The sequence below is a fragment of the Amblyomma mixtum genome, chromosome 9 (assembly GCF_055824585.1).
Source record: "Amblyomma mixtum isolate Tamu chromosome 9, ASM5582458v1, whole genome shotgun sequence".
Classification (NCBI taxonomy): Eukaryota; Metazoa; Arthropoda; class Arachnida; order Ixodida; family Ixodidae; genus Amblyomma; species Amblyomma mixtum.
In genome coordinates, this window is record NC_143020.1 from 32,836,414 (window position 1) to 32,903,435 (window position 67,022).

The 67,022-nt window shown below is 47.4% G+C and overlaps 2 protein-coding genes, 1 long non-coding RNA gene and 1 pseudogene across 4 annotated transcripts; 2 read left to right on the forward strand and 2 right to left on the reverse strand.

Annotated features, from left to right (window-relative positions):
• The first annotated feature begins 7,984 nt into the window (after positions 1 to 7,984).
• Positions 7,985 to 18,008, forward strand: LOC149328683 (uncharacterized). Of its 2 annotated transcripts, none has more exons than XM_089561512.1 (3): positions 7,985 to 8,762; positions 12,302 to 12,508; positions 17,428 to 18,008. In XM_089561512.1, exons 1-3 carry the CDS (start codon positions 8,745 to 8,747, stop codon positions 17,803 to 17,805), a joined length of 603 nt encoding a protein of 200 aa, XP_089417638.1. In that variant the 5' UTR covers positions 7,985 to 8,744; the 3' UTR covers positions 17,806 to 18,008. The 2 variants fall into 2 exon arrangements, with proteins under 2 accessions (XP_089417638.1, XP_089417637.1); XM_089561511.1 differs by having other exon boundaries at positions 12,324 to 12,508.
• Positions 18,009 to 21,987: 3,979 nt separating this feature from the next.
• On the reverse strand, positions 21,988 to 22,376 carry LOC149328684 (large ribosomal subunit protein uL29 pseudogene; annotated as a pseudogene).
• Positions 22,377 to 22,422: 46 nt separating this feature from the next.
• Positions 22,423 to 29,787, forward strand: LOC149328685 (uncharacterized). Its single transcript, XM_089559067.1, has 3 exons — positions 22,423 to 22,597; positions 24,353 to 24,555; positions 29,410 to 29,787. Exons 1-3 carry the CDS (start codon positions 22,423 to 22,425, stop codon positions 29,785 to 29,787), a joined length of 756 nt encoding a protein of 251 aa, XP_089415193.1.
• Positions 29,788 to 49,853: 20,066 nt separating this feature from the next.
• LOC149328686 (uncharacterized) lies at positions 49,854 to 58,185 on the reverse strand. Its single transcript, XR_016285465.1, has 3 exons — positions 57,587 to 58,185; positions 56,080 to 56,236; positions 49,854 to 49,991 (listed from the first exon to the last, which is right to left on the reverse strand). It is a non-coding gene; the product is annotated as an uncharacterized LOC149328686 (long non-coding RNA).
• Between the last annotated feature and the right edge of the window lie 8,837 nt (positions 58,186 to 67,022).

Below are 67,022 nucleotides of genomic sequence, written 5' to 3' on the forward strand. Positions count from 1 at the left end.
GAGTGTCTGCTGCGCTGGGGTGGGCACGGGGCCTTTAAGGCATCCAGCGCTTGCTGAAGCGCCGACTGTTGCACAGACGCATCTGGATTACAGGACCACAAGGTTATGTCGTCGGCGTACGCAAGGACGCGCACAGAAGGAATTTTCTCTAGGGCTCGGACAAGAGGTATAAAAGTTACATTAAATAATGTGGGGGCGAGGACGGAGCCCTGGGGTACACCGCGGTTGGAGGTAAAGTGACCAAAAGGCTTCCCATGGATACGTACACTGAAGGTTCTGTTTGTTAAAAATGAGTGAATTGAAAGGAGAAAGCGATGAGGGAGACCGAGATCTTGAAGGGTGCCAAGAATAGAAGAGTGTAGGACGTTGTCATATGCCTTTGTGATGTCAGTCGCGATCACCGTACGAACAAGATGACTATGGGGAGAATGGTTTAGTACGTCCGCAGCCAAAACAGCCAGACCGTCTTCTGTTCCAATGTGAGGGCGGAACCCAATTTGAGATTCTGGATAACAATCATTCGATTCCAGCCACCACGACAAGCGAGCTGCTAGAATGTGTTCATAAAGCTTGCAGATAGTAGGCGTAAGTGAAATAGGGCGGAGGGCCGAAAGAGAAACCGGCGGCTGACCTGATTTGGGGATTGGGACAACGATTGAATGTTTCCACTCTGCAGGAATAACTCTGCAGGAATAACTCCAGAATGCCACACCTCATTGAATGTATCAAAGAGGGAATGTAGAGCAGGTCCTTCCAAGTTGCGAAACAACGAGTTAGGTACACCGTCATGCCCGGGAGCAGTGCTTGTTTTGAGGCGATCTATGGAGGCCAGCAATTCTGCCATGGTAAAATCTGAAGTAACCTCATCAGGGGGCTCAGAAATCGATAATATGGGAGAAGGGGTAGGGAGGCAGTCATGATGTGGGAAAAACTGACGGGCTGCTTGTTGTCCAAATGAAGTTTCATCCACATTCTGAGCCAAGCGAATGCTTTCGGTATAATCAGCTACTTGAGAAGTGCGTTCCATGGCGTGAAATACCCGCCAAAGATGTCTATTACCCTGTGTAGAGGAGAGGCGGGCACACCATGCAGCCCAGCGTTGTCTGCTAAGTCGCTTTGAGTAGCGCCGCGCACGTGCAGTAGCCCGATGAAGAGCTGGAAGAGCAGAAGGGTCGTCGGGATTACGAGAAGCATAATGATCCGCCCTGCGACGGAGAGCCCAGAGATTAAGGAGATGCATGTCCGGGTTCGGATCATCCTCATTTACAGTAGTGGCGAATGTATGAGTCGGCAAAACAGCTGAGAGGGTAGACAGAACAGTAGATGGGTTCAGCGTAGACAACCTATTATCTGCGCGTACGGAATCCCATGATGTAAAGCGCACGCTGCGGCGTATTTTCCGGAGACGCAAAGTTGTGATGGAGATTAAAATAGGGCTGTGATCACTGCCCCAAGTGTCTGGTTCAACATTCCAACGAGGGTAGCCGGGCCCTAACCACCAAGACAAATCAGGCGAATACAGACCACCCCGAGGGCGCGTTGAAGTTTGCGGTTGATTTAGTAGTTGAAATGAATGATCTAGAAAGGTGCCATGAATGTGAGCACCCCGGGAGGAATCCAAAGGGTAGCCCCACGATGTGTGAGCGCCGTTGAAATCTCCGCCAACTAAAATAGGGGTGCCCGAGTAGTTATTACGGAGAAAACGAATCCAACCTAGGTTGGGAGACACTGTTCCCGGACGACCATAGAAAGATACAAGTATCAGTGGTGTATGTGCAGGTTTTACGAGAAGGCCAACGACCTCCTGGCGAGTGTTGCACCACCGTGAAAGATCGATCGGTGTATGGGGAACCGAACGATGAACATAAATTGCAGATTTACCGGTAAAGCTACTGCGGTCTTCGTCTTTGCGCTGTTTGTTTACCTTCCCGTATGTGCCACCAGCTCGCCCGTTTTCCAACGCAACCAATATGGCACTTCTGGTATAATTTGGGCGTAGAAAGAGAAGTTTATTTTTTTCTAATGTGAACAAAAATACAATGAAAAACTGCTGAACTCAATGCTCTGATCAGTCAAGCACATGCGCAGTGACGCAGCACTGAGCACGTCAGTAAGGCAGTAAGGAAGCCGACACTCGACCGCCGTGCAGGACGATGAAATATGTATAATTTGGGCGCCCACAGTCTTTGCGCAAAAAACGCCTCACCGGGCACGATAGTGTGTCGCCCTCGGTGGGTATATATAAGGCAAGCCAAGTATGGCGCTTGCGAAGCACTTCTTGTGTGCTGCGTCGCTTTCGTCATGATTTGCTTTGTAGGAATCATTTGCTGTGTACACCTCATACACCTCTTGATTGATTATGATTACGCGTGTACAGTTTCTTCTGCAGTTGAAGAATTCTGTGAAGACGTCCACTTGACCTTTTTAAGCCCAAGTGAATTTTTTTTAAATGTATAAAATGTATATTTATGGTGTATTTCTAATGTATTCTAATGTATTTAATGTATGTTTTTAGTATATGTTTAACGTATTATAATTATGCTAAGCGGGAAAATTGTACTTTCGCGTATTTTTAAGAACGTTCAAATTATTATTCCTAGTATAGCTATAGAGCATTCGTATCGTAGTTTAAGGCTAGGGACAAAAAAAGAACGCGAAATAAATATGCAATTTACACAATATGTTTGGAATGCATTTTTAGCACATCCACTTTTTCGCTAAGAGAAGTGATGTATCCCTTTTTTTGTTTTATTCATGTAAAACCTTTACCCCTCTCCGTACCTGGGGCCTCTGAGGTGCATTTTCAATTTAAAGAAAAAATAAAACAAACAACGAAATATAAAAGATGTGTCTTCACGGCATGTCGTTCCGACTTCTGCAGCAGACTAACACAAAAGCGGGTCTAAGTAAGACGATAACACAATGATAGTACTATTTGCGTGTCGCTCACTGACGTATCTCATAGATTTTTGTGAAGTGTAAACGACTGTTCGCCCCCTGAAACCTAAATTGTAAGTGTATGAAACCTGAAATCAAACTATAGCCTATTTACTGGCCGGTCTAGGTTTCGAACAACCAGCACGCCACAAAAATTGGCTTGCTTCACACCTTTAACCATGTCCCGCGACTACGCCCTCTTCGACGCACACGCCTAAATACGCTCCTTACTCCTGCCTGTTCTTATCTCTACACTATCCGACACTCCCACACTTGCCCGAATTGTCCTAGACTATGCTAATTTTTAACATTGCCTTTGTTCTGTACCGTTGCCATTCAGGCACCTCATTTTCCATACCCTTCTCCCCCAACGTGGCGGGCTTGCCTTGCCTCGGGCCAGTTGACGGACCAGTTGGCTTTGGTGACTCTTGCCGAAGACATCCTCGACGCTTTCCGTTCCGTGGAAATAACGTTCTCTCTCTCTCTCTCTCTCTCTCTCATATCACTGACACTAACATGAACAACAGGAACTGGGGTGTTGATCTTTAATCTTCCTACTTAAGGCGTGGGAATGACTATGCACTCGGCGAACCTGTAGAGCTTGTGGAACAGCCACGGCACGAAGGCTTCGATACGGAGAAACACGCTGGGCACGTCGCTGCTCCCGCACGAGTATCCGTACGAAGCCAAGCCAAGGAGGTAAGTTAGGCCGTCTGTGCCCGTAACCATTGCTGGTGCAGCAGTGCCCCTTGAAAGAAGGTTTTGGTTTATTGGTTTATTGGGGTTTAACGTCCCGAAGCAACTAAGGCTATGAGAGACGCCGTAGTGGAGGGCTCCGGAAATTTCGACCACCTGGGGTTCTTTAACGTGCACTGACATCGCACAGTACACGGGCCTCTAGAATTTCTCCTCCAAAGAAATTCATCCGCCGCGGCCGGGATCGAACCCGCGTCTTTCGGGTCAGCAGCCGAGCACCATAACCACTGAGCCACCGCGGCGGCTCTAAAAGAAGGTAAAGGATGCGTGAGTGCTAATCGATAATTTAACGTCCCTTGTACTAGCCATCCAGTTAACCCCTTCAACTTCGAGATCCATGCAAAAAGAAGCATCTGCTCTTTGACAATATTGTTAAGGGGCAGAAGGCGGTCGCAGCAGGTACAACCACACAACAAGGCACAGGCGTAACACTGGGCACAGGCCACCGCGATGGATAGGGCCAGCGAGCACGCGCCAAACACGCAAAACTTCGTCCACCTCGTTACCGTTCGCTGGGTTCGTATATATAGGGTTCATCCGATAATACTGCAATTGAGCTTCCGTAAGAAAAGCCCGTCAGGCCTAGGACAACATAAATAAATAAAAAAAATTTCGATTCTCAGGAAACAGGGTTTCGTTTGGTTTGGTTTATGGGGTTTAACGTCAAAAAGCGACTCAGGCTATGAGGGACGCCGTAGTGAAGGGCTCGGGAAATTTCCACCACCCGGGGTTCTTTAACGTCCACTAGCCTCGCACAGCACACGGGCCTCTAGAATTTCGCCTTCATCGAAACTCAGCCGCCGCGGTCGGGATCGAACCCGCGTCTTTCGGCCAGGAAAGAGAGTGGGTTGCCGTCAGACTAAGCATGATTACTGTCAGGTTCGCGTTTTCGATACGTGTATAAATACGTGTAAACTGTACAAAAACTTCTTGAACTACGAGACGTACGATAATACTTAAAACGGCGCTAATGTGTTGTGGAAACGCTTTTTTAATCTATAAGATGGAGCAGGTTGTGAAATAAACAGGAACGAAGCGGTGAATCATAGCAGGCGGCTCTAATTAAAGGCAGCAAGGAAAAAATCTACAGACGCGCAGAAGAGCAAGCACAGATGTCTAGCAAGCGTTCAGCCGTGGTTTGACTCTGTGGTACTTGCGGACTTCAGCTTTTTAGGATATCGGAAGGTGCTCATTGACGCTTACAGTGCGTATAAGGTATACGCCGAGCTCGAAGCCAATGACCCCGTTTTCTACCTTCCTTCAGAGCATACTCTGCCACGTTTAGCTGTGCCAGCGCAGCACGAAGACTGGTTTTGGCGCAACAGAGTAGATGGGAGAGGGCTGTGATACGAGTTAGCCATTTCCTCCGAGATCCGACATCAAGGAAGAATTAGCTGAACCTGCCTGAGCCCTGTAGTGTCCCCCAATATTCAATCCACTTATGATCATTATAAACACTATCATACGAAGAGACCGCGCCGCCGCGCTGAACCCTTCATCCCGGTACTGTTCCGATATATACTAGAGTTGCGCCACAGTTTGCCCTGCACCACCCGTAACACTATTCGCGGAGCGGCTACCACATGATACCGCTCACGCCCAGTGTGCAAATTGATGCGGCTCATATCGAGCGCATGAGCCGGAGGAGGCCAACCACTCTCATACTGAGTCCAACTTCCTTTGTTATCCGACTGAGGGGGTATTGTATAGCCATCACCACGAGGAAGAGGTGGCCAGCCACTCCCATATTGAGAGAAGTATGCTTCTTTACTGGACTGAGGGCGTATTTTATAGGGAACTCAAGCTCAAGTTTGGAAACGTGACGCCAGCGCCGCAGCGGCGAACCGTGGAAAGTCGGGGCGCCGCCAGAGCAGACGCTCTGCTAGCTGCGCGAGGCGCAGTCTTCGCGATGACAAATGCGGTCCCGCCGAAGCAAAAATGAGGTAGTACGAAGTATTTAAGTGTCGTCATGCTGTAATGCTTCTATCGCGCCTGTGGTTCGGCACCACTCGAACTGAGCACCACATTTGGGCTACAGGCCTTACGATATTCTGTAAAGCTAATATTCTCGCAGAAGTTAAGTACAAACATGGCTTAAGAACTGAAATAAATTAAAGGAACACTACGCCTGGATTCACAGGGGTTAATGTTCATCAGCCTCACGACTCAGCGAGCGAGATTATGCTCGAAAAACTAGCCACCCTGTATACACAATGCATTGTGATCTCGAGCGTACCTAGAGCTTCGAAAAACACTAACATTTTCTTAATTCATAAGAAAGGATACGTCAAGGACTTGAAGAATTACAGACCGATCAGCTTATTGTGAGAGGAGCTCAATTGCAAATTATTTACTGTTCTACGCTGAATGCCACATGGTAATCAGTGTGTGCTAACGCATCATGCATCATTACAAAGATAATACGCTGTCACTACTCCGTGTCTCTGCTCATTTAACTTTTCATAGGTGCAGTCATGGAGGCTCTACAATGTGTGATGCGGCAAGTGTTAATATTTCAAAAGTTAGCAAAAGCCTTACTATTGACGCTGGTGTGCAAACTAATGCGTGAGGACCAAGTAATTTCAGTTCTGCTTGTCTGTTGAGAATGAATTGCTAGCAGAAATCTTGATACCCTGCAGAATAACACATAAAAGCATAACTAACGAAATCACAATCCTTTAAAAAGGGGGCACTTCTCAGATTTGAGAAGTGAAACCACCGATTACCTTACTGTGCCGTAACTCATATAATGTGTTCGGACAAAATTTAGCTTTGAATAAGTAAGACCAATAGGCAAGGCTACAGGGTCGAAAGGGATATGCATTCCATGAATGGGGTAACAAGTTCTGTACGCAATATAACGAGCCTCAGTGCATAGTTAGTACACAGTATAAAACAAAAACCCCATTACATTGACACACCACCGGACACGAATGTATTAAGTAAACTGAACGTGCCTGAAAGGTGTCTCTGAATGATACGTAGTCTTTGCCAAAAGTAACCCGGCACAGGTGGTTTGTTTCTTAACCGCGTAGCGAAGCACTCATGGCAGCCCTTAAGCTCTGATTCTGTGTAAAGAAAGGTGAGACCTTGTCCTTACGTTATGGCACCGTTCGGTCTTTAGGGCTGCTGTAAATGCTCCGTCATACGTCTGAGAAGCAAGAACCTGTTGCTCGGTTACTTTTGGCAAAGACTGTACATATTAAAGGTTAAATCTGCTCCAAATTTATCCAGATATGAACCGAGCTGAAATAGATCTCCCAAAATGGCTTCCTCTCCTAGGCCCATCTGCAGACCAAATGCACACTGCAGACCGAATTCGGAGCAGGTAGGAGGAGTAACTTATCGGAAAAAATACAGCCGCAGTGGTGGTCTACGCCGTTTAGCATTCGCATCAAAATGTGAGAGATGCTGAGTTCGAACCGCGGTGTAATTAATATCATACGTCGCTCAGACACCAGTGCTTTCAGGCGGCACAGCTTACCAATAATAGGCACAAGCTTTCCCCAGGCCTGGCACTCTACTAACTTGGGATGGGATGCTTGGAAAATGAAACCTTAGCTCCACATAGTTAATACGAAAACCACGTGGTGCGACGGCGCTCTCTGGCCAAAGCAGTTATTGGGCCATTGAATTTCATCGAGAAAAATTTACAGTCAATACTGAAGTTAGAATAAAATAGAACGATGTAAAACCTAGACTTTTAACTGGTGATAAAAAGACTTGAAATGCGGAACAAGCTCTCCTTCCTCTACCGGGCATCAAAGATTTAAATGAGTTAAGTTTCGTTTGTTTGAATCTTCACTACAGAAGTACAAGGCGGGCAAAGCTGCTCCACGCATTAAACGATCTTCCCGCTTCGCCCCTTCTATGCGGTGTATCCTTTGTCTGTTCCCTGGTGTAAAATACTGAATACTACGGCTGCTTTAACTGTATACATTTGGGAATTGACCATAGTATTTACGTATCTTGCCCTTAGACACAACTTGACGCGTACCATTGCCCGATTCATACAACGCGCTTCAAGAGAGCTGCGCTGTTGCAACGCCATCTCCGAACCGCGTAGAGAGTTTTCGTTCTACGCTTCGAAGGGCGGGCGTAAGGTGCCGCTAACATCAAAACTGCTTTTGCATTTTTTGATGACATACGCACATTCGTCGATTTCAAGGCCGTTTTCACGCTCGCTTTTGTGCACCATGCTCTTGCGTGAGTTGGTTCCGCGCAACACGTGACTCCCGTTCCCTTTGCCGATTGGTAGCCTCCTCCGCCGCACTCCCCTACGGTCCCCAGCTGGCGAGCGGGTGGCGTCGTCTTTGAAACAACCGCCCCGTGTTTCACATTCGCGTCGAGCGATGAGCAAGCATGGAGACAGAGTGAGCACCCGTTATTCCTAGCCAGTCGACGCTTCTCTGTCGGGGGCTTGCATAGGGGAGGAACAAGTCTGCGTTGAGAAAGAGAATCTTTGGCGGCCAGGGAACCGACGCCGTGGATACAGCGGACGCGGGTTACTGTTTTGCGCCTCGATCTGCGCTGTCGCCTCTCGTTCCCCGAGACCAGTGCTTACGCAGCTGCCGAAGCGAGCGGGGAGCTCTCCCAACACGTGGCGCCATTCGTCCTCGGACGCGTACGCTGTGCGCAGCGCGGGTCTGCCCGCGGGATGTGTGAAAGTCCGCCCGTACTTCTTGGACAGCCGGCGAGCTCTGGTCTTCCCGGTACTGAAACGCTCGTGCGCCTCGATAGGCGACCCGACGGCACGGTGAACCTGGTACCAGTCAGCGTACTCGTTCCCTGCGAACCTCCTGAGCCAGCACTGCATCAATGACTAACCCGGACGTTGACACCGCCTGGGATGCGCCGTACGGCCGTGCCTGAAACCGCAGCTACTTCGACGACGATGACCATATCCCACGTAGCGGCCTACTATTTCATCGACCTCGTGAGGGAGAGACCGGCGCTTTGGGATGTTGACAACCCGGACTACTCGAAGCGCGAATTCAAAGAGTCCATGCGGAATGACGTGGTGTCTCATATGAGGAAAAACTGGCCTGCGTATGGACCTTACACTGCCGGTGGGTGGTTATATCTGTTCAGTTTCAGTGCGCGCTAGTACTTTTAGTTACCAATACCTCAACAGGAGCAATTTGGGCCTGCTAGTAAGACATGACGAGGTGTGGAAGTGTAAAAACTCAAGGGCAGAGAAGCGGACGACTGGAGCGCTTACTTTCAACACCTTTATTCAAGCTCCGAGCTTCAGTAATGTTGTTTAAAGCTGCTCGTCCCGTCGTACGAGTGCTCGTGAATGCTTAAAGCCGTCTCGTTCGAAACCGCACTGAAAACTAAAGGGACAGAGCGGTGGCAGAGGGAGACAAGGAATTAGTAAAGGCAAAAAAACGCAAGGCAAGGCAAGAAAACGCTGCTCTTTTTCAGTCGCATGTATTGAGTGCGTGCTAATACATCGGTGGTTCTGAGCTATCTTCGCCGCTTCAAGCAACTCGCGTTCGAGCCGTCCGATTACCAAAGTGTTTGTCATCAGCGGATAGCGTTTGCAGTCCTTACAACAAGGAGGGGGGGGGGGGGGCGGTCAGTTTCGGGCAGCAGCCGTTATCTAAGGAATTGTCATTCTTGCTTAACCAGTCATTTCGACAGCGACCCGTGTGGCCGACGTAAACTTGGTCACAGCGCAGAGGGATACTATAACAGCACCGTCGTTGCACGAAACAAAGCTTTGTTAAGGCTTCTTAGGGCCGATTCACTCGACGGACCGTTCGCCCGCGGCCCGCGCACTACGTGCTCATGCATCAGCACATTGAGGGGCGCGCTGCCGGCCGCATGCATACGTAGTGCGCGGGCCGCGGGCGAACGGTCCGTCGAGTGAATCGGCCTTTACTGCATGTAGATTTCTTTGGACCCTTGCCTGTCGCCATTCGACGAAGCTTCGAAAGTTTGCGGCGCCTTGAAAACATCGTCGACTTGAAGTGAGGCGCGATTCTCTTGAGATTATGGGACACACGATGCGCGTGCGGTATGGCAGTGACCCTTCTGTTCATTTTTTCTTCTGTGTGCATTTGCAAGGGTCATTTTATCTTTCGTATCAGAGTTTCCGCCACCGCAACAATCATTTCAGCAGGGTCGGCAGAATTTCCTAAACGCTCCACTTGGGTGCTGAAGCTTTCTTTAGTCTTGTGGTGACACGGCTTGAGAAGCGCTGCGCGCAGGCATGACATTGTTATCCCTCTCTTAGCGAGCTTTGAATGAGCTGAGCCAAAATGGAGCAGATAATTCTTAGTGCGTGGCACATATGCCCAGCACACATGTCCATTGCCATTGAAAAAACAAGCGAATATTTAAAAACTGCATACTGAGGAAGTGCAAGGGTAAAATCAAAGCTAGTAGAGCAACAATTCAAAAATTCTAAAATCGAGGCAGTCGGGAGGTTTAAAAAGTCTCTCGGCTACAAATAAACAAAAACAAGAAAATCGCTAACATATCCGGAAATTTTTAGAACCAGGTATATCCTTAATATTGTTCAAGGAATCCAGCCATTATCGGTGTATTCTGCCCCTTGACATCTATGTAAAGTATCGCTGATTTTTAAAGCACTGTCACCCAGACTTCGCGCACTTTTAGTGGGAAGCTCCCAGACACCCTTAGAGCGTGTGGGGGTAGCGGTCTCGGGCTCGAAGGAGATGCCCTTGACTCAGCGTGGCAAGCTCAGCGGAGACCAGCCACCAAGTGACAAGAGGTTTTTGGGCGTTCTGTGCCCAGCTTTCGCTGGTCGCAAGCCAGAGAATGGGTCGGAGCCAAAGGTTTACAAAACAAGACAAGGTTTATGCAACAAAAGAGACGATACAGAGGATTTCACAATCAGTAGTACAGACACATACAAAGTGATTAACAGAACAATGCAACTCGTGCAAAGTTAAACTCGAGAGAGAATGCAATACAAAGGCAATATTGCACCTAAAGTGCACTAAAACAAGAGAGAGAGGTAAACAAACAAAACACAATTTGTTCACCGGGCACTGCGGCAGTCCGACGACCAGAGTTCCACGACGATGCCGTCCCGCAGACTGGCGAACGTTGCCTCGTTGGTCCGATGCTGGCCGAGTGGTGTTTTCCCCGGGAGGCGAACGGGCGCGCTTCAATGAAGCTTAAACGGCGGTCCGGACTGACTGATAGCTGTCAGCGTCCTTATTTTATAGGCTCGCTCTCACGTCTGTTTGTTGTATGCGTTAACACGTTTTGGCGGGCTAGTTGGTTGAGCATCTTGAATAAACAGCGCGAACGAAGACGAGCACAAAAGACAAGAAGCGCTGTGTCGTCTATTTTCTTGTCTTTTGTGCTCGTCTTCGTTCGCGCTGTTTATTCAAGTTGTTGTATGCGCCAAAGTAGGCGCGCACATACATGCAGTATTGGCAGTGCTGTCTCCCTTCCTTTCTCCCGCCGCCCGCGCGTCCTCATTGGTTAAAGTCAGGAGTCGTTTCGCGAAGGTTCCAGCGTGTTCTAGCGTGGCGCCGTCGTGGCGGCGTAGCCGACGTCCGAGTGCAGAGGAGGGGGACATGTCTTAGCGCACGCAAGGCTTCCCCCTCTTCCCCCGGTTAACAGTAGAAAGGACTCGGATGTTCTAGAGCAATCGGCGTGGATGACTCATTCCTTCGGCGCACGCCGTGGCGGTGGAGAGAGAGGCACGCGCTCGGCGGGGGCTTTCCCTCTCTCCCGTTGGGCTCGCGCCGGCGAGACGCCGTGCGCGCGGCGGTTTTTCTTTGTTTTTAAAATGCGCGGAATTTTGTGACAAGCACACAGTGTTTCTTTTTTCTTTCAGTCGCGGTAGTCAAATTTCATCACGGTTAAACCTAGTTATAACGAAGTTGATGGGCCTGGCGATTACTTAGTTATAGGCGTAGCCTAATTATATCCATTATTTCGTTATAAACCGTTTTGTTACAACGAGGTTCGAGTGTATTGTTCGAGCTCTGTCCAGTTCGCCCTTCAGTGGAAACCAACGCTGCCTTCACATCGACCATGTGCTTCTAGCTTTTGTCATTAGATGGCGCCACAGTGTTTTGCCTTTGTTAGATGGAGCGGCTACCACGGAACACTAAATTTTCTCAGCGACGCGTACCTCACTGTGTGCGAAGAACAATAGCTTGTTTTGTAAACTGAAATTGTCGCTCTTTTATGCTAAAAATGTCTAAATAATGCCTGGAAGTTGAAATTAAGTTCTCGGCACAGCACTTTTGCCGGCGTGCAATCACCACTGCGCTCGCAGACCTCGGTTTACAGCATTGGGGTACATAAAAATGGTTCCGTTTGGTTGGTTTATTGGGGTTTAACTTCCCAAAGTGACTCAGGCTGTGAGGAGCATAAAAATTTGCGCATGCAACTCATTAAAAAGTTTTCTATGCAAAGTCTTTGCAGCGTTTCCAAGAAAACCGTTGCGGAATCCAGCACCTTAGACCGCAAGATTATTTTTGTGCTGACAAAAATTGGTGCTTTAAATTCAGTATTGGGTCCTTTTAACATCAGGTTTTGAGTTGTTTATAGTGTTTCTTTAATGTGTTTTATGTTCATCCTGAAATGACGCCAATTGTGTCCGTCATTGTGGCAGCCTCTTTGCGCACTCTGTTCAGCAACAAGCGGCGGACATACCGCAACGAAAGGAAGAAAATCCAAAAGAAGGGCGACCAGGACTCGGTCGGGGTCTACGTCGGCAAATGGCGCTACTTCCGGAAGGTCCATGTCCATTTTGGAGCCCATGGCGGAGATGCGGGGCCTCAATGGGGCTGTTGACGAGGAGGCCACGGACCGAGAGACGGTAATCCACTTGTTCGCTTGTGTATGCAGGGTTCCAGACTCTTGAGAAAAGTTGTCACGAGCTCAGCTTTCTCTAGACGCCTGTTTGCAAAATTCACCGGGTACAGCTATAGCAGTTGCCGCATCACCCAGCGGTAGGCTATAGGCACTCCAAGAATGGGTATATTAACGGCTCAGAAAATAGCGTCGGCATTTGATGCCATCTATACAGGATGTTTCACCTAACTCCTAACTTGAAGCGTCCCGTCGCGGTGGCTCAGTGGTTACGGCGCTCGGCTGCTGACCCGAAAGACGCGGGTTTGACCCCGGCCGCGGCGGCTGAATTTCCATGGAGGCGAAATTCTAGAGGTCCGTGTACTGTGTGATGTCAGTGCACTTTAAGGAACCCCAGGCGGTCGTAATTTCCGTAACCCTTCAGTACGTCGTCTCTCATCGCCTGAGAGGCTTTAGGACGTAAAAACCCCAATAAACCTAACTTGAAGCAAGGATTAAAAGAGTGGCGCACCGGAACTGAAAGAAACCAACGACATACTGTTTCTCGCCATGTGGCCCTTCCCAGAGTATTTTTAAAATTATGCTCAATAAGATAATTAGCTAATATTAATTATGCAAATTTTCTATTCACTTCAGGGTAACGTGCCTTAGTTTAAGTTGTAGAGGTGGTCAAAAAAGCACCGATGCAGTTTTTTGTTGCCTCAAAATATCGCCTATATTGTCCGTTTTTCCAGCATATAAATAAAGCCCGCGAAATATGAAAAAAAAAATTACCGACGATTACGTTACTTCCTAATGCGAAATTTGAGCGCAGCAAATAAGCTGTTTCACCTTTTCGATAGATTGAGGCAAAGAAATCGAGCAACACATGTATGCGCTATCACAGAATTTTTTTTTTATTTTTCACACGTATTCGCAATTTCGGCTCGGGCGGTGCACATATACAGATCCGCCGCCACCGATCTGGCTCTCTGATTGCCACCGCACAGGGGTTGCATTGGAGGAGGAGCGAAGAAAGGAATTAAGTTCGAGCCGGCGCTTTAACAACCGGAGACTCGCAGGAAGAGGGGGGAGGGGGGCGGCGTGTACACCCAGCGGCAAACGATGGGGGCAGAAGCGCGCGCAGCAAGCGGACAACACGATAAAGGGAAGAGGGAAGAGATAGCAGCGACTGACTGATGCCGCTGACGCCGATAGCGCTGGGGGGATGAAAGGGGGGCGGAGATGGTTACGAGGACGACGCCGACGACGACGCGAAACCCAGGAACGGACGCCAAAGAGCTGCGCTCTAAAACACGTAATGGCGCGATTGCACTACAGTAATGTCGCTCTGCCTAGCGTATCCTGAGTGAACAAAGCGTGCGGCCGACGCCTATCTCAGCATAGTCTTGAAAGTCCGTCAGCACATTCTTCCTGACATAGAAAACGCCTGCCGCGATCTGCAATGAGTGATAAGCAAGCCATCGACAGCCAATTCAAACGGAGCTTCAATCTAGCCATCGCATAGGCAAAATAAAAACGAAGGGAAAGCAGTGAAGTCGAATATTTTAAGGCAGCCTCCATTTTTTTTTTATTTTTATCATTTAGCAGCCTGTCGAACTTAGCGGCGGCCGCTCCCTTGGGCACAGTCAGCGCGCACGTATCGTTCGTTCAAAACACGGTTGGGAGCGTGAGCGCAGTCACGTGGTTTTTCTTCATATTTCGCGAGCTTTCTTTAAATGACGAAAAAAGGAGCACATAGCAGGTACGTTGCTGCAGAAAATTGCATCGGGTCTTTCTTAACCCCTCTACAACATAAGGTAAGGCACTTGACCATAAATTGAATAATGGAAAATTTACATAATTAATCTTAGCTTATTTAGCGTAACTTTAAAAAAAACCTCTGAGGAGCCCCACATGACGAGAAACAATGTGTCGTTGTTTTCGTCTAGCTCTAGTGAGCCACTTTTTTTAAATCATTGGTTCATGTTACGTGAAACACCCTGTATATAGGGGAGAATGTGCCATGAGCCAGTGAAAATTTTATTAAAAGTGTTTCATGTCTCAAAGGTGTGTGCAGGGTGCCAAGCGAACTTCCTAAGGGGATCGCTATGCTTGATGACTCGAAGTGAGGGCTGGACACGATAATTCTCAGGGTCTCTTGCATGCTGATGCCCTCAAAAATTGTATTTCCCTACCAATACCAGACACATAAATGAAACTCATTTCCAATAGAAATACTCGGTACTCTCCCGTCGATACTTAGTTGCATCGCTTAAACCACCGGTGTTAATTAAGCCAGTAATATGATTAGCCAGGTTAAAAAATTCCTCTCTGAATTTACGAATCTTTAGTGTATTCTATTAGCGCAGTGTTTTCAACCGGGTTTATACTAATCCAGCCACACGGATTTCTTTGACATCCACTCATGGCGCATCTGGATTTTTAAAACTTAGAGCACTGGGCTGAATGCCGACAGCACACGCACATTCTCGTCAACGTGTACCGAGCCTCTGTGAACCTCGTGGCCCGTCCCGCAAACGCACGGGTGACGGAGCGCCCGGCGGTGTTGAGATGGCAAAGCTTCGGCGCACGTTTACGAGAACGTTTCTAACTGCCGGCTTGGGCGCTTATTCGCCAATTGCTGCCGGATTGATCCGACTGGGGACAGAGCCAGCAAGCGTTTATGTTAACGCCTCTGTGAATATCGCTTCCATAGCGGACAGTTTCAAGAGGAGGCAAATGTAGCTCTGTTTGGCAGAGATTCTAGTGTGGAGATAAGATGAGGTAATGAAAGAGGTGAACTTAATTGCAGCGGCCTATTGAAAGGAGAATTATAGGCGTAACGTTAAGAGACCGGAAGTTGGCAGGGTGGGTCAGGGAACAAACTCTCGTTAATGACATCCTAGTCGAAATCAAGAGGAAGAAATGGGTGTGGGCAAGACATGTAATGCGAAGGCAGAAAGCCCGACCCACATGGAGCGGTTTTCTCGCGGAAAACCTGCGTACGGCCGCCGGGCGGCGGCCGCTTGGCCGCCGGCGGCCGTTCGCCGCCGACCAAGCAGTGCTAGATACTTTCGCCCGGCGGTCAGCCGCTCACCGGAAGCAGCGAATGCGGGCTGTCAGCGCGGACCAATGAGGGCGCTCTCTTCCCGCATCTAGCTTCTGCCCGCGCGCGGCGACAAACATGGCGGCGCCTTTCGAAGCCGGACCCCTCGCTTTGGATTGAATTCTCGTTGTTGCTGCCTTTTTCACTGCATTCACTGGCCGTAAATGGAGCACCAGTCTTTCGCTTCGTCTCGCCTTGCCTTTAATAAAACTTATAAGTGATAAATTTGCCTTATTTTTTTATTTAGAGTGACGATTTCCCACGTCTAGGCTTAAGAGGAGAGCCGGTTAGTTTACAATAATGGTTCCTGTCCCGAGAACCAGATGGCGCTACTATAGGCCGAGTCTATTTTTGCGTCTCTGCTAACAGCAGCTGCCGGTGGCTCGGCGCGCAGGGTGAAACCGAGTGGGGGTGGAGTGGAGAGGGGAGATAGCATACGCTGAACTAAAAAGTGAGAATGCGCCCTCCAATAAACAATGGCTTTAGAGTAAGCGTACAAATCTTTTTTTTGTTTGTTTTTGTCGGCAGCGGTTTGGCGGCAGCCGCCCGTTTTCCGCCTCTTGTGGTGCGGCACAGCGGCGGTGCGTCCGCGTTCCGCCGCGCCGCGCCGCTCAAAATCCGCAGCGCAAGTTCGCTCCATGTGGGTCGCCCTTAACCGTTGGTCCTTAAAGGTGCAGTGAAGAGGAATCTGATCTCGTCTTTTTGCCGCGGGAACTCCTGCACGTTCCGAGCCGAGCATTCTTAGAAACTGCAATTTATTGCCCTGTGTAGCCGATTTTCCTAATTAAATCGAATTAACGTCCGGCTCCCGCCTTTTTTTTAATGATTCCCGTATGGTGGGCGGAGTCGACCAACGCGTGGAGTACCTTCTACCCAGTCCCGTGGCGGCTTGCCGCTCTGCCATCGGCGGAATAATACGTAGTAATCTGTAGAACCAAATAGTCCGCGCGTATATTTATTTCTGCAGGCTTATTTTGTGCCTATATTATCTGCGAATGAAATTGTTTATTCACCGAAACCTAAAAAACAAAATAAAGCGAAAGCAGCCTCCACGGAGCTGGCTGAAAGGCACTCCAGGCGTTGGTCGACTCCGCCCACCGTACGGGTGGAATTAAAAAAAATAAAGGCGGGAGCCTGACGTTAATGCGATTTAATTAGGGAAATCGGCCACACAAGGCAATAAGTCAAAGTTTCTAAGAATGCTCGGAACGTGTACAACAGCGCTCGTGTTGTCTCAGTGTGTCTCTCTTTGTCCCTTGTCTGTTTTTTTGCGCTGAATTTAATTTAACGTGTACATCGAGTTCCCGCAGCAAAAAGACGAGTTCAGATTCCTCTTAAGTGCACCTTTAAGGGTAATGGAGTGGATTCCAAGAGAAGGCAAGAGTAGCAGGGGGCGGCAAATAGTTAGGCGGGCTGACGAGATTAAGAAGTTTGCTGGCACACGGTGGGCGCAGCTGGAAAAGGACAGGGTTAATTGGAGAGATATGGAAGAGGCCTTTGCCCTAAGGTGGGCGTATTCAGGCTGATGATGATGGTGAATAGCCCGAAAGCAGTCTTTAATTTAAATATGGGAAATGCATTAGCGAGTACTGGATGGCCAAAGTGTGCACAGGACAGAGCTACTTGGAGATCCATTCTCTGCTGTAGTGCACATTGCTGCGATTGCTGATGATGATAACGAATTGTGCACGGACTTTTCTTTGAGGTTCATGCACAGTTCCACCAGGTATCCGATGGCTTTTTTATCCTGTTAACGATATTGACGTGTTTCGCTACTGCAAATACTTGTAAGTTTGGTTTACATGCCCTTTTTGATTCTTCTTGCCGCTATTCCGCAGCCACCCCCGGAGTCATTCGACGAGGTCTTGCTGCCGGACGATGACTGCGACAACAACCTACAGTTTCGCATAATCAACGCCACTTCAGTCTCAAGCGCAAGGTCAACTTCTCCTGAGGTTTGCCAGTCCCTGCCTCAGAGCAGCTCCAAACGTCCGAGAGAGCCCGATGCCGCCTCAACGGAACCGTTCGAGTTGGACACGGAAAGCCAGCCTACCCCTAAAACAGCGCGCACTTTCGCGGAGGCAGCCGACCGCGATGATGCTGCGATGTACTTTGGGAAGACTGTGGCGGCGTTGCTTCGGTCGTTGAGCCCCAGAAAACTGGTCAGGTGCCAGGCTGAGATCCTCAGCGTGATCGAGCGATACCTTGTGGAATGAATGAATTCTTGTTTTTATTTACTTCACTTTTCAGTGCCTTCTTGCCATTTAATTCTCTACGTATAGCGAGTCAAAGACAGTCCGCTTCCCTTGATGCTGCCCCGAAATGAAGATGGGAGAGAATGCACGAAGGTTGCCAAGCTAAGCCTTCGCTGCATCAACATAACCTGCTCGTATCTGTGGGAAGAGTTCCAGATTGTGGACCAACAATGGTTGCGATCCCCGCTACAGGGCGGGGATCGCGCGCTGCTCGCAAGCGCTTCGTAAAAGAAAGGTATAAAAAAAAACCGCGCCGCTCGCCGCTAGACTCCTACACCTCCCTCCCCGCAAACACGCACCTAGACACAGACCGGTGCACAGGTGCGGTGAACCTTTTCCGACGCCAGGCGAAGAATCCTCGGGCTACCGTACACCCGCCGGGCCTTCGAAACGCAGCTCAGCATCGCCGAGAGCGGCTTAATGTTTCTGCGCTGTTTGGTGAGGTGCGAAAGTTCGCTGATCAAAACAATCAACGCTTCTTCGCGTGTCGAAGCGCGGTTCCGGAGTGCCATCTTTTCGCGAGATTCATTTCAATGCATCGATCGCTCCGCGTAACGACACCAAGTTTGACGAACGAAATATCGAATGAGCGGTTATTTGCTGCATTTAAAAGCAGTCTTAGATGAGTGCGTAACGTCACGACGCCAGGCATGTAGACTTTAACACGCAAGGCCGAACACACCGTGCCGAAGGCCCGTCAACCGCCACCGAGAAACACTCGGGCCCCTAGCAACAACGACGCTAACGACGCCGTACGCCGTTGCTAGTGGCCCGAGTTTTCTTAGCAACAACGGCGACGTTGCTAGTGGCCCGACTTTTTAAGCCTAAATTTTGACGTCACTTCCGCCACATTCTCGTCAATGCTTTGGGAATACGAAGGGCCTCTCCTTAGTTTTCCTTCCTCCATGGAAGCACCGATTTCAAGGCCATTTTCCACGCTCGCTCTTGCGCACCATACTCTTGCGCGAGTGGGTTCCACGCAACACGTGACTCCCGTTCCCTTCGCCGGTTGGTAGCCTCGTCCGCCACGCTCCCCTACTGTCCCCGGCTGGCGAGTGGATGGCGTCGTCAACTGCCCCGCGTTTCACATTCGCGTCGAGCAAACGAGCGAGCATGGAGACAGAGTGAACACCCCCTTAGTCCCAGACAATCAACGCTGCTGTGTCTGTGGCTTGCATAGAGGGGCAACAAGTCTGCGTTGAGAAAGAGAGAATCTTTGGCGGCCAGGGAACCGACGCCGTGGAGAGCGCAAGGTAGATATAGCATGGTAGCGAAGGCTCCATAGACGCCCATTGGTCTAAAACATGGCGGCTCATGGGGGCACCCCAGCGCCCCTAATTTGGGGGGCAAATACGTATGAATGACGTCACGCATACGTTTGCTTTTGGCGCGAATTGTAAAGTGGTCTTTTTATAGAACCCGCATTTTCGAGCCGGTATCACTTGAAGGTTGCCTTTCAGTGCGCACCAAACTTTGCCAGTGAAATGTGCTCGAGTTCGTGCTAGTTATGGCCTTGTTAATGTGCAATTGGGAACCCAATGAAAGTGACTGGCAAAGAAGGCAGCATAGAATGGCAGCAACACTTTCAGACACTGGCTAAGCATGCATGATTCGTAGTGGAAACCTTGGTGGAAATACTGGTGCCAGTGCTTGTGAGTATATCAAGGTATGATGCACAAAGCACAGTCTCAAGTGCACAGTTTGCAATACAGTATACGGCAAGTATGGCTTTCATATTCGTGGTTTATTACAGCAACCATACAAATACAGCGATAAAGCACGCCAACAAAAAAAGCGCGTCACAGGCTCAAGCAGTAGTTTTTTTAAGCTGGCTATTCATCTCAATGGTCACAGTGCGGATAGGAAAAAGCCCTGAAGTTCCACGAACGTTGCCAGGTAGGAAATTGAAAAGTATAGAAAACAATGCTACGACAGCTTCCATTGAGGCAAACATGACATGACATAAGTAAGCGCATCAACACATAGACCATGCAGCACACAGAGATTACTCTTCACATTTCATTTCTTCAACTGAAAGAATATAGCAGCTATGTTCAGACCTGCATGACAATATTAAAAACAAGTTTTAGCATCAACAAATCTGCTCAACGCTAGAGCATTACACCATACATAGGGCCTGCGCACAACCGCGACAGCTCCTTCGCGGTCGCGGTTGTGCGACAGCTGCGCACAACCGCGACCGCGAAGTAATTTGAACCAAATCTAATCAAACTAAAATATATATGAAGTGCAGTTTAAAGTGAAGTGCAGGGACATTCAATACAGCCACTCCTTCCTCGAGTAGGCACAGCATCGAGACGCCGCCATCCTGGCCGCAGATACACAAACAGTTCGTAGTGCTTGGAAGAAACCCTCAGGTCTTGCAGCTGGCACGGCGTCTTCTCCAGGCTGAGGTTGCGGCAGAACTGCACCCACGTTTTGCACCTGGACATGATGCAGCGTCCACGTTACACAACTGCACCCAAATGAATACCATATACTCCAAACGTCAATACGCCAAGATTCCTTTCGCCTAAATGCAGTACGTTATAACTATGACAGAAAATGCTCGCGCCAAGCCTCCGCGCCTCAGAGTGCGATTACGCTCGCCTGATACCACGCGGCTAGCTGCTTTTCTATGCTCAAATAGTGACGAGAGTTATGCAGCAAAATGAGTCTAAAACTACATTGACGGTCATGTATACGTAGAACGGCAATAACTACGGCTGCGCGAATTCAGTTAAAGCACAGTCAATGCGGCGCACATACACATGGTTGAGTTTCGATAGTGTCAGTTGCGAGGGGATCCTCAAATTGGCGTCACGGTGCTGCAAAACCCATTAATGTCATGCTCAGAGCTGTTAGGCAGCGCAGTTGGTTTTGAATTGACCATGCGGCAAGTCAATTTACTAGAATATCCCGATAACATGAAGCCAAGTGCGTATGAAGCGGTTACAGCTACGATAGGCGCGGAAAGCCCGACAAAAGCATATCTAGAGCAGACGACAACGGCAAGAGCTCACCTGCGAAAGTCCAGAGGGAAGCGGTGTAGTCTTGGTAAGACACCCACGGTACAACCAACTTGGTCACAATGTGCCACGGAGCAAGGTTTCTTCACATGCCGTAACCTCATCTTGAAATGCAGAGCGAAGCGCTTGAAACGATGAGCGCGAAGCCTCGGGAAAAGATTTCGCACTGGCCGTACACCGAAGGAAACGCTGCAGCGGTGCATCGGGGTGCAGATCTTGCCAAACGGTGACAGAGAAGCGACGGGCAAGGACGACAAAAACTTCTTAAAGGGGCCATGTCGAGACCGGCGAGCTTAATTCGTACGCTTTCCAAGGCGCGCCATAGCAGGCAGTTGGAGATAAGAAATCGCTCCGTAAGCTCCCGTAGCCACTGTGGCCGGGGGGCTGGGTACCGAAACAAGGCCTGCAAAGTCGCACTGCAAATGCACCGCACACTCATCAACAGAGGGCGCAACAAAAGAGTTGCAAAAAATTACAAAATTCAGCGTAATATGTTTTGCTGAAACAGTTTATCTATTCTTTAAAACGTGGCAATAAAATATTCATTTCCTTTTGTTGTTTTATAGCATTTTTATCTGCGCTTTTGATTTTCATTATATAAGCGTTTCGCCGCCCAAAGTGGCTGTGCTGCAGTCGCGCTAGACCGTTTTTGGGCCCAGCCTCCTCCACCATTCTACATACACCTTGGAGAGCGGACGCCTGTTATTGTTCGGCGCCTCCCCCTCCCCACGACCAGTGCCGACGCAGCTGCCGAAGCGAGCGGGGAGCTCTCCCAACACGTGGCGCCATACGTCTTCGGACGCGTACGCTGTGCGCAGCGCGGGTCTCCCCCGTGGGATGTGTGAAAGTCCGCCCCGCCCGTACTTCTTGGGCAGCCCCCGAGCTCTGGTGTTCCCAGTACTGGCACGCTCGTGCGCCTCGATAGGCGACCCGACGGCACGGTGAGCCTGGTACTGCCAGTCAGCGTACTCGTTCCCTGCGAACCTCCTGAGCCAGCACCGCATCACAGACTAGCCCGGACGTTGACACCGCCTGGAATACGCCGTATGGTCGTGCCTGAAACCTCAGCCACTTCGACGACGATGACCCCTTTTATTTACTGTCTTGGTTGTCACTATACATCGGACAGCATTGACAGCTTGAGGGCAAACTTCCGGGGTGGGTAGGCAGCCAGCTTGCGGGTCAGCTTTCGTGTGCGCAGCCGCTTCTCATGAGGGGTCAGCTCACGGCGCTTGCACGGGTCAGCTTAGGCCGCATGTCCCTGGGCTTGTACTTCTTGCCCCGGTAGAACTTCCGTAGGTTCTCCTTTTGTGTCTGGTGGATGACTGTCAGCACCCGTGCAATGGACTTCCGCACCACCTGGATTTTGGACAGCTTGGACGCAGCACCGCCGGTGACTTTGGCGACTCGCAGAGCGGCCAGCTCCTGCTTGAGGTCCTCCAGCTGCTTCACCAGCTCCTCCTTCTTCTTACCCCGCAACTCGCGTGCCTTTACCTTAGCCATCTCAACGCGTACGACTCGCAGCGACTCGAAAAGAGGAGGAAAGAGGATGACCATATCCCACGCGGCGGTTGAATACTTCATCGACCTCGTGAGGGAGAGACCGGCCCTTTGGGATGTTGACAACTCGGACTACACGAAGCGCGAATTCAAGGAGTCCAAGTGGAATGACGTGGTGTCTCATATGAGGAAAAACTGGCCTGCGTGTGGACCTTACACCGCCGGTAGGTGGCTATATCTGTTCTGTTTCAATGCGCTAGTACTAATAGTTACCAATACCTCAATAGTAGCAATTTGAGCCTGCTAGTAAGGCATGGCGAGGTGTGGAAGCGTAAAAACGCAATGGCAGAGAAGTGGACGATGGGACGAGCCCTAACTTTCAACAGCTTTATTGAAGCTCACGTTTTCTAGCGCGAGCAATCGTGCATGCTCAATGCATTGTCATTCGAAACCGCACTGAACACTAAAGGGACAGAGGGGAGGCAAGGAATTAGTAAACGCAAAAAGTGTTCGTATTCTTTTTCAAAGATATAAGAAAACGCTGCTCTTTTTCAGTCGCATCTACTGAGGGCGTGCTAATACATCGGTAACTCTGAGCTATCTTTGCCGCTTCAACCAACTCACGTTCGAGCCTTCCTTCATGCCGTCCGATTACCGAAGTGTTTGTCAGCAGTGGGTGGCATTTGCACTCCTTACAACAATGGGGGGGGGGGGAGTAGCTGTTATCTAAGGAATTGTCATGCTTACGTAATCAGTCATTTCGACAGCGACCCGCGTGGCTGACGTGAACTTGGTCACAGCTCAGAGTGATACTTAAACAACACCTTAGTTGCGCGAAACAAATCTTTCTTAATACTTCTTACGGCACCCAGATTTCATTGGACCCTTGCCTGTCGCCATGCGACAAAGCTTCGAAAGTGCGCGGCGCCTTGAAAACGTCGTCGACTTGAAGTAAGGTTCAATTCTTTTGAGATTATGGGACACACGATGCGCGTGCTGTATGACAATGAAGCTTCTCTTCATTTTTCTTCTGTGTGCATTTGCAAAGGTCATTTTATCTTTTGTATAAGAGTTTCCGCCACCGCAACAATCATTTCAGCAGGATGGGCAGAATTTCCTAAACGCTCGACTTCGCTGCTGAAGCTTTCTTTAGTATTGTGGTGACACGATTTCAGGAGTGCTGCAGGAAGGCAGGACATAGTTATCCCTCTTTTAAATAGCTTTGAATTAGCTGAGCCGAAAGGGAGCAGATACTTCTTAGTGCATGGCAGATATGCCCACTACTCATGCCCAGAAGCTTAAAAAACGAACGAATATCTAAAAACTGCAGTCACATGTCGAGGAAGTGCAAGGGTAAAATTAAAGCTAGTAGAGCAACAATTAAAAATTGCCAAAATGAGGTAGTCCGGCTGTTTAAAAAGTATCTTGGCTGCAAATAAACAAAAAGAATAAAATCGCTAACATGTCCGAAAATTTTTAGAACCAGGTATATCATTAATATTGTTCAAGGAATCCAGCCATTATCGGTGTATTCCAGCGCGTGACATCTCGGTAAAGTATCGCTGATCCTTTTTTTTAAGTACTCAGTGTTTCTTTTTTCCTTCAGTCGCGTTAGTCAAATTTCATTACGGTTGAACCTCGTTATAATGAAGTTGAATGGGACTGGCGATTACTTCGTTATAGCAGTAGCTTCGTTATATCCATTATTTCGTTATTAACTGTTTCATTGCAACGAGGTTCGACTATTGTTTAAGCTCTCTCCAGTTCGCCCTTCAGTGAAAACCAGCGCTCCCTTCACGTCATCGACCATGTGCTTCTAGCTTTTGTCATTAGATGGCGCCTCAGTGTTTGTCCTTTGTTATTTGTTAGTTATTTGTAGTGCTTCCTTTAACATCAGGTTTTGACTTATTTATAGTGCTTTCATAATGTGTTTTATGTTCATCCTGAAATGACGCCAATTGTGTCCGTCATTGTGGCAGCCTCTTTGCGCACTCTGTTCAGCAACAAGCGGCGGACATACCGCAACGAAAGGAAGAAAATCCAAACGAAGGGCGACCAGAACTTGGTCGGTGTCTACGTCGGCAAATGGCGCTTTTTCCGGTCCATGTCCTTTTTGGAGCCCTTGGCGGAGATGCGGGGCCTCAGTGGGGCTGCTGACGAGGAGACCATGGACCGAGAGACGGTAATCCACTTCTTCGCTTGTGTATGCAGGTTTCCAGACTCTTGAGAAAAGTTGTCGCGAGCTCAGCTTTCTCTAGACGCCTGTTTGCGAAATTCGCCGTGTACAGCTATAGACCTTATGCGAAATGCACTGCCATCTAGCGGTCGCCGCGCGCGATCCGCCATGTTGGAGGATAGCCGCCGGATTAACAGCACGTACTGGTACACGTTCGTCGCGCTCGCTCGAGTTTCACCGTCTTGAATATGCCCACATATTGCTCAGTGCCTTGCTGTACGCAGAAGGGTCACGAAGACGCCCAGGGAAAAAGGGCAAGAGCGTTTGATTTGAGCGCATTTCTATTTTTAGACTGCGATCGCCGACATCCGTGGCACAAATGTTGCAGAACCGTCGCTACATGTCGAGGCATCGCGCAACACATTTCGTTATCGCCATGTAGCGAATGAAATTAGAAATAAGCTTTGTAGGCACGAAAAAAATATCATACAAAAGCTGTTTTTCTCCTGCGTTTGCCCGTGAAGTGCTGCGATTATCGGTCTCGCAAGAGAGTAATCGTGATCAGCTGTTCAGTGGTACGGGTCGCGCTTTGCGAGAACCGTCGCTTCTAGCGTTATCCGCCGCAGTGGTTACACGCGCTAGTTTTTAGTGCGAATGTTTGTTTCGACGGAAACACTAGCAAGGGTCAAGTGTCCGCGGCACGGAACGTTTGCGCTCTGCAAGTCAGTCAATCGTTTGTGTTAGACCAGGGAAAGGTGCCTATTTTGTAGAGCAATGGCTTGTATGCGTTTAGCGATTTCACTTAACCGGATGGTTTCCACGAAACCATGTGTTGTGCAAAAAAAAGACCATACGGGAAGCTGCTCAAGTGGTACCATAGTTCCAACTAGTAGCGGGAATGCATAATGCGTGTAGAATCCTCCAAAAATATCAGTGCGCAACCGCTTGCTCGTCGTGGTAAAACCGTAGACACTAATGCATTCACGGGCTACGTGTTTTAACGGCGATAGTCCAAGAATGGTAAGCACTTGGGCAGTGGGGTCGTGCGGGTACCTAGGGGTCTATGTGCCCGGTAATATGTTTTCTCTCTCTGTCTAGGGCACTAGGGCAAACTAGGGACTCTAGAGCACTAGGGCAAACAAACAAATGCTGTATGAATTTTTCAAGGAAAATGAAAAGCGTCGCATGTTGAGAGGCCACTTTTTTCGACACTACCAACATGAGCGTAAAGTTTACTATCGTTTGCTTTCGGCGCCGACGCAACACACAGAAAACGCAACCACAACAGCAATTCAAGCGGCACGCCCGTCCGCAAAAAGTATCGAACCAAATAAAAACTTACTCAAACTAGACCGAAATGCGCGCATTTTTAGCCGTAAACGAAAAATACTTGCTTCGTACATTTCTTGCTGTTCAGCGTCGGTAAACTGACGTAGGACTCCGTGAAAAACTTGTAGCTCCGTACTCGGTGGCGTTCGGAAAGTAGTTTGGACGCGTAGTAAGTGTCTGCGAAGCCACTTAGAAACATGGGCAGCAGAAACACGTCGACTGACCATTCAGTCATGCTTACAGGCTCAAGTGACAGTAAATAAGATTTTCGAGCCAGCACAGCAGTAAGGAAGCTACGCAGGGCACGCCTAAATCCAGACAGCAGAGGCGGAACAAGCTTCTGTCATCCTCCAACATGGCGGCTTTCCACTGATTCTTCTTTTCTCCGATAGATGGCAGCAATTTTGCATAAGGTCTATAGCAGTTGCCACGCCACCCAGCGGTAGGCTGTAGGCACTGAAAGAATGGGTATATTAACTCCTCAGGAAATAGCGCCGGTATTTAACCCCATGCATACAGGCTGCTTCACCTAACTTGAAGCAAGGATTAAAAAAGTGTGGCGCACCGGAGCTGGAAGAAACCAACGACATATTGTTTCTCGCCGTGTGATGCTTCTCACAGTATTTTTAAAATTATGCTTAATTAGCTAAGATTAATTATGCAAATTTTCTATTATTCACTTTAGGGTAGCATGCCTTAAGTTGTAGAGGGGGCTAAGAAAGGATAGATGCAGTTTTTTGCGTCAACGTATCACCTACGTGCTCCTTAGAATTTAAAGAAAGCCCGTGAAATATGAAAAAAAAAAACCACGTGATTGCGCTGTTGCGCTCAACGTCTAAAAGCATGCGGCCGACGCCCCTCTCAGCATATCTTGAAAGTCAGTCAGCACATTCTTCCTGACATGGAAAGCACGCGCCGTGGTCTGCGATAAGTGTTAAGCTGGCCATCGGCAGCCAATTCAAACGGAACCTCAATTATACCATCTCATTGGCAAAACAAAAACAAAGCAAAAGCAGGGAGCCGAATATTTTAAGGCAGCCTCCGTTTTTTTTTTTTTTTTCATCATTTAGCAGCCCATCGAACTGAGCAGCAGCCACTCACTTGGGCACAGTCAGCGCGCACGTTTCGTTCGTTCAAAACACGTTTGGAAGCATGAGCGCAATCACTTGGTTTGTCTTCATATTTCGCGGGCTTTCTTTAAATGCCGGAAAGAAGGACCACATAGCAGGTACGTTACTGCAAAAAATTGCATTACTTATTTCTTTACCTTTCCACAACATAAGGTAAGTCATGCGACCATATACTGAATAATTGAAAATTTACATAATTAATCTCAGATAATTAACTTATTTAGCAGAATACTCACAGGAGCGAAGCGACGAGTAACCATATGTCGTCGGTTTCGTCCAGCTCCGGGGAGCCACGTTTTTTAGTGTGCCATGAGCCAGTGACAATTTTTTTTCGAAGTGTTTCATTTCTCAAAGGTGTGTGCAGGGTGCCACGTGAACTGCCTAGGAGGATCGCTATGCTTGATGACTTCAAGTGAGGGCTGGAAATGATAATTCTCAGGGTCTCTTGCATGCTGATGCCCACGAAAATTGTATTTCCCATATCAGACACAGAAATGAAACTCATTTCCAATACAAATACTCGGCACTCTCCCGTCGATACTTCGATACATCGCTGAAAGTGCCGGTGTTAATTAAGCCAGTAATAAGATTAGCCAAGTTAAAAAATTCCTCTGTGAATTTACGAATCTTTAGTGTATTCTATTAGAGCAGTGTTTTTCAACCGGGTTTATACTAATCCGGCCACACAGATTTCTTTGACCTCCACTCATGGCACATCTGCATTTTTAAAACTTAGAGCACTGGGCTGAAGGCCGACAGCACACACACGTTCTTGCAACCTGTACCGAGCCTCTGTGAACCTCGTGGCCCGCCTCACGCGCGCAAAGGTGACTGAGAGCTTGGCAGTGTTGAGATGGCAAAGCTTGGGTGCACGCTTATGAGAACATTGCTTACAGCCTCTCTTGGGCGCTTATTCACCAATTTCTGCCGGATTGCTCCGACAGGGGGGCAGGGCCAGCAAGTGTTGATGTTGACGCCTCTGTGAATATCACTTACATGGCGGACAGTTTCAAAAGGAGGCAAATGTAGCTCTATTCGGCAGAGATTCAAGTGTTGAGATAAGATTAGGTAATGAAAGAGGTCGACTTAATTGCAGCGCCCTATGGAAAGGAAAATTACAGGCGCAACGTTAAGAGACTAGAAGCTGGCAGGGTGGGTCTGGAACAAACGCTGGTTAACGACATCCTAGTCGAAATCAAGTGGAAGAAATGGGCTTGGGCAGGGCATGCAATGCGAAGGCAAGAGAACCACTGGTCGTTAAGGGTAACGGAGTGGATTAAAAGAGAATGCAAGAGTAGCAGGGGGCGGCAGAAAGTTAGGTGGGCGGATGTTGTCAAGAAGATTACTGGGACACAGTGGGCACAACTGGTAAAGGAGGGGGTTAATTGTAGAGATATGGGAGAGGTCCTTGCCCTGCAGTGGGCGTAGTCAGGCTGATGAGAGTAGTTAGCGGGAGACATCTGCAGTGTTTTAGTGCTGACGTTCGGGGACTTTTGCCTGGGAGCTCTGTATAGGTAAAAGGGTGCGTGTATCCATAATCATCATCATCATCTGCCTTATTACGCCCACTGCAGGGCTAAGGCCTCTTCCATGTCTCTCCAATTAACACTGTCCTTCGCAAGTTGCGGCCACCGCATTCCTGCAAATTTCTTAATCTCATCCGCCCATCTAACTATCTGGCGCCCCCTGCTACGCTTGCTTTCTCTTGGAATCCACTTCGTTACCCTTAAGAACCAGCTGTTATCTTGCCTTCGCATTACATGTCCTGCCCAAGCCCTTTTCTTCCTCTTGATTTCAACTAGGATGTCATTAATTCGCGTTTGTTCTCACACAACTTGTAGGCAACACTCACCTTGTAGGCAACATCCACATTGTAGGCAACAGACGATAAGCTGATCGGTCTGTAATTCTTGAAATCCTTGACCTTTCCTTTCCTATGAGTTAAGATAATGTTAGCGTTTTTCCAAGCTCTAGGTACGCTCGAGGTCACAACGCATTGCGTATAAAACTACTGAAGCGTCTTTTTTTTGTTGCCGCTCCACAGATTTCACACAAATTTTCAGGGTAAGTTTTCTGTATTTTTCTCGTCATTTCTGCAGAATTTCGCAGCCAGATGAATATCTTGTTGCTGCAATATCTTGTTGCAGCAGGACAGAGCAACTTGGAGATCCATTCTCTGCTGTAGTGCGCGTCGCAGCGATTGCTGATAACTATAACGAATTGTTCACGGACTTTTCATTGAGTTCCATGCACAGTTCCACCAGGTATCCGGTGGCCTTCTTTTATCATATTAACGATATGGACGTGTTTTGTTACTGCCTTTCTGTGCAGTGACTTCCTGCTAATACTTGTACGCTTGGTTTACATGCCGTAATGGATTCTCCTTGCCGTTATTGTGCAGCCACCCCCGGAGTCATTCGATGAGGTCTTGCTGCCGGACAATGACTGCGACAACAACCTACAGTTTCGCATAATCAGCGCCACTTCAGTCGCAAGCACAAGGTCATCTTCTCCTGAGGTTGACCAGTCCCTGCCTGAGAGCAGCTCCAAACGTCCGAGAGAGCCCGATGCCGCCTCAACGGAACCGTTCGAGTTGGACAGGGGAAGCCAGCCTACCCCTAAAACAGCGCGCACTGTCGCGGAGACATCCGACTGCGACGATGCTGCGATGTACTTTGGGAAGACTGTGGCGGCGTTGCTTCGGTCACTGAGCCCCAGAAAACTGGTCAGGTGCCAGGCTGAGATCCTCGGCGTGATTGAGCGATACCTTGTGGAATGAATGAATTCCTCATTTGCTTCAAATTGCACTGCCTTCTCTGCGTATAGTGAGTCAAAGATAGTCCGGTTCTCTTGATGCTGCCCCGAAATGAAGCTGGGAGAGAATGTACGAAGGTTGACAAGCTAAGCCTTCGCCGCATCAACCTAACATACGCATATCTATGGGAAGAGTTCAAGATTGTGGACCAACAATGGTTGTGATGAAAGAGACTATTCTATAAGCATTCTTGTACAGGGAAACCTGTCAGTGCCTCAACTTATGTGATAGTGATCTTACCCTCATGAACGTGCATGGCGCGGGCCTCTGAAAAAAATGATCTGAAACGAAAACAGCCGCTCTTCACTTCGCTGAATCCTCTTCTGGTGTAGAAATGCAGTGTGGTGACATTTTTGGTGACGTTTTCCAAGAACAATGTGCTTTGTGTCAACATTGCGTGAAGTTGTGCAACTTGCGTTCACCAAAACTAAAACATTGAGACAATACGTTACCTTTGATATTTTAAAAGCGACGTTTTTGGCCGAGCCCTTCTGCGCAGCATCTCCAGTGGAAAAGGCTGATACATATTCATTTTGTTAACAATTTTTTATCGGCGCATTTCACGTGACACTTCATTTTATTTGTTCATTGTAATAAAACATTTTCCAAACTGCTCTGAGATCTGGCAACACTGGTCGGGCAGTTTCCCGTCATCTTATTGGTTTGGTCAACCAAGTACGTCATCTGCAAGGCGTGCTTTCTTGATAGTGGCTAAATCGTGAGTCTCGCGAGTATAATTTCAAAAGCCAAGCCTCAGCCTTGCTTATTCAGCTTTTCTGTTACAAAGTGCAGCTGTATTTCCGGTCGTTTAGTCAACGCCAGCATTGCTAAACATAACTGCTTCTCGCGCACTTTCAGTCCCGCTTGAAATTTGGCTATAGCTGAAGACTGCAAGAATCTGCATTGGGGAATGGGTCTGAAAGTACAACTCAGTGACGTCATTGAAGTGAAGGTTTACGCATCTGGTCAGCATTGCCCATTATCATCGCTTTGAAATTTTTAGCGGATGACAATTTGCCTGGTGCAGGGCCCTGTGGGGTTCATTAACCAACTAATTTGTGTGGCTCTTCTGTTTGTGCACTTATGCATCAAGTGCTGTTGAAAATCAAACCATCTTAATCTGCAGGGTTAGAGCCTGCCTTCACTGCAGTATAACCACACAACTTACGCAGTTGCGTCGCCATCCCGTTGAATAATGGAAGATGCTTGAATCACTGCCTTCATCATGCTTTTCGATTGCAGCGTTACAGATCCCGGCACAGTTCCCACTATCGCAGCTCTCACTTCGAACTATTGCAAGCAATCGCGCTCAGGCTAATTTTCATTTGTTCCAGGCGACCAACCTGAGAAATCTTAGAGATATTCCAATGTGCCAAGAAAGCATGCTTGACTTCAAGGAAAGACCAACGAGATTTGCCTTGTGCGCAGCATGCAGTCCACTGCTTTGATTGCTTCTGACACTTGACTGGAAAAGCTGCACAAAGAAAGAATGGCTTTTTCGCAGAGCAAGCTGCTGCCACTTGCCACACCGATAAAAATGACTGTTTTGGGGATAATGGTTGTCGCGTGCTTTGTGAATTTGCTTCCCTCCGTCAGACTTGGAAAGGCATTAATTTCGGAACAAATCTGCGCCCTTGTAAATTTATGGTATAAAGCACGAAAAAGAAAACCTTCGAGCAAGTTTTCATACTTCATTTTGCATGAGAGATGCGCCAAAGCACCAGGCACAATGGTAATTAAGACATTAATGCTGAACTGCACGTGCGTGGCACCTTTCAACAACTGCATGGCTTGAGTGCATGTTAGCGTTTATGAAAATTATTAACCACTGTAAAAACAGCTTCACACAAGAACTACGCAATAAAGGGCACCTGATTCAGAACGAGAAGCTCTACTACTCCCATGCTGAACCTGAAGGTCAACTGGCTCCTAGATTTGACCTCTAGAGGGAGGCGCGCTGCATATATACAATAGCACATGGCAAATGTATCGACCTTCTTCATCGACGCCATAGCTGCGCGCTTGGCAGTCACGTCCATCGCTGCGCTGGCTACCGCTCCACGGCTTCTCCTCGCCAGTTCTGGCATGTGATGTCTCACGTTATTCTCTCTTGCGCTTGGCAGTCACGTCCGCCGCTCTGGACGCTCGCTCTTGCACTTGCGGCACGTCATGCACCGCGTTATTTGCTATCGCTGAAGTCTTCAAAAAATTAAAGGTGAACCAAAGCTAAAGTGCGTCTAACCATGCCTAACGAAGCTTTCGTTGTGTATATTCCGACTCAGGTTAGTTGAGCCAAAGCCGCTTTTTTGGATGCGTCTGTACGCCTGAGCTTAATTCAGTCATGGTGGATATTTAGCTGAGTGTGCATGGTCGCGGCTGGTACACTCTTGGTCTATACTCCGTTTCATACATAGCTGTCAACGCTGCCAGAGGTACGAAAGTAGTCCGCTGCAAAAAACAAGCAAAATGTATCCGTCCGCCTCGCGTCGTGGCTGAGTGGTACGAAGCGCGCCCATGTGTGTTCATTTTACAAAGGGCCTAGGTTCGACTCCCGGCTTCGCTGGTTTTTTTTTCATTTATTTTTATTTTTCTTATAATTATCATTAGGTAGAAAGTCGAAACTGTCAAACTCTAATGCCTACTTTGAAAAACACTGCGCTATTTACTTGCGCTGCTTACTTGTTTCGAAGGCAAAAAGCAGTGTGGTGTATTGGCGACGGACGTGATTGCGAAGTGCTGTTCTCGGGCGTTCAGTGACTCTTTTGCATGCGGCACACAATGAATCATTAATTGTGTGGTGATAGAATTCAGTGCGGCGTCGATTATTCCGAGCAGCCTCGGCTAGCGGCAACCCGGCATTGATCGGCGTACTCAGAGGCTTTAAAGTGAGCGGCGTCTGATTCGGGAAGTCTCCACTTTTGAGCTGTTGTCTGAAGAAAAATTCTTTGAAGTGCTTCCGTTTAATGTTTTGTATTAGGTGTCGGATTCGGTGTGTTATGGGTGTGAGCTAGTGCGGTGAGATGGGGATTGTTGAAAGCTGTGTATTTGGGCCGTGAGGAGAGATTCCGCTGCGCAGGTCATCGAACGCAACAAGTGGTGTCGTATATTAGCGCACTTGCCGCTGCAGTTGACATTGTTATTGTGAGAAGCCGACGACGAGGTTCCGTGGTTCCTGAATAGGGCGCACAAAGAGGTTGACGAAGCTCGCTGTTCGTTCTCCACACAGTAGCTTGCCATCGTCCTCTCGCGGTAACAATATAAACGAGTAAAAATTCGGGCTTCTTACGCACCATTGAGATGTAAGCGCAGCGTGAATGAACGTTGTGGCTAGCATTTAATTGTTGACATCCGCTCTCATGTTTTTAATCTTTGTAAATATCATCTTTATAACAAAAGTTGTCTATTTGCTCGATCGTAATCTACTATCGTTGTTTTTCACTGCTGCCACAACTCACAAGAGTGTAGAAACTGGTGCTGTAGGTTATGGAATGGTATATATAAAATTTGCTACGCGTATCATGTGAGTGGCCTACAGCGGTTGTACGGTCGGTGATTTTTACAGAAAAGAGAACAGCGCACCAGGTCTCGGAGGAAGGAAATGCTTTAAGTGAACCACTCAAGCAGACGACATGACTGGCCGGCCTGCGCGGCCGGCCTAGCTGAGAAAACCTGATACAGGAGGGACCGAAAAAAGCCAAAAACTAAGACACTCTGTTTTATAGAACATAAAAGAAAAAGCAATCTTTTTGCAAAATAACACACGGTTATCATTATACTGCAATATCAACCAACATTTACTTTAATTTTGAGTTCATTACGATTTTTACTTTTGACGCACTACATTACGATGCGGACGAGGAGCGCGAACAGGCGCCGCAGCCTTGGCTGCATTGACTGCTAAGTATGAAACGGAGTATAGTCACACATATTGCGCGCTAGCGTGCCCGGGCTTCGGGACAAATTTTCGTCGCCTACAAACATTTCGTCTCAACGACCCGAAGCGGCCTTTCGTTTAGGCGGCACAGCGTTCAAGCGGCCTACTCCCTAAGCAGGACAACTCTCTGTGGTGCAAAATGTAAAAATCTTCCTGCTTACTAAGTGGTACCCGGGTTAGCGGTCCACCGTTTATATGGCCTCTGAAAAAATATTTCTCTCAGAATCGTATTGTTCTTCAGGATTGTTTTCATTTTAGCTTGCGGATGATTTTTTAATGCCACATTGTATCAATTCGAGCTGCACACAGAAATTTTAACACAGAAACACGCACACTAGTACAGCAGAAATGACACAAGAGAGGTTCAATCCCAAGTACTCTGCAACTAAAACGAACTCACTAACCAAACCACTACATAACAAGTATTCACGGTGAGCCAATGAAGGTTACTGGTATTATATTTGTAACAGCGGGCCCGCGAATGTGAAATCGCAAGTTCGTGGCCAATGTAGCTCTCGCTACAAAAGGGCGCGAGCGCTGGACAGGCAAGATCGATTGTAAATGTGGGCCAGCTTTGGACTTGGAGGATATATCAAGCTACCTTCTAACTAGTTTACTTCCGTGATCGGTGCACCCGCCTACAATGCACCCGCCGTCTCTGCCACTGTTAAAGCCTCAAGTTTTAACCTCGCCTTGGCGTCTAAGTTTTGATGGCGCCACCGCGGTGGAGGTAGAATGGCCGCGCAGTAAAACTGCGACCACCCATATGTGGCTGAATTTAAGCTCGGCACTTCAGCGTTAAGACTTCATTACCTAAAATTTTTATGCTCAAAAGAACTTCATGTCCACGTCTATTCAAAGTGTTCGAATTAAATCCTGTAAAATTGCACGTGTAATCTAAAGGGCGGTGAAAATAAGCATGGTAGACAAATACTCAGCAAGTAATGGACGTCTCAAACATCCAAACAGGGCACCATTGTCAGAGCGATATTCTTCAGATGGCTTGAGCGTTAATGAAATATCCCTGCTTGACTGGAGAAGATATGAGTGAAACCAGGCTATAGTACGAGAAAAAAAATGCGCCTCTCCCGTAACGGAGAGTAGAGTAAGCATGAAATGTTTACGGGCCTAACACAGGCTCCATTGCTCGGCTTAAGCAGCTGTGACGGTGGCGGCATTGAAATCCAGGACGATGCAGAAGCGTACGCGGACACGACGAGACGCAGGCCTGACAAGAATGTATATGCAGCGCGTTCGAATACTCCGCGAGCGTGTATACATCTGCCTGCAGGGGGGGAAAGGGCTTGAAGGCCAAGCGGCCGGTCTTTTACATGCGTGAGTGTGGGACCGCAGCGCCATCCTTGGGGAGGGAGCGAAAGTTTTCCGCCGAAAGCCCTTCTCGCCGTCTTTCTCTAAGCGGCGTTCTCTCAAAGCCCCTAACAGATCACGTATGACAACGAAGTGTATTGTAGCATGTATGTGCTTTTCCACGCGTTATTAGAAATCGGAAAATATCATTGCGTGCATTATCAAATGCACAGCTCGACTGATATCTTGATAAACATTGAGAAGACAGTGGCAGCAGTTATTTTTGTGACTCGTTTGGAGAGCAACCGGCGCTTGTATGCCGGTCCCGTAGGAGGGCTTAGAGAGTCTCGTTGAATCTCGGTAAGTCTCGTACGGTGCCCGGATGTTCTCGTTTCAGAGGCCGGATGAGTGGAATTCAGAGCCCGGATGAGGGGAATTCAGTGCCCGGATGATGGCTCTCGGTCTCGGCGTGACGTCAGCACAATGCCGACAACGGGAGCTAAAAGCATTTCATGCTTAAAAAATGCGCAAAATGTTTTAATTTCGTGAATAAGTATTGATACATAGTTCTGATCTTGCATTTTTATGCGAAGCATATCACAATAGGTAACCCAAGCCCCTCGTGACGGCTACACGCCGTGCACACCACGTGACACAATGACGTCACGACAGATGAGAGACGGGGCTCCAACTCGTGCCGTCGCTGCGGTTGCACGCCGTGCAGACCACGTGGTATGGGGACGTGACACCACGTGACACAATGACGTCACGACAGATGAGAGACGGGGCTCCAACTTGTGCAGTCGCTGCGGTTGCACGCCGTGCAGACCACGTGGTATGGTGACGTCACACCATGTGACACAATGACGTCACGACAGATGAGAGACGGGGCTCCAACTTGTGCCGTCGCTGCGCTTGCACGCCTTGTGAATCACGTGGAATGGTGACGTCACACTCCCGCGCATTTCGAACGCGCGTTCACACTCGGTGTAGGTGAAACGCTCGCTCCACCGGGCAGGCGGACGCGGCTTCCGTGGCAATCCAGGCGCTCGCCCAACGCGCGTCTCGGGGTTAGTCGGCGTTCCGCTGTAGCCATGCCGTTGTCTTCCCCCACGACGAAGGCTTCTAGTGGTTGTATTAAAATGACCAAGTATTCAACCAAGGAAAGCCATGCATTACCAAGCCTAGCCATCAATATGCTTCGCATCTGACTAGGCTTAACCTTAGCTAAGCCTCAGCCATTTTTTTTGTCTCGTCTAAGCCATGCAAGTTATATTGTACATCCCTGTACATATCCCTGTACATCTTGTGCTTCCATTGGCTTGGCAGGCATATGTAATCCTGACAGCACTGCCTTTTCTGGTTGAACACCCGTGCGTGTTCTGGGTGACGCGAAATACAAAATGAAGTATGATCATACAGTTCATTATTATTCAGTAATAATTAAAGCACTTTCTTATTAATATAAGGCTTCATAAACATAAAAGCATGCAATTCGACCATCTCTGTTTAGATGATGCCAATCATTTTTAGCAACCAGAGCTTGTGATGGGCTATATTAATTTGGGCTACGTTAAAGCATATGCCAATTTGGAGAGCACTATGTATGGTAAAGAGTGCTCCTTTTGATCATATTACCCTGTGTACTTTCCAAACATACATGCGTACTAAGTTGGGAAGATTTATGGATAAAGTGAACTGAATCAGAGTAAAAAGGCTCCAACAAAGCTTCATAGGCACTGCAGGCTTCCAAAAAAATTTGACAGCGCTTAACATACCCCTAAGAGTACAATGCGCTAGCACTGGAGATCTCTCCCGTGAAAGTACGCCTTCTCATTCAGATTCCTGGATCCTCATACTACTATGCCGCAGTGGTTAAGCGATGCGCACGGCTTCGGCGGGTGGCTGTACCAAACACATTTACCGGTGGGGCTTGTGAGACACAGGCTGCTCTTTCCGAGCTGCCATACAGCTCATTTTTGGACAGACTTCATCACGAGGCTGTCTTTGTCTGGAACGGTGAGTTGATGCGCACTTCCGTGGCAGGCAGGTGGCCATTGCATTGAATTTATTTGGATTTATTTCACCGCCACTTGCCCACCATGGCATGCGGGCCACCTTTTTCATGTCATGGACGCCACCTTTTTTCATGAAAAGGACCTTTAAACAAATGTGTGGAGTGTACAATGCACTACTTTCTCAGTGTAATTATTAATTTCAAGTAGTATTTCAGAGCCAGAATACAGCATTTGTAAACAGCAATGACGAAATCTTTTGTGCATGTACGTGCACTTTTTGAACACTATTTGATTTTGGTGATATTGAAGCGTTGACATTAGGTGCCACTTAGAACACAAAACTAGAAAATGTTGCTTGGCAAAAGGAATTGGTTAAAACAGGTAGAATAGCAAGGCATGGTCGGTTATTTCATTGCCTCAGTTATCATCGTAGCATGCAGCACTGAGTTCGGTTCATGAGTGACCGTCGTTTCATAGCCATATCACATGGAGTCGAAAAATATATGGAGAAAGCCCCGTGTCGCTCATGGACCTATGATGGTGTTCGCGAGGCAATTCAACCATAGATGTTTTCAGTACCAAAGAAAAGCTAGAGGAGAAGCAAAAAGCAGCCAAAATGTTACTGGTACACGTATGTTAAATTAAAGGCGCAATATCAAGCCGCCAAGCAGCATCTAGGGCACATCGAAAAGCAATGCACGAAAATAGGTCATTGCCTGAAATAGAAGAAAATTGGCCGAGTAAAGAAGATAAAATAATTATGCCGAAATTACAGTCCAGGTAAAGATCAACGCTACGAGCTTCTGTGCATGGGAGATGATTAAAGGCAAAGACTAACAGGCGCAGTTAAATTTAAAGATCGGTTCTTTCCCTTTCTGCGGAGGCTCCAAGCATAATAGTTCGGCGGTGATGAAGGAGGCGATAGATGATTGAAATCATGATATGAAGAAACATTTGCAGAATTTACAACAGCTAAAACTTAAAGTTATATAAGCAAAGTTGTACAGAGGAATTGAGCAAATTAATTTAAAAAACTGATCCCACACAAAGAAATAGCACTCCAACACTTCACTTATCGACCGAAGGTCTTGCTTAAAGCCCAGATAGAAATACCTGCTAAGCACGGAGCCTCTAACTACACTGATGTCTAAAGTTTTTGACCCCTATTTTAAGGGTCCCACAAATAAATAAGTTAGGGCGTCCGTGTTTCGAGGCCCGCCCTATACTTCACTTAGCCAATGAAGTTTTAACACGAAGTAGACACAGCCCCTGCAGGTTGGGCACAACTTCGAACCCAGGGCTTGGCTAAAATGAAAAATAAACAATTTCCCACAAATAAAGAAGTCAAGTTGGGGTGGCCGTGTTTCGAGGCCCGCCCTATACTTCACTTAACCAATCAAGTTATAACACGAAGTAGACACAGCCCCTGCAGGTTGGGCACAACTTCGAACCCAGGGCTTGGCTAAAATGAAAAATAAACAATTTCCCACAAATAAAGGAGTCAAGTTGGGGTGGCCGTGTTTCGAGGCCCGCCCTATACTTCACTTAGCCAATCCAGTTTTAACACGAAGTCGACACATCCCCTGAAGGTTGGGCACAACTTCGAACCCAGGGCTTGGCTAAAATGAAAAATAAACAGTTTCCCACAAATAAAGAAGTCAAGTTGGGGTGGCCGTGTTTCGAGGCCCGCCCTATACTTCACTTAACCAATCAAGTTATAACACGAAGTAGACACAGCCCCTGCAGGTTGGGCACAACTTCGAACCCAGTGCTTGGCTAAAATGAAAAATAAACAATTTCCCACAAATAAAGAAGTCAAGTTGGGGTTGCCGTGTTTCGAGGCCCGCCCTATACTTCACTTAGCCAATCCAGTTTTAACACGAAGTCGACACATCCCCTGAAGGTTGGGCACAACTTCGAACCCAGGGCTTGGATAAAATGAAAAAGAATTAACGCAAAAAAAAACATACTCGACACCCTCTCCACGCGGGGGTCTTTGGCCTCTTCGGGTCATGCTACAGTGTTTGTAGGTCGTGCTTTCTCCTTTTCCCCTTTCCATGTGCAATCACGTGACACTTAATAAAGGATTGCTTGCTCTTGTCGCTAGCTGACAGGACGAGTAATTCTTGCAGAAAAATTAACTTGCAGAATAATTAGCACCCTTAACAATTATCCAACCAAACAACCTCTTTCGCAGACGGCAATCTTGCATTCTTCGAATAGGTGGGGGAGAGATGTCCGTTTATCTGTATGACAGGGAAGTTGCCGCCGAAACGACGCAATAGAGCAGGGACGCGAATGCCAGGTGCGGGTAGAGACAGGTACTCGTCACGGGAATGCATCATTGTAACCTTTTGACAACTTCCCTTACACTCGAAAGCTGGTGGTAACCAGCGGGGCTTCAAGTTCACGCAGATTTGGGGGGCAGCGCCTCCCACCTTTTCGAAGAAGGGTACGCAGTGGCGCGGATCTCACTCATCTCCCCTCGCGTAAAACCCTTCAGTTAGCAGAGCCGGAAATGAAAACGCGTCTGCGAACGCCGAACAGACGGGCTTGACGTCCCGCGTATTCTCCGCCAGGTAGTTACGTGCAGTGACCGAACGCGCCGCGTGTGCTACCTTGGACGATGAACAGTTGGACGCCCCCACTCCAGCGGTTTTGTGCTTCGTGTCGTGCGCGTGTGTTTGTACTGTGTTCTACCAGGCCTTCACGCGCGTGCGACCTGTATATATTTATATTTATCATGTATATATGTAAATAGATTTATTGCCAGCGTACCTCTCCCCCTGTCCTTTCTACTATCCCCTCACCTCTTTCATTTCACTTCTACACTCTTCCTGCTATCCTTTGTTTCCGCTTCCCCAGCTCCGGTGCTTCCAGCAGCGATAGCAGATGCCGGGGTAGAGAAAAATTCTTTTGCCTTCCATATTCAATGCAAAATAAAAACCACTACTACTACTACTGCAAACGAGGGTTTTTGACTGGAAGACATCTTGCTGTAGGTGAGATTTCCAGCAATTTGGACGAAACGCGCCAACATATAAAGGATGATGATGGCACGGGTAACTTGTAAGAAAAGCCTTAAGAGGGTTCACCAGTGGCAGTGTCCGTAGGAAATACATGAGAACTTTCAGAAGCTATACCGTGTCTAAACATGGCTCAATTTTCATGAGGTTTGTGGCAGCGTTTTCTTCTTTAGTGAATAGAGGAAATGTTGCGGACAGATTTTATTGTTTAAGTTTCATTTTTTTACCAATTAGACGCAAAGTTCCAGAAAAATGGTGCTTTTAGATATGTCGAACTTTCATGGCATCTCGGGAAAAAACTAAGCCAAATATCATAATTTCGTCCGCAACATTTCCTCTCTTTTTCTTTCTTGATTGTTAAGCTGCCATTTTTATCCATATCGAACCTAGTGTTTGCGTTTTACAGGCTCTGAAAGTTGTGTATGTATTTTCTGCGGGGATTTGAATTTCACGCTAAAATTTTACTAGTGCGACGTGGCTCCACCTGGCGACAAACATTTGGTCGCTACTACACTCTACCACCAACTTCTTGCTTGTCTGTGTTCGTGCGCACACTTTTTTCTTAGAACCTGGACGAACTTAAATTCTTTCTTTCCTACTTTTCCTGCTTGGGCTGTATTTCGAAAGGATTTTTTCTTTTCTTTTTTTCTCGGGCTTGTGGTGCGAAAAGGAAGCCGGATACATGGCCACACCCAAAAGCAACTCCCCCCCCCCGCAGCGCACACAGTAAGGCATTGTTCGCACCAAAGCACACGTGAGTCGAGTTATCTGGTCAAAAACTTACTGGTTACTGGGTTCATGTAAACGCGCCGAGTAAAGTCAAGGGGTCGGGACCACTAAACTTCGCCGCAAGGGGCAGGGTGGCTCAACTCCTCCACTCTGCCCCGATGTGCTTGTAAACGCTGCCGGGCAGAAAAAACGGAGGGGAGAGGATAAATGCAAACTTGTTTTTCACTTGCGCGGTCGCGCCTTCGAAGCAGCGGTGGAGTGACTCAATCTTGGATGCTACCACTGCTCGCTCGCAATAAGGTGCTCGACGCTTGGTGTCGCTGTGATGAACCGGTCTCGACTAGCTAAAATCGAGTTCATGTAAATACGCGTTGGTCGAGTTGGGTTGACTTCGCTCAGCCCGACTCAACCTGGCGTTATTGGTTCATGTAACCAGAGCTAAGCAAGAACTCGCTTATCCAATGCCAAAGTTTGTTTTCAGTCACCATGCATAGCTACAGGACGCTCTCGGTGCTTTTGCAAACCACACTTCTCGTCCTTTTAAGTTTCATCGAACTTTGATTTGCTTGGGGCCTTGTTGGTGCTGAGAAGCGGAAGGTGAGTGTTCTGCGCTGGGAAGGCTCGTACGAGACTAGGCAAAGTAAGCTACAGGCTGGCACTACAACCGAGGACATGCTTCTGTAGCTATGTAAGGAAGGCTACGCGGGAAGGGGAGGAAAACCAGTCATACGGCATTCTGCTAGGAGCTCCTTTCTTTCCTTTTATTTAGCGACTGACTACATAGGTGTTCAACACAATGGAACCTTTTCCGGGTAATGTCCTGGGGTTGCACCAAGCCTCGCTTCCCCCATTTTAAACGACCACACCTGTTTGCTCAGGCGAAACCAGTGACCCCACCCTACCATTGTAAAAGAATTTTCGCAGAAAAGACTCAAGGAAGCTTAGGCAACCCAAACCGGAAACGCTAAATTGGTGGGTTCACAGGAAATGGTCCATTGTATGACCCCCACATCCTTCTGTGCTCAATGGCTTGAGAGGGGTTAACTTTTTTGTGGTTCGGTCCCCGGAATCTTGGCCGCATACCTACAGAAACTTGAAAGAATGTCGTAGGCCAAAAAAGGACGAAACAGGAAGGAAAAACACAGAACAGGAAGAGGCGCCTACGACATTCTTTCAAGACAATGTACAGTCGCGGGTAAAAAAGATTAGCACACATGACGGACCGCCAGAGCGCCGGAATGACAAAGCGTGGCGCTGCGGGTGGCGAAGAGGCTGATAACGAGAGTGCCGGGCCGTTCCCATTTTACAATATTGGGGGGGTACAGCGGACTGCTACGGACAGCAAAATTACTGTCTAAAATAAGCGCTATCATCTGTTGTTCCCGCGAGTTCCTTTTGACAAACCAACGCGGACATAAAAAAAAAACAGTAATAAAAAGAGGCCGTATTTGCTCGTGATAACCGAGCCAAAATAAATGCCGCAAGCACAATCACGTAGGGTCGGAACTTGAACGCTCGGGCGGTGCACGCTTGATAAAGCTTACTTCATGCCGTCTCCCCCTACGCTGCAAACATGGAAACGGCCCGTTAGGCAGGATGGATGGATGGATGGATAGGAGCGCCCCCTTTGAAACGGGGTGGTGGCAATTGCCACCATGCTCAGCTTTTCTTTATTTATTATTTTTTTTTTGTTTACTGTGTTGGCAATTCTCATTAAGATTCTCCATCAACTTTGCCTACGGTTTCCTACTATTCTAACCTTATGCCACATCTCTGCTTTTCAGCCACCAATCCTCCAATCTCTTTTTGCTGACTTCCACTGCAGATTTATTTACATGACCATTGTTATCTTTAAACCCTAGGGCCTCAGAAAGAGTGACTGTGCCTGCATCGACATCCGGATGGATACCATCACATTTGATTATGAGGTGTTCAATTGTTTCCACAGATCTACCACACACTGCACATGTGTCATCTTCTTCGTTAAATTTCTTTTTGTAGCTGCGCGTTCTAAGACACCCTGATCTAGCTTCAAAAAGTAGGGCACTGCCTCTTGAGTTATCATAGAAAAATTCTTTCCTGATCTGCCTTTTCCAGAATCGATATAGTTCTACACTATGTTTCTTTTCCATTGCATTCATCCAATTTTTAACTTCCGCGTTTTTAACCTGTCTTTTAATGCTCTTTCTTTCTCCGTCCTCATGACCGGCATACTTACTGGTTAGTTTTCTAGTTCTTTTCCGCCACTGTGAGTCAACGTTCTTTCTGTATAAATATTTAAATACCTTAGCTGCCCATCTGTTATCGTCCAATTTCCTCAGGCGTTCTTCATATAGTATTTTACTCTTAGCTTCCCGTGCCTCGAACGATGCCCAGCCCATATCCCCTTGTACTGCCTCGTTTGTGGTTTTGCCGTGGGCACCTAGTGCTAATCTTCCAACAGCTCTCTGATTTACGTCTAATCTCGACTGAACTTCTGCCCTGCAGGTCTGCGTACCGCAGCGCCGCGTGGTGAGATATACGAATTCTAATCGCCAATGATCTGTGCTAATATTTTTTGCTCGCGATTGTACCAACTAACCCGTCAAAAAGTTCTACTACCTACAGAAAGTTCTGGGCTCTACTTTTTGTATGCCGAAGAACGAATACTTTCGTGTCGCGGTGTAGTTTACACACCTGGAGGGGCAATAGAACTTCCCTCCTTTTTGGGGTACTCAGGTGCTGCCATCTATCGACAGAAAAAGTTCAAATCTGAGTTGCCTTCTAGCTGGTGAGCCCTCTTAAAAGAAGTAAGTTGTAAGAAGTGCCATTGAAGCAGTAAAAATCGCTCATCTTCAAAAGAGTTGTGTCAGCACCCTCTCCATAGCCCCTATAGATAAAGAATTGCGGTTCTTATCGGTAGCTGGATGATCTGAGTTCTCTTGTGTATTTTTTATTGGCGATGACTGTTTATCAGACTTGGTTGCTCTTATTTTCTTGATGCTGCTGAGTATTTACCTGAGTGTCTGAAAAATAAACCTTCAGTTGTAAACAGCGCTGTGTGTGTCTCGTTTACTTTATTGTCCCTGTGTAGCTTGCACGGTTGTGCCTTTGTAAGAAGAAAAAAACAAGCGGCCGTTCGATCTTTTTGGGAAGAGTTAAAAGAAACAGGCTACGAGTGTGACGAATCTGATGACGCCATTGGTATGTGACTTTTCGCAAGCAGGTACCGAGGAGGATTTTCACTTTGACATAGACGAGTTAGATTGGAAAAAGCGGAGAAGATCCTTTTACATACAGCGACTTGTATCGTCGAGTGCCTAGCACTGCACGAAAGTCTTGTTTGCAATGTTATGACAGCTGGTTTTGCATATTGCGATGTGTGCAGGGACGAAACAAAAGGCGTCGTACTGCTCAAGGCAGATTAGAGCACAGCTGCTGAAAAACAAGACGCATTCTTTCTGCTGCAAATAGACGACTGTGTCTAACGACGAGCGAAGAAACGGTACTTTTACTTGAACTTATTAGTGATAGTTAATAACTATAGTGGTGAGTATTTTGACCATGCTATCCAGCGACCAATGGCAAGGATATACCAGGTGTTTTAGGGAATACTTTCAAAAGTTTTCAAAAATACGCTCTTCGGGCTGAAAATATGCATTTTGCGGTGTAGCATTACCACTGTTGGTGGACACCGGAAAGCCGGTGAATTGTCTTAAGTAGTAAGCTGGTTAAATAATTTCTGATAACCCAGGCAGCACGCCAGCATTGTACCAACAATGGCTCATTGTTGGAATACATTGGCATCAATATTGGGCTGGCATTGGCATAGGAGCACATTACTACATTTTCCAACCTTGGCCCATACTTCATACCAAGATTGTCCCATTGTTCAGCCATTCTGGCACTGCCAGTATGGGCATATCACTGGCCTATCCACTCATACTTCATTGGTCCTGCAAGTATCGGTCCAATGTTCAGCCATGCTGGTACTACCAATACGTACTGAATATCAGCTATTCCATTGATGTCCCATTGTTGATGCCAATATTAGTCCCATGGATAGCCATTTGGCCATACCAATATGTACTGAAAACCAGCTACTCCTTTCATATACTCCATTTATATCCCACTGTTGATGCCAAGATTGATATGTTCAGCCATTTGGCACTGTCAATGCAGACTAAGCACAGGCTGTTCAATTCAATTTCAATTCAATTTCAATTTATTTTCGAATTTCTTTTACAGGAAATACAAACACTTTTTGGACCCATAGCCAGCGGCTAGTTCGGGTCCAAGTACACGAAACACGTAAAAGCAAATTCAAAAACGGCGGACATATACAGAAAAGCGTAAGCGTTGTACAAGATTAAAAGCAAAGCAGTCTAAATAACACTGGTAGATAACATTCGGCGCGGCAAAAGAAAGAAAATAGCTTTGAAAACATGACATGCAAAAAGAACTTTCGGACATCAAGTGTTAGTAAAAACTATCGTGTTACATACAAAGTACATAATAACAGAAAACTGTGACGAAAAAAGAATTTCAGGTTAAATCAATTATTTCAATTAAGTGTTTTTTAAACATACCAGCAAAATTGTGTGAGTTTTTAAGAGAAATGGGTATCGCGTTCCAAATTTTTACCCCAGCAGACTCCAATAAACGCTCACCATACACATTGCGGATGGGAGGGAGGTTGAAATTGCCGAAAGAGAGGTTTCTAGTGGACCGAAGCGGGAGATGTAGTATTGATGCATGAAAAGGGTGGTTGTGTCTTACTATGTTGTGAATACATACAGAGATTTTTAATCGATACAATGAATCAAATGGAAGGATCATTGACTTGCGGAATAACGGTTTGCTGTGCTCATAACGGTTGGACTTGTTTATTATTCTTAATGCACGTTTTTGAAGACGGATAATAGGATTTAAATACGTATGGTAAGTTCCACCCCATGCTTCGACACAGTATGATAGATGGCTTTCGATGAAGGCAAAATAAAGCATTCGTAATGTAGAGATGTCAAATAATTCCTTAACCTGATGAAGAGCATGACATCCAGATGCCAACTTCCCGCAGACTGCCTCAATTTGGTGTTGCCAGTGTAAGTGGCTGTCAAATGTGACACCAAGATATTTAAATGAAAATGTGTGTTCTATTAGTGCATTATTTACAAGGATTCTGACATCAGTTGGGGCGATTAGTTTTCTTCTTGAATGGAATATCAGGTATTTAGTTTTTTTCGTGTTTATTGTCAGCTTGTTAGCTGAGAACCATTTCGCTATTTTATGGACTTCTTGATTCGCTTTTTCCTCTAGCTCTTTCATTGTATCTGCCGTTATAATTAAACATGTATCATCAGCATACATCAGAAGTTTTGAACAGCCGATAAATGAAGGTAAGTCATTAACGTATAAGGAAAACAATAATGGACCAAGTACGGATCCTTGCGGTACTCCAGTGTAAAGCTTGTGCGGTGAGGATGTAAAGGAATTCATTACCACAACTTGTTCACGGTCAGTGATATAACTAGTGAGTAGGTCGGAAATATTATGACGAAAGCCGTAGTGTTTTAGTTTTGTTATCAGTATAGAATGATCAACTGTGTCGAATGCCTTTTTTAAATCCAAAAATATTACTCCAACTAACATGCCATTGTGCAAAGCCGTGTTAATTTTCTGGGTAAGTGACAGAACTGCTGTGGAAGTTGAATGGTGTGACCTGAAACCATGTTGTTGTGTAGTGAGGATACCGTATTTATCTAAAAACTTGTTGAATCTGTTTGCAAGAATTTTTTCAAAGATGTTATTAATTGTGCTAAGAAGAGATATTGGCCTGTAGCAATTTGCGTCGTTCCGGTCACCGTCCTTATATACTGGTACTACCTTCGCTGTTTTCAATACAGACGGATACTTGCAAGCATTAACAGAATGGTTAAAAAGCGAGCACAAGACGGGACCAAGGATGTCAAAATTTTCTATCACAGCCCTATTGCTTATGCCGTCTAAACCTGTCGCTTTATTCGTCGGCATCGTTAAAACAACAGACTGTATTTCTTCTAGTTCAATTCGGAACAAAACAAAACTATTTGGAATCTTAGACTCAAGGTCTATTACATTTAAGTCCTGTAGGTTCTGCGCTAGGAGTGGGCCCATAGAGGCGAAAGTTGAGTTGAAGTGTTCCGCTGTCCCCCTGTCTACTGTTTCAGGGAGTATATGCGGAGCCTGTTTGCTACCCACAATGTCTTTGAAAATGTGCCAGAGTATTTTTGAGTTTCCATTTGCCCTCTCTATGCGTTCTCTGTAAAATTCTCTTTTACGAGCCCTCATCATCGTTACCGACTTGTTACGCATCTCCTTAAATTGACGCAGGTAAAAGTCGTTCTCTTTTTTATGCTTCCATTTCTTGTACCAGTAGTCCTTTTTCTTTAAAACTTCAAGAATGGGCTTATTCATCCAGGGACAAATTGGTATGCTGCGAGAGCGACCTTTGATCTTTTCAGTACTGTTTGATATCGCACCTGTAAGAATATTAATAAAGTTTGAAAATTCGGTGTCAACATTCTCGTGATAAATCTCATCAAAATTTACTGATAAAAGATTGTCACGCAATAGTTGGTAGTTTATCTTGTTAAGGCGGTGAGAAAAATAGGTTTCTGCTTTTGGCAAATTATCTATGTCGACAAATATGGGAAGGTGGTCAGACAAGGGGTCATCGAAAACATCAGCAGTAATACCTGTGGTGAAATTAACGAGTGCATGATCAATTAACGTTGCTGATGTGCTCGTAACACGAGTAGGTGTCTTGATAATATTTTGAAAGGAAAAAGACTTGAGTAAATATGCGTAATCGCTGTGATTTGCATTGTTCATATCAATGTTTATATCTCCCACAATAAGAATGCGTTTGTTTGGCTTTCGTGTCAGGAAGGATAAAATTTCTTCAAATTTATCAAGAAAAGAAGCTTGGCAAGAATTAGGAGGCCGATAAACGACACCAACTATGAGCGAGGGTTCTAAATGAATAAAGAGGGCTTCAATAAAAGAAGTGCTACATGTGACATCATGCAAGACAGAGAAATGTTGACCTGCTTTTACAAAAAACGCAACGCCACCGCCGCGAGTGGAAGACAGACGAGGATGAGATGTCATCGTGTAACCTGGAACGACTACACTCTCTCCTTTTTTCAGCCACGTTTCTGTTGTTGCGATTAGGTGAAATGTTTTTTTTTGTGATGATAGAAAGGTGATAAGTAGATCTATGTTTTTTCGGATACTTCGAATGTTACTGTGAAAGACGGAAATGGTTTTGCTGCCATCCGTTAGCGATGCCATGAGGGAACTGGTTTGTTAGGGAATAGGAAAAGATACAGCTAAAATACTTTGTCGAGGTCTTCTTCGCAAGTCACATGAATGACCCGGGAAGTTTCTGTTTTCCGTAACAGTATTTTGCCTTCAGAAACCCATGCAAAGCGCCACTCATTCTCTCGTTTTGCCTTGATGGCCTTTCCAAGAAGTATCTTTTTCTCAGCACACAGATGTTCATTGATGAATACTGGGTCTTCTTCCTCAAAGCCCAGGTGGGATGTGTTCAGTCTGTGTTTTTTGGCTGCTTGCAAGACCTTATCTCGGGTAGCTCGTGAAAGAAACCGCACTATGATGTTGTCAGGTCCCTTGGCCTTCGTTGGAACCCGGTGGCAAACTTCAACATCGCTCTCTGAAAAATCTACTTTAAGTGATTTGGCAACTTTCCCAATCACCTCACCAAGGTTTTCATTCGAAGTTACTGGAACACCTTTTATTTCAATATTGTTTTTCCTGCTAAACTGTTTCAGTTCCACCAACTCTAGCTTTAAGTCCTTCATCTCCTTGTTTAGCTTCAGGTTTTCCTTTTGGAATTCTTTGCTCTGAGTTTTCACTTCTGTCAACCCCTCTCGTAAGGACTTCATTTCGGACCGTAACTCCTCAAAGGTTTCGTTAATGAAGTCCATTGAGGAACAAACCGATGTGATTTCAGTTTTGATTGACTTAGTGGATGCGTCAATGTTTCTGACTTCATTTCTGAGCTCAGATAGGGCTTCCACAAATTTTGAAGTCATTTCTACAAGAACCTTTGCGACCTCTTTGATGCTACCAGGTGCCTTCTCACTCAGGGTGGCAGCGAAGCTGGAAATGGCGTCACCATTTTCACCAGCCATCACGACTCGAAAGATGTGCTCCAATGAATCAATACACGTGTATGATCAATACCACAAGAACATCACAGCTTCAGAACGGTTCAGCAGCCGCAAGGTCTACAATGTAATGCAGAGTGGTGAATTGGTTAACTCACCTGCACACAAGAAGTGGCGGTTAGCAGACGTAGAATGCGCGGCTGCCAGAACCGTTCTGAAGTGTCGATTGCAGTTTGCAGCTGGCTTATATGGTCGACGATGATGACGTCACAGTGGGGCGTTGTCAGACGGTCAGCCACGTGGAATGATAGCCGGTCAGCCTGATTGAGCTCTGGCTGCGTTGATTTCCAACTGCCGGTGCGCCCGTTGGGAATAGGGGGCCGTATCGAAAATGCCTGCACACAAGAAGTGGCGGTTAGCAGACGTAGAATGCGCGGCTGCCAGAACCGTTCTGAAGTCAACCGTTCTGAAACCCATTCATGACAGCGCATACAACCTGTCACAGCAGTGGCTGAAAGATTGGCATGCCACTGCCCTTTTCTATTTACTACTCACCAGTAAAGCCTATGTTAATTTTTATCTTCAGTGGGCAACATTAATGCAAATGTTCACTCGTAAGCAACCACGCAAATATTCATAAAATGAGACAACCAAAGTATTAATGAAAAGAACATTTATTTTACGAAAAAGTCCAAATAGAATTAATCGTTAGGGGCTGGGAAGGGTGGTGGCAGGTGCTGTCGGATGGGTGATGGCCGGGGCTGTAGGGAGGGAGGGCCCTCGGGAAGTGGAAGAGGCCAGGGGATTGGGAGGCACACATGCAGGCACAGTGCAGGGGGCTGTCCCCGTACTCGCAGGTGGCGTGCTTGGTTGAAGGGGGGAGAAGACTTCGGCAAAGCGTCTCTTCCTTCCACCCGCTCTATCACATGAACCGGGCAGCTACCTGCGAATAAAACCTTGTGCCTCTGATGCATCAAATGCAGTTTTTCGCAAATGGCATCTGCACAGGAAAAGTGAACAAAGAAAATAGACATTATTTCCAAACACACAAAAATCATGTCCATCATTTTAGAAAAATGTAGAAAATTAATTCGAGGAAATTGCCAATGAGAAATGCTGTACTCAAGGGCTCCAGATTAATTTTGGCCACCTGGAGTTCTTAATTTAAGATGCACCGACATCGCTTAGCACACGTGCTTCTTTGCATTTAGCCTCCAGAGCAATGCAGCTACTATGGATGGTGTTTGATCCCTCACTTGGAATCAGTAGCTGAGCACCTGAGTCAGGAAGGACATCAGGTAAAAAATATAGTAAACAGATATATTATTACGTGCCTCATAAATCAAGGCAACATACAAAACCTTGACACAACTAAACAATCAAGTAAAGAATCACTAGAGGGGCCTCAATCCATTGACACTGACTTCTCGTTGCGGTTGACCACCTTGCACCTGCTAAGTGGCATCATAGATGCCTATAAATAGAAGGCAAGTGACTGCAGCTTCTATTACACACCGCAGGTTCGAAGGGCATTTTCAGCTCCAATAAGCTTTCCAAACGATTAAAATAAAACTGTGAAAGCATGTTAATTAAAGGGAACATGAAAAACTATTTACTAAAGCTAGAATTTGTTGCCATCATTAAATACTTGTAAATGAAATCAAAACATAATTCTCTTTTCTATAAAAGGGAGATAACGCATCTGTCCAACTTCCATTTATGAACTGTGTTGCACTTCAACTGTCATGCACAACAATGAATTTTAACCTGACTCTAACTCTTTAACGTGGCTTGCAAGGCATGGGCTTTGTCAAGTTGCGACGACAGTCCACCGCTGTAATATATCGCACCTTGCGGAAATATTTTACACTGTAGTTCAAAAGGTGTACTGTCTTGTTCCCTTATTGCATCATCCTTTTGTTGATGCAACCATTCATGCTATATACACGACATTACCTTTACATTTACCACTTGAAAGCAACACAGTCACTCTACTTGAATTTGTCAAAGAGAGTACACATCACATTTCCTCAAGGCAAAGCTTTGATCAGCAGGCAACGGCACATAAACCAATCTAGGCGGTCTTAGGAGGGCAGGTCTGGAAGTGGAAGGTATCAGAAACATTCCTTTCAACTGGACAACTCTGGCAGATCAATGCATCACTCTGGAGGAAGCACTTGTGACCATCACAAGGTGTACAACACATGTACTGATAGGGTTACGCATTACTTGCTTCTAGTCTAAGTGAGCATCATAGATGACCAAAGATATTTTGAATTACATAAACAATTATACCAGGTGTTTTCTGCAATATCCTGAAAACCGTGACACAGGACCAGAAGAAGTCACACACTTTTGGCAAACTTACAAATGATTCATTTTTGGCTCATCCATGTACTTGAAGCCATTTTCTCGCTCAAGCGCCGATGCAAATGAAAAAATCAAGTTCAATCATCTTTCCATCCAAGGCAAAAAACGGCAGTCTTTCACTATTATAAGGATAGATGGCTCGCTTATGCAGGATTGCTCTTTCTTTTTATTAAAAATGCTTCAACCAGTCCTCGCTCGGCAAGGACTTCCGTCTGCTAGTAATGCTCGTGTGGTGAAACAGTGGTAAACATTTGCTACAGTCCCTAACATGCAACGCCAGGTTGCTCCCTGTGCTCACATGCAATTTGTTTCCTGAGGCATTCATTCAGGCATTGCCCAGCCTGCTCGATGTATACTTTTCCACAGCACATGGGGTTGAATACACAAATCCCACCACACACTTTGTGAACCTCGTTTGGTGGTTGGTCTTGCATGCTTGTTCTCTGCACAGCCAGAGATGCGGGTGAAAAGACCAGATAGCTCATGAGGGGCTGAAAACACCATGTTGATACCAAATTTTTCGGACGCTCTTTACAGCCCATGGGAAATTTTATGGAAGAACAGGATCACCTCAGTGTTTCTTGTCTCATACTTCCATAAAATTTCCCATGGGTTGAAAGAGTGTCCGAAATTTTGGTATCCAGTTTGTGTTTTCAGCCTGCAAGAGCAACCACTAATTGGAGTTCACAGTGTGTGTAATGAGGGTTGTGTATTAAATCCATATGTCGAGTGGGAAAGTATACATCAGGCAGACTCGGCAATGCCTGAATGAACGTCGCAGATAACATGGCAAGAAGTTGCAAGCAGGCACCTGTAGCAACCTTGCTTTGTATGTGAAGGACTGTAGCAGATGCCAGCCTGTTTCACAGCACAAACATTATTAGCAGGGTTAAGTCAGGCATGAGCAAGAACTGCTTGCAACTCTTCTAACACATTATAAAAAAGAATAAGTGGTACAAACATTATTAGCAGGGGTAAGTCCAGGCATGAGCAAGAACTGCTTGAAACACTTCTAACAAATTATAAAAAAAGAATAAGTGGTTCTCTGTCCTTATCACAGAAAAAAAGTGGCGCTTTTTATCAGGAATGGAATGACGACTGGGCTTGTTTCAGTTGCATATGCGCTTGCAAAAATAAATCAGCTGTAAATTCGGCGGTAGTGTGTGTACCGTCTCATCGACCTGTGTCTCAGTTTTTGCTGTTTTTTTGCTAGAACACTGAATAACGTGTAACAAATTTGGTAAACGCTGTAAGCGATGGAAGGCATGTTGACAGGCTAGTAGGCTTTCCATCTTTAAACTTGGGAAAAAAAAGAGATGAGGAGACAACGGACAGGCGCCAACTTCCAACTATTTCTTGCTCGGAAAAAAAACACATAAAATTTATAGTCTCAGGCAACGCCCACATTTACACACCAAGTGCCTTATCGCAGCCCTGACTTATCGCCTAGCACGAACATTACTGCTCAGAAAATCGTACTCCGCCGCATACAACCTAACTGAAGTGTCACTCACGCACAAGGCTGCCTTTTTCTTTATGTGAAAGGCTTCCAATAAAAGCCTCGCCTGCTTGAATTTGCTTTTGCCCACAATCCTCGCCTTTTCCAGTCGAGGTGCACACTTGCACGTGTTGCGGAACACTGTGCACGTGTTGCACATCGTGCGGAATAGTTCCTTTCCGAAGGCAGAAGGCGTAGCGTCTTGCTTGGCACATGGCATTCACAATGGAGCACACCAAAAGCTGGCGCGTAGCACGGAGAGTAGACACACAGACACTTCTGCCTTCGGAAAGGAACTATTCCGCACGATGTAAGTCTACTATTTGGTGCTGTGAAGCCTTCTTGGGGACACGTTAAGCGGGTAGGCAAGATACTTAGATCTGAACTGTGGCGCCAGGTTCGTTTTTTTTCACGACTGGCTACATGTCATCTGCCGCAGTGAGTTTCCAGAGTGGCTTGCAGAGAAGAACTACGCTTTCTTCAAGCGGCAAGCTGCCCAGCGGACAGAGGACAAGTGGAGGGAGGTTCTAAAAGGTCTGCTCGGTGATGTTAACAAGAAAAAGGACAACAGCACGAGCCGCGTGGTGGTGTTAGGGGATGCAAATGTCCCAGACAGGTTGTTAGATGTGCCTGAGAGAGGACCAAAGTACGGCATTCAACCGGATGTGCCTGCCCATGAACTGCTCGCCACAAACAGGAACATTGCTGCGAAAGCAAAAGGAGAAAACCAAGAACGGTCTTTGTTGGAAGGAGTGGACTGCCTCAAAAAATCTGTTAAGATGGCTGTAACCAGTCGACTGGAACGTGATTCAGTCATGTTCCCTCTTTTTTTTAATAGGAATGAGCTGTGTCTCCTTCAGTCAGACAAAGATGGCAGGTTTGTGGTATGAAAAAAGGACTTTACAATGAAAAAGCATTGCAAGCAGTAGACAAGAATTTTATAGCCAATAAAAAAGCAGCAGTGAGAGTTAAAACCAGGTTCATTAATTTTTGTAAGGACCTCCATCTGCCGAAGCTCGCTAGTGATATAGCGAAAAGCAAACGGAACTGTCTTTCCGTATTCTTTACTGCTAAAACCCACAAACCTGACATTCCGTTCCGCACTATAGTGAGCGAAAATGGTTCGTGGCAGCATAATGTTAGCCGTTTCTTGCAAAGCAAGCTTAACTCTCTTAAACTGGACGACCCTTTTCGGGTAAAGAACTCGATAGATGTAGTTCATTGTTTTGAAACGCATCCAGAAATTCGATCTGCCTTTGCTGTAGACATAGAAGATTTGTTTTATTCCGTCCCGCATGCTGAGCTACTGGCGTCTGTTCTTTCGTGTGTTGAAGGTACAGGGGAAATGGACTTCCGGGATGCTGCTTGTATGTCTGTGGAAAACTTTTTGAATTTATTGGAGCAATATCTTAAGGTCACTTTTATCGTTTTTAATGAGCAACCCTACTTACAGAGAAAAGGCATATGTATAGGTTCCTGTGTCGCCCCTATTTTATGTGAAATTTTTTTAGTTGCTTTGGACAAGGAACTTGCACAATTATTGGTAGGAGGATCTGTTTTTAAAATTTTTAGATATGTTGACAATTTTCTTATCCTTTTATCCACTGGTTTTTACAATTCTTTTAAAGCTAATGTGTCCAGGATTTTAAGTGTTTTTAACTTCAAAGGGTGTGTCCTAGTTTTTACGCATGAGCTCCCAAGGGAGAGGAAACTACAATTTTTAGACCTAAGCTTGGCGTTCCGGGAGGACCATTTATGTTGGGGTTATTTTCCTCGTACTAGCAAGGAACTGCTGCCCTTCAATACGGCGCATTCAAAAATTGTGAAGTGCGCCATCGCCTCGTTATGCTTTGAGTCCTTGCTTTCAAAGTCCTGTCCGCACCAAATGCACGATAGCTTAAGAAATCAGATTGGACGCCTTTTGGCTGCTGGCTTCCCCTCGGTGGTGTTGATTGCTGTCGCTGAAACCCTCCTCCAAAAGACAAAACGCTGCACCAGTCCAAAGAATCTTGAAGAAAGGGGCCCTGCGGTAAAACCTGAAGTCATGCCTTATGTGCACAAACTGTCACACAATTTGAAGAAGGTGGCTAACAGGCACAAGGTACCGCTTGTTTTTTCAGCCCCAAACAAGTTGAGCAAACTTACACCCCGGATTTGTGGCACTGAGCGCCCTGGGTGCAGCATAAAACATCAGCGCACCTTTATACGCTGCACGGAAGGAGTGGTGTACGAGATACCCCTGACCTGTGGTATGTCCTATATAGGGCAAACGGGGAGGTGCATCAACAAACGCCTTGGGGAACATGACAAAAAGGTAGTGAATAACAAAGACAAATACGCCACTTTGGTGAGCCACGTTAACACGTGCAAGTGTGCACCTCGACTGGAAAAGGCGAGGATTGTGGGCAAAAGCAAATTCAAGCAGGCGAGGGTTTTATTGGAAGCCTTTCACATAAAGAAAAAGGCAGCCTTGTGCGTGAGTGACACTTCAGTTAGGTTGTATGCGGCTGAGTACGATTTTCTTAGCAATAATGTTCGTGCTAGGCGATAAGTTAGGGCTGCGATAAGGCACGTGGTGTGTAAATGTGGGCGTTACCTGAGACTATAAATGTATGTTGTTTTTTTTTTTTTCGAGCAAAAAATAGTTGGAACTTGGCGCTTGTCCATTGTCTCCTCGTCTCTTTCTTGTGTCGTGAAATCATTTGTGCCTAGGTGGGTTTTTCCCAAGTTTCAAGCTGTAAGCGATGATGCACGATATGAATAGTGCCAGCTTGCTGTGCTAAGGGCTGCCAAGTTATGAGATTACTCACTAGTGCATAAACCATAAATCCCTGAAAGAAAAGATTTCAGTCCTGCACCTTGTATTGCAGCACCCTATAAGAACCCACAAAGCCAAGGAAGCTGACCAGAGGTCACCTAAGCTTTAACAAAACTTCTGTTTGGGCTAGATGGTGCATAGCTTATTTTGAAACGAATTCAAGCGCACAACAACACGCACACAAGAGAGGAAAGACACAGGACAGGCGCTATCCTGTGTCTTTCCTCTCTTGTGTGCGTGTTGTTGTGCGCTTGAATTCGTTTCAAAATAATCACCTAAGCTTCTTCGTTCGAAGAAGTACTCGATTTTAAGTCACGCATATTATTTGAATAAATATTTGACTGGTCCTGAAATCCCAACCTTTATAGAAAAGGTCCTTCTAATTATTTCACACTCATTTACCTCTGCAAACGTTCCATAGTGAGAGGGCTGCCGGGTGGATCACAGATGTTGAAACCAAGAAAGGCTCCAAGAAGGAGTCCCACTGCCTTGTCTAGACTTGTCCACTCCTCTCTGTCGACTGCAAGGGCAAGTAGGTGGATGTCGCCCATACCTGAGCCTGCATGGGAACAAAATTACTAGCACGTAATACTATTGAGTCAAAAGTTTTGCTGTGTAATTTCAAGACTAACACAAACTATGCATACGGCAAGCTTGGTGCCATAGGAAAGACATCAGAGATTATACTCGGTTCACCCTTAAGGTTACAGGGCAGCGAAGGCTCTCGGTCTGGGCTGATCTTTTGCTTTCGAATATGTATTCCTAGCAAGATGCTCGTTCTAGAAAATCGGGGCCCGCTTGCACGAAGCTATCACAGCTTGCTGCAGGCACAGCGGACCTCGGAGTTATCACGTCAAACTACGGCCAGTGCAGCAGGAACATAAAACAACCAGCGGGCCGACCGCCGCCGCCTCGCACGGCTGCAGCGTTAGGAGCCGGGGCGAGTACAGCCGACCGAAGAGCTGCAGGACAGTTCCGGACAGACGAAATAGGCGCGGCAGAGCGCGAAAGTAAACGATACAGGCGTGCTCGAGATGTCCCCGCAAAAAAACGAAGGAAAAGGCGAACGCACCTAATGCAGGTTGAAGCAATACGGCAGCGAACACGCGGGATCATCGCGATGCGGGCCGATCGAGCCCCTGCGGCTGTTCTAAAAACTGGAGGCAGGCCACGTCTTGAGCAATACGATGCGTGCGTGCTATACTTTTGGAACAGTAAGAGTTTTAAAACAGTGAGGACGATTTAATTCAAAAGCCAAATACGCACCGAAGGAGCACAATGGGGTAATAGCTGTCACATCACATCTTACCAGCCGCGCGACCAGCAGTCTAGCAGACCGCGCAAAAGCACGACAGCGCGTTGTTTACAACAGCCACAAGCGCGCGATCGGCTCGCGTGTTCCCTTCACCTGAGTGTTGAAGCATACAAGGCCACCTCTCGCGTTAGGAAGGAGCGGGCTCACAGGGAACGCACAGAAGAAAGTTTGCATCGATGGTAACCCTTGTATAGGAAAGCGGGCGAACACAGCGCGAGACGAATCCACGACGGGCTTGAGGCGAAAAACGTACAGGCGCGGACAAAAGTAAACGGAGCACGCAATTCTCTTCGAATATTTTTCACGCGTCACCTAATTAAAATTTCCAGCAGTGGTACGCGCATGCTGGTAGAGGAGGTTGGTGGGCTTTCTTGTAGACAAACAACGCTTCTTTATTACCAATGGAGAAAACGTGATTGCACTTCAAACGCACTAGCGTGCTACGTTTACTTATGGCCGCGCCTGTACGTATGTACGCCGGCCGCCGCGGTGTGCACGCCACGACGGCTCGAACGAGACCCTCCGCGCTTGTGTCATACACCACGTTCCGAAAGGAAAATGTAAGCAAATATAGTAAACATGCAGTACACCTACCGTAATCAGGCGCACTTGGTTTGAGACAGCAGCCGCTTCCATGAATCCAAGCCTCGCCGTCTTCTCACCAACGCGGAAAAACAAAATGGCGCCAGAACACGAAAAAAAACAAGGTCCGCGCACACCGACGACGCCAAGATGGCACGAAGAGGCCAGAAATGCTTCACACGCAGAGTCCGCGCGACGCCAAACGCGACCGCATCGCGATAGGTCAACGGTCGTATGACGTTTGCGAAGAAGAGCTAATCAGAAGGCCGAGAATTTTGTTTATTTTTTTGTGCTCCTCGTTGCTCTGCCCTCTCCCCCCGATCCACGCCGAAGGAATGGTCTTTTCGGAATACGCCGCGGACCCGTGAAAATTGACCAAAGGATGACCGTCAAAGTGACGGCTAGTTTTTACAGTGCAACTGTAAGAAAAGCGCATAACACTAGGACGGCTGATAAGCTCCGTTTACATGAACGCGAGAGCAGCGCAACATGTCAACTTTCTCGTGCATCCCACTCATGTAAACAGGGAAAATGCGCCAGGAAAATGCACTAATCCCAGAGGCAGGGCGCAGATCGGCAAGTGCAAGTGGTGTGCTGGGGTGAATAGAAACAGGTGCTCGTAGCCGCAGGGCGCCTAGATGTGCGTGCGCTTCTCGCCGCTCTCCCCTCCCGCACATCGAGACACCCTCGTTTTGGGGCCCCCTCTTCCGCCCTGGGCGCCTACACAATACACTCTCGGAAGGAAAACAAAGCAGACCACGCTCAAGTTGTGACCGGCTGCCCCCCCCCCCTCCCCCTACTTCCGCGTGCCGTGTGCTTACATGCGAGCATGGCGTCTCCCCTCCGCGAGGAAATTTCGGGAAAAGAAAATGCGTCACCAACTAGCCCCGCCGCTGGGAATTACGATGCGCTACTGCGGTATTTGTGTAAACGCGGAGCTCTTCTTAGAGAGCCTTCGTTCTCGCTCAACTAATTCTTTTTCAAGCTACAGGAGGGCTGTTGCCCCATTAATCTCCATATTTCAGAAAAAGCTTTCCAACATAGCTTCGTGACTTCAGAACGGGGATCAAGACTTTTTTTTTTTGTTTATCTAACCCACCCTTTTTTCTGCTCCTAGACTGCTCTCAATGTCGTAGGCAGCGTCGAAAACGAAATATGCGCTTTAGTTCTATTAAATAGTCTCTTCTCTTCAGTACCGGTTGTAATCTGTGGGAAGCGCCGACGCGATCGCTCGCCTGAGAAACACTTGACAGCCGGGTTGACATCGCGTAGGACCGGCGCTTCTCGCTAATTTTCCCGGCTTCCTCCGACATGCCCAGTACTTTATTTTAAACTACTTGATCCAGAAGTATGTTTGGCGACCGTTCGCGTTAACTGAAACGGCCTAACTTGTTACCCACAAGCTAGCGACGGCGACGACTGCTGCTGGCCGTAAAGCACGGCTCGGCAGCCCGAGTCACACCGCCGCTTCCCGTTCATCGTATGCGCGTCCTGCGATGTAAGCAATAGTTGATTTCATGTCACTGTTGTCAAAACTACACTCGTTGACCATTTGCATTCGCTAGAACTTGTGAATTCGTTCTTCACAACCACCGCAGTCACCGATCCAACCCTGCAGGCTCGCTAGGCCTAGTCGTCGCGGAAGGGAACGGAGTCGTCGTCGACTGAAATTAATTTGTCAAGTGCTTATCGCTAGTGAGTGTCCAAGTGTGCACATGTGAAATATAGCCGTTCGTTTCGCTTATTTCCAATGCGGATAACGTATATGCGCACATGTATTCCCACCGTCACCTCATCAGCGTGTTTTCGCTTAGCCGCCGAACTCCCGAGGGCATGAAGGCTGACCGTCCGCCGATCGGATTCGTCGGTGTCGTTTAGCCAAAAAACTTGTCCCACTACAACAATATTAAAGTGAACTAGATAGTTCACTATAATCACATGCTGCTGTTCACCGTGATAGTGCCGTTGTCGGACTAGTGTGACCGTCGTCGTCGTTGTACACTGAAAACGAGCTGAGAATTTCGAATGCGTTTGGAAAGTGTCGTGTAGCACCGCGGGAGTCCATCGAGTTCGAATGCCATTCCAAGTCTCGACTGCCATTCCACTCAGATGTCATTCGAAAGTGCCCGTGTAGCACAGGTTTAGCCAAGGCAGGGAAAACGCCCGAGAAACTGGTCCAATACTACCAACTTCTAAAAATGGCTCAGCCAAGACAGGGAAAACGCCCGAGAAACTGGTCCAATACTTCCAACTTCTAAAAATGGCTGAGCCAAGGCAGGGAAAACGCCCGAGAAACTGGTCCAATACATCCAACTTCTAAAAATGGCTGAGCCAAGACAGGGAAAACGCCCGAGAATCTGGTCCAATACTGCCAACTTTTGAAAATGGCTGAGCCAAGGCGGGGAGAACATAGGCAACGCGGGGCCTTCATAGGACTGTAGTTTGCCAACTCAATTCCTATATTGGACCACTGTCATGTGCTGCTTGGGAACTAACTTTAAGTGTAACAGACAGGCAGCTGTTTGCAGTTAGAGGTTTGTAGCCGATCGTTAGTAATCGCCGCATCAGCTTTTAGAATTGCGAATACGCAATTACCCTCGTTCCTGTACCTCGGCAAAATCTGGCTGCATGGTGTGAAAATACGCGTGCATTTTAAAACATCCAGGCAACCGTCCCCTCCAAGGCACGTAACTAGTCGAAAAACCAAATTTTGTCGAGCCACAGCGGCGGGGGTAATAGCGTTTCCAAAATTCTAAAAACTGACATCGCTATTACTGACGACCGGCTGCAAATCTCTAATTGCAACCAGACGCCCAAGTCGATTAGACAAAAAGTTAATTATTAATAATTAGTAATCCAGCTTACTACTTGAGGCAATTCATCGGCTTTCCGCAAACACTGGTAATACTGTGCCGAAAAAGCCATATTTTTAAGAGCATTATCTTTTATTCATCACGTTTCTCAGTTTCTTGCGAGTCTGCTACCACCTCCCCTCGGCGTGAAATTTTCAAGTCCGAGGAATTGAAGATCGCGGCCATCATAGTAAATCGATATAGCAACCCAACTGATGACTGGTGACGTCACTGATTTTATGACGTCATAGCTAACTAGTCACGTGACTCTTTAATCGCTTTTAATTGAGTAGTTAATGAGGCATTATAGAACGAAAAACATATTTGGAATCCTCTATATGTGTAAAACTAGTTATACACCAAAATTAACTCATGAAGTTATTAAGTTATGGTTATGCTTATATTTAATTGCTTATAGTTAACTAACCGATAACTTCATGATCATGGCGCTACCGAGCAGCTAACACTCGGTAACGAGCAAAACGGAGGACTGGATGGGCGCTCCTCGTACTTTTATGTAGCAAGCGGACGCGTAAGCTCCACGGGCAGGCTTGGCGAGATATCGCGGGGAACTTCCCCGCGGTCCGCGGGAGAAAGTGTGGCGGTAGCCAGTCGACGCACCTGGGCGGGCTTGGCCAACGCTTGGCGAGATTTTGAGGGGGGCACTTGGCGGGAGAGGGTGAAAGCCGGGTGGGTGGGCGACCATTGTCGTCGAGGACGGGAACAGCCTTCTTGTTTGGCGGCGTCGTTTCCGTCAGTCTGTCAATGTTGTACCTTTCTCCATCCTCATCAAAATCCCCCCCCCCCCCGGTGCCACCTGCGCGGGGTCCACCCAAGACCGGCCCACCTGTCATGGAGCCAGTGACAGGACTGCTGCAACCTGAGGCAAGATCCCCGGACACCTGGTGACCACGTCTACTGTGTGCGCGTCGCAAGCGAATCCCCCCTCCCCTCCATCCCCATCCCCACTCCCTTTCCCCGCTCCAAGCCAAGCATTGCCCCCAGTACCAGTGCCGGCGCAGCTCCCGAAGCAAGCACGCAACAGATACACCTCGGACAGCCTTCGAACATCAGCGTTCACTGCACTTCCGCGCTCGTACGCTTCGATATAGACAGGACGGCACAGCGAACCTTATTCCAGTCACCGTGCTTGTTGCTTGCGATCCTCGTGAGCCAGTAGTGCACCATATACTAACCAGGACGTTGACGCCGCCAGGACTACGACGTACGGGTGTGCCTGAAACAGCAGCTACTTCGATGGCGATGGCCTCAATCTTACCCTACGAGGCGAACGAATTCTTCATCGACCTTATCAGAGAGCGGACAGCGCTTTGGGATGTTGCTAGCCGGGACTACAAGAAGCGCGTCGTCAGGGAGCCCCTCTGGAAGGACGTGGTGGAGCAGATGGAAAAGAAATGGCCTGCGTATGGTCCCTACTCCGCCGGTAGGTGTCTTCCTCTGTTTTGTTTTTAACGCAACCAATCATTGTGCTCTCTGGAGCCATGTACCTGGTACGGAAAGAATAAGGGAGGGAGGGGACGTGTTGGTCTTTTGACCACGTTCTGAAACATTTTGCATGCACTACTTGGCGTATTGATGGCATTTGTTTGTGCAAATCGGCGCTATAAGCTTATTATTCGCCGAATATAAGCTGAACTAATGTCCTCACAAGAAAAGAAGGAAATGGTCATGTTTGGTGACTGATCTTCGACCTTGTGCCCTTGCCACTAAACGCTCAATCGATGATACCGCCTTCAATTAGTATCCAAATTTCGGTTTCATGTTTTCTTCATTGTAATGATGCGCAAGGCATTACTATGCCTAGACCACTACGTGGGGTTCACCTACGACCCCTAAATATTTTTTTATTTAATTCCTTCTCTTGTCTGATTCGGTTTCAACAGCCGAGCGATGACTATGGTGTCAAAGGTCAGTATAGCTCCCACGAGGCATGAAGAAAATGTGGAATGAATCCCTGGTTCTTCACTCGTTTTGATTCCGGCTCTTGAGGCAGGCTGGCTTTAGCGTTTTAGTAAGCAAAACGGAGAAGCAACGATTATATCGCGTTTTTTCATGCCTTCCGCGCCCTTTGTCGTTTCACGTTGTGGGGATTGAGCTTCTTGGGCTACCCGAGTGTGCGCCCGCTTCTGCCGTTTCGTTCGTTAGAGAGACCCCCCGTGGGGTGTCCGCGAGCGGAATGGGGGCAGCCGCGCTGCTTGTCCTCCCTTGCAAGGGAAGCTCTTCCGAGAACCGCAGTAAATCCCCTCCCTTCCGTTCTTCCCGCTTCGACCTCGCGTCCCCATTGGGTCACTCCGAGTGGCAGTTGGGGGCGTTGTTTCGGCGAGAGGTCCCGAGCGGGAAATGAGCGGGGAGATCGCCACCGACTCGGGCAGCAGAAAGGTGCGTAGAGTTTGGCTCCCGGGTGCCCCGGCCTTTGGCGGGGGCCCAAGAACGCGGGTGCTTTGACGTGCGCATCTAGTATGTATGCTTGAGTCCAGGCCCGAACTTCCGGAGTCGTGTAGCCCGCCTGTGCGGGGCCGACGCGCTCCGGATTCGGGAGGGCCTGATTTGGCTGGTTCTCCGTCATCGCCGGCCATTGCTGGTGACGACGCGCGATGAGCCATCGATGTGCGACCTGCGTCGTCAAGATGTGCTCCGCGTATACCCCATCCTTCCTCGTTTTGCGCTGCGCGTGATTTAACCCCTTTGGTTGGCCGCGCAGCATGCGATCGCCCTTAGCTGTGCTGTCCCGCGTGTATGTAGTCTTTGCTTTGCGCGCGCGGTTCCGCTTTCGGGTGCTGCGGCGGGGCTATGGGTTGCACCGAGGTCTGGGGATTAGTGCAGTGTTATGTAATGCAGCTCTCTGTGTAATAAACACTTGTGCTCACAAATAACTGCGCCTTCCTTCCTTCGGAGCGAGAGCGCAGGCGCGCACCAAACACTGGCAGTGTCCTGAGCTTGCTCCGGCCCGAACCCGCGATATGTGGGCGAAGTGCTTCTTAAAGAGCACACCGTCACTTGGATGATGACGATCCCACAACGTCATAATGATAATTCGGCAGTTGAAACCGGAATCAAAACATATGAGAGAAGAAATTCCGTTATAAGCTATCGAGTGGTCGTAGGCGAACACAACGTGGTAACCCATGTATACAAATGTCTGACGCATTATTACAGCATCAGTATTCGCGGAGGGGAGGGAGGGAGTTGCATGAGCGCGAAAAAATTGCTGATGGTTTGACTTGGCTTAAACCTGGTGTGTAAGCGAAAGCTTCAAAACGTTGCGCACGCTCCTCGGTGGTCTCTGCTGCTGGATTTCTCTTCTCGGCTTTGCGTTGCCCTCTTAAAGGGCCCGTGCCCACCCCAGCGCAGCAGACACTCTCTACCTCTCTTTGAGCGAGCCTCCTCTCCTTCCATTCCCTCCTCGAAATTCTTCTCTTCCGCTCCTCGTCGAGTAGGCTCGGCAAGGCAAAATCACCCCTTCGTTCTCCGGTGTAAGCCGGAGGCGTGGTGTCTGTGGAGTGCGTCACAGGGCGACGTCATGGCCCCGCCTTCAATAGAATTCTTTTCTTGGTTTTTGCATTTTCTCCGCACACTGAACGATCGAGAGGCGCGATCGGCTCGACCACCTAGACTTGTTAGCGAGCGCATCCTTTCATACATCTGTTTGTCATTCCCAGTTAACGAGCCACCTTTTCATTTTCTTTTAGGCCTCCCCACCGTTTCACGAGCGGAGGGGCGGAAGTCGGTTGTGTTCGAAACACACGGCGAAGCGCGGACCCGGCAACCGCCCGTTTGCTTTTCTCCATGCGTGTTTGTGTTCTGTGTGTTTGTGTCTTTTCTCCACTCCAAAGCATATGTCATTCATTGGAGTCAAGGCGTACGCAAGATGCACGAAAGATAAGCGGTGTGTGTGCGGAGCGGTCAAGTGGGCGAGCGAGGGAAAGGCTCTGCTGCACTACTAATTAAAACCTTGTTTTGGGGGGCTCGCATAGAAGAAAAGAAACTGAGAAGGGAGCGCGCACGCAGAGCGTCTCGTGACGTGATCACGGCGGGGGGGGGGGGGGAGGGGGGGGGCGAACCAACTCCCTCAGTTTTACTATTTTTTTACTTTTTATGGCTAGGGTTCAAGGCTGTCGCCGCACGCTCCCTCCGCAGTTTTTTTTTTTTTTTGTTCCTTCATGCGGGTTTGTAGGCATGAGCCAGAACAGAAGGCGCTGCGGAAAGCCTTGTGCAGACGACGCGACGCCAAGGCTACGCCCAACCTTCTCCCGTCAGTCAGAACGATGCACCAATGGAGTGCCTTTAGCGAAAGTAGCCCCCTTGACGTCAGCGGGGTGCAGAGTAGTGGGCCGGGCCCGTTTTTGAAGGAAGGAAAGAACGAACGGGCTTTGATTTGAATTTTCGCAGCTTTTCGGGGCGCGCATGGCTCTAGTATTTTGCAGAGGTTATCTTCGATGCCTCATCTATGCAGTGGGCTTGTTTTTCAAAAATGTCCGGACCCTGGGCAGTGGCCCTTTAAAGGGCCACGGCCATGTCTATGAGTAGTGCAGAGCGATATAATTACCACAGAAGAAAGCACCGTGTAGAAGAGCCACCGGAAGGCGAAGCCATGCCAAACCACCAGCAGAGCCAAGCGCTGCCAGGGATCTATTGCTTTCGCAATCACTCAGGCTTAACCAGAGCTAAGCCACGGCTAATTTTTTCTTCACAAGTTGAATTAGAAACTTTTCTCACAGTTACAAACACAAAAATATGCTCAGAAAGCATACACAGAGAGGATGAACATGTGCAAAAGCCTCCCTCCCTCGAAACATAAGGGATGGTTGGGGTCCCGCGTCCGAGCTTTTGGTGTCCCTTCGAAACTGGGAACATTACTTCGGGGCACAGCACGCCCCGCCGCAGCTCCCGAACACCGACTCTCGCACAGGGGGAAAAGACACGCACTACCTCGCTCGTAAAAAAAAAGGACGGGCGGTCGTCACAGAAACAAATTCAAAACATGAAAATGATGACCGCTAACACAAGTGAACCCGCAGCAGGGTAACTAAACAAGCAAATATGGTTTCCTGCCGATTTTTCGAAGATCCAATGCATGCATTTCTGTCACTGAATGTGCAGGAAATATTTAGTCTGCAACAAAATTGATCCAACTAGTATATATATCCATTAGAATTATGCCTTTATTATATTCCTTTGCCTGTAATATCAGTGCTGGCGTCGCCAAATTGACATGTTAAGCCGGTTCTCGCTCGCGTGCTCGTCGGAGTGTAGATACAGATCAAAAAGGAGGCGGCAAAGAATTGCGACGTCATCACAATCAGTCGACGCCATTAGCAACTTCACAACCGCAGCAGCAAATGTCCTTCAATGGAGGCCGTCCTGACAACAGCCTCGACTGATTCTCATGACACGGTAATTGGTCCCCTTGCACTTGCGCGACATGGTAGCGGACTGGGAGGTGCTAGATGACTAACGACGGATTAGCCGGGTTCAGCTGTATGATATCATCGAGTGACCCCAGATCAGTTTGCTACAAATTCAGGTCCAGATGCGATCTTTAAAAGAGAAAGAAACTAACAGGAATGTGCTCTACGCCAGTTGTCACGACTTTACTGTTTTGCCTTGGAATACCATAAAAGACGTTCACAGACACGGTATGATTGCTCTTTTCAGTGAGTGAGTGCCGGACAGTAGTCTATTTGAAGCACGCACACACATTCACACATAGGGGTTAATTGTAATGTTTTCAAGTAGAAGGAATTGTATATTTTGTGCTGTAATTGGAATGTGCTAGAAAATTTTCATGCCGCTTTTGCACAGAACACATCCTTCTTGACGGAACACAAAGTGATTCTATATTTGTACAGAGCGAGTACCGGGAACACGCCTTCAGTAGGGGAGTTCCAGAAAGTGATGAGCAGATTTGAATCCTGCAAATTCGAGCAGTGTGTGCTATAAGGAATTTCTTCGTTTTCCCATGTGTATTAGCGGAAGCAGCATTGGGAAGGGGAAAAGTAAACCATGTTAGGAACTAGCTGGGGGCTGAGTAAATATTGGAAAGAAGCATTAATCACAAGTACTCTTTCAAGTATGCAGACAACATTCTGGAATTGTTTTTATCATTGTTGAGTTGTATACTTCATCCCATATTCAAAGCTTTTCAAGTGAGATGTAGTTGGCGCAGCATTACGATGTCTGCTGTTCCAACTGCGCAAACATCTGCTTCCTAGCCGCGTTATTTATTTACTGTTTGTTGTCCGACCCTGAATTGGTGTTCGGGCAGGCAGGTGGTTTCAGCGACAGCGCAGTTAATCACAGGCGCAAGAGCTATCTTAGAGCATTGATAGAGAAAGGCACTACTCAGAATAAAACCTTCAGCGACACACTCACGATACCGTACACGCATCAGTGCGAAAGCATTGACTGGCGCCACAGCGGCTGTGGCCGCTTGGTGAAAGCAGGCGGATGTGATCTCACCACTCCTACCGGAAGTTGTTAGTCAGTTTCGGTTTGAGATCAGCGGTGGATCAGGTTGGCTTGGTACGGCTTGTTCCGGATTCTGTTGGATTATGGACTTGTGATAGGATTATGGA

Coding starts and splice junctions, on each gene's coding strand:
- LOC149328683 (XM_089561511.1), top strand. CDS start 8,543: ATGCGCCGTACGGCCGTGCCTGAAACCGCAGCTACTTCGACGACGATG. Junction 8,763..12,323: donor GTATGGACCTTACACTGCCG/GTGGGTGGTTAT, acceptor CACTCTGTTCAG/CAACAAGCGGCGGACATACC. Junction 12,509..17,427: donor AGGCCACGGACCGAGAGACG/GTAATCCACTTG, acceptor GCTATTCCGCAG/CCACCCCCGGAGTCATTCGA.
- LOC149328685 (XM_089559067.1), top strand. CDS start 22,423: ATGACCATATCCCACGCGGCGGTTGAATACTTCATCGACCTCGTGAGG. Junction 22,598..24,352: donor GTGTGGACCTTACACCGCCG/GTAGGTGGCTAT, acceptor TCATTGTGGCAG/CCTCTTTGCGCACTCTGTTC. Junction 24,556..29,409: donor AGACCATGGACCGAGAGACG/GTAATCCACTTC, acceptor GTTATTGTGCAG/CCACCCCCGGAGTCATTCGA.